We start from the raw sequence: 72089 nt of genomic DNA on the forward strand, positions 1-72089 counted from the left end.
GGAGTGGCTCTTCTAGTTCCTGAGAATGAGTGCATGCTGGTGAATCCAAGGGAGAGCAAGTTCAGGTCATCACACTGCCACTCTGTATGCCAGGCACAATGGCGATCTGCACCATGGTGTCAATGTCTTTCACATAATCAATGGGGACTCCAGTTTTGAGGCTCCTATCAATGAAGAGACTACACAAGAATGTTTGCACAATCCAAAACTCTCACCTCTGTGCACTGCATTCTTACCTTCATCTGACATCCCAGCCTCTCTGCAACCAGCTGATCAAGGTGCATGGTGTCTCTCCAGCCCCAAGGTGTTCTACCCAAACCTTGTAAGCTGCAAGGCACTCAGTTCAAGCAGCCCCCTTAGCCAGCTCCTGCGTCATTGACGGTTGACACTCAGACTCTAACACCCCTGAGCTCCATGGGGGGAGGGCCAGACGTTAACACTTAAACACACTGATCCATGCCAACACCATACTCACCCTTGCCGAGCGCAGCATATCATTAAGCCTATTGCAGAACTGCACCCATGTACGTCCCACAACATTGTAGCTGCTGACCTGGGCTGCCACCTCCTCCCAACCAGGTGTGGTGGTCTCCTCCTTCCATCTCTGGGGACAAGGATGTCCCTCCTGACAGCGACCTCCTCCAGGAAGACTGCAAGGCACTCATCTGAAAACTGGGGGGTTTATGACCTCTCCTCCTACCTGGTGCCTCCAGCTGCACTTGAGGACACAGCTTTGGTCTTCAGCTCACTGAAAATATGTTCTTCCCTGGCAGCCTTCAAAGAGCTGCTGGTGCTGTTTTTAAATTGGCCACCAGGTCGCTATTTGACCCAGCAGTTGACAGGCCCCCGCCCTTGCCCAGCCCTCCCCAACCATTGGGAAGACACCTTTCATGCTGGGTGGGCCTTAATTGGTCGGTTTCCCAACCAGTTGAAGGTCCACCATTCGTGCGCACATACTAAGGGTAAAAATCAGGCCTAAAAGTGGAAATCAGTATTTACTGACAATTATGCATGTGTCCATGAGATTTCTGGAAGCAATACCTTTAATGAAAATTGCAGCAAAAGTGATTGTAGAGGAATTAATCAAATTCTTTATAAGATATGGATTACCGAAAGAAATACAATCAGATCAGGGTTCAAAATTCATGTCATGGCTGTAAAGCACAAAGAGTAATGAACAGCCTAGGAATAAAGCAATTTACATCATCAGCCTATCACCCTGAATTACAAGAGGCAGAATCATCGACTCAGCGAGTGGGGGCGGGGTCCGCTCACCGAGGCGTAAAATGTTGCGTGGTGAAGTCAGGCGTGCATCCCAGCCGATTGCAGGTGGTGATTGGCAGTGCGCACACCCACGCCCTTGCCCACTCCTGCACAACCACCCCGATGGGGTGAAAATTCTCCTCAAGGTGCCTTAGAAAGGTAGCATCAGACTTTAAAGGCAATGATAATAGCATTTAGTCAAGACTATCCTCATGATTGGGACCGAGGGATTTCATTTTTTATTGTTTGCTAGTTCAGTCCTTTTGAGTTAATTTATGGTCATGAAGTAAGAGGATCACTCAAATTGATTCAGGAGAAGTTAGTGAGCCAAAGCTCTGAAACTACTCTCTCGGATTATGTGACAAAATTCAGAGAAAGATTGAGTAAAGCATGTGAGCTAGCTAAGAAACATTTAAAGATATCACAACAGGTGTTGAAGGCAAAATCAGGTTAAACTACAAAGACTCAGTTTTGTGGCTGGGTGTCATGAAAGTATAATAATTTTCATTAACCTTTCCTTGTTTATTGTAAAATAGGTTTATGAGGGTAAATATAGCTGGGTCTGTGTGTGACTTAATTACATTTTGTAGTCAAGTAGACTGCAACTTTCAAATCATCAAAATAAGTTAGGTGCTTGACATGCTAATGAGTAAACATGGATGCTGGCTTAGCATTTAAGGTGTGAAGGAAATTTGCATTTTTAGACAAATGAGTGGAGATTTGGATTTCAAAGGGATCATAGTCTGTTTACAATTAGCCAGATAAGCATGACTAAGGAATGTGTTTATTTTTCTCAAAGGTTGCTAACTAATATATAGTGGCAACATGAAAGTTTTTATATTATGAGGAAGATAAAGTTTCAAAGACATATGGAGCAGTAGAATTTACATATGAAAAAGAGAGAAATGTATATAAAGGAGAATGAAAGATTATCTGTCAGGAGGCATGTAAGAAGGAGTGTGTGACATAGCCTTAATTGTGCCTCCAGCATTTGTGCATGAGTCTGCTATGCAACGAACCAGCATTTGGAATTGCACTGCCCAGGGTATTGTGTTAACTTGCTGAGTTTGCTTTAAACCTAAAAGCTATTTTTGGAACATTGCCTTAAAGGGAGTGTAACTGGGATTCAGGTTAATTAGGAATTTTAAGAGTTATTATAATAGTAATTGTAGTCTTATGTATGTGCTTGACATCCTTTATTTTATTAATAAATATTTTAATTTAATTTTTTAAAATTTCTAAAAGTCTTGGTGGACTTAATACTTCTGGACCTGAATTTTGCCTTTGGTGGGCATGCACGATTGGTGGGCCCGGGAGCGGTTAGGAAATGGGATCCCGACAACTGTGGTTTCAGGCTGGCTGGCCAATTAACGGCCAGGCAGTATGAAACGCATGCTGAAAAGCTCAGTGCTGCAGAGCAGGAAGAGGGTAGGCGATGGTGTTTCTGTGGGCATGGGTGAGCACTGCGAGAAAGCTCCCTGAAGGCAGACAGTTACCTCAGGGAGCTGCAGACCTGAAAATGCTAAAATAACTGTTTAAAAAGCTGCAAAAAAAATGTCCATGCATCACCAGCAATCACCTGAAAATACAGCTGAAATAAATGCTGTCCATAGATATTTGTTTTTATTTTAATTCATAACAGAACTTTCATCCCGCTCTCGGATGAGTTTTGATGAAAAATGCAAAGGCTGCCTGGCCGATTCTCCCACCCACCAACCATAAGGTTGGACTGTCCATGAAAAATCAGAGACAATTGCGCCATTACTGGGCTTAATTGCTCTCTTAATTGTCAGAAGGCATGTTTCCAACTTTTGTGCGCGCCAGCCGAGCGAAATATTGCATGAGTGCTCAATGACGGGACATTTGCCTGACGTCCTCTTGTGCGATTTTATGACTGATCAGGCCAGGCACATGCCCGCCCATGGACGTGAAATTCAGCCCCTGAATTCAGTGTACACATCTCGTAATAAATACAAGTTGAAAAATCTTTGTGATAGCGTGACCAAATTTCCCTCATGGATTTGGTCTGTCCAACACACATCATCTGCCACATCATAACGCTGGAGAAAAAGTGTTAGTATTGTTGCCAGTGTCAGGCGGACCATTGAAGGCTAGGTTTAGTGGACCTTAACAGATCAAAAGGAGACTGAGTGAATACCCCAGATAGAAAGAAGAGTCAGCAAGAGTGCCATGTAAATATTCTAAAAAAAAACTTTTACAGAGAGGATAAATAGAAGGAGATATTGGTAGTTGCAAGAAAGGAAAAAGGGGTGGAAATTTTGGTTTCTGAAATTGACCTTCCTCTGATTAAATTAGACAATGAGGAAGTAAATAAGAATCTAAATGCGGTATTAGGTTATCTTCCAGAAAAGTGGCAGAGTGATTTAAAAGAGCTTTTTGCAGTCACACAAAGCAATTTATGAAAATAAGTTGAGGAAAACAGATTTAGCGGCACATAATGTTGATGTGAGGGTTTCAGTTTCAATAGATTAAATCCAGTCAAATTAGCTCAAGTGCAGAAAGAAATTTAATTTATGCTTCAACATGACATCATAGAGCCCAGACACAGTAATTGGAGTTCACCCATTATAATGGTGCCAAAACCGAATGGGTCACGAAATGAATGCAGTAACAAAGACAAATTCATATCCTATTCCACGACTGGAGGATTGTATCAAGAAAGTGGGACAGTCAACATTTATCATAAAACTTGACTTGCAGTGAGGATATTGGAAAGTACCCTTATCGGAAAGGGCAAAAGAGATACCAGCTTTTGTGACACCAGATGGTCTATATCAATGCAAATTAATGCCCTATGGTACGAAAAATGCAGCAGCAACATTTCAGAGACTAACAAAGTGATTGACGAATTAAGCAATTGTGCTGTTTATATTGATGACTTAGTATTCAGTCAAGCATGGGAGGAACATTTACAATATTTAAACAAACTGTTTGATCAACTGCAGGAAGCCAGTTTGGTTGTAAATTTGGCTAAAAGTGAATTTGTGAAGTGCGGGTTACATATTTAGGCCACACTGTTGGACATGGTCAAGTGGTCCAATGAGATGCAAAAGTAAAAGCTATTGTGGAATTCTCAATGCCTACAACAAAATGGGAAGTTTTAAGATTTCTAGGCATGAGTGGGTTTTATCAGAAATTCATGTCAAATTTCAGCAGTGTAGTTGCCCCACTGATTGATTGTTAAAAAAGTACAGAAAATTCCAATGGACACAGGAGTGTCATAATGCATTTGGCAACTTGAAAGCAATGCTAACCACTGCACCTGTTCTATCAGCACCTGATTATACAAAGTGGTTTAAGTTGGCTATTGACATCAGTCGTGATCTGGGGATTGGTTCTGTGTTGCTACAAGAAGATGAAGTGGGAATTAAGAAGCCAGTAGAAATTTCCCACAAAAGTTGAATGTACATCAGAAGAAGTATTCAACTATAGAGAAAGAGACCTTAAGTTTGATTGAAGAGTGGCATCCCTGAAGCTGGGAACCTCAGGCTTAGGCTAAGGTGGATCTTCGACTCGACAGATCTTGCTTAAGATTATTGTACAGGCTTTACAGTATTTTGGAGTGTATGTTGCAAACAATTCTTCAAAGACAATTATTTATACTGACCACATTCCTTTGAAGTTTCTGGAGAAGTTTCACAACCAAATTGTTAGACTGTTTCGGTGGAGTTTATCATTGTAACCAATCAATTATATCTTTGGCTGGATGAGAAAATGTGTGAATGATTTGATTAAGCTGGGGAAAAGTTAATAGAGTCAGGTTGTCTGGGAGGTTTAAGACATGAAAGGATAGAGGCGTTAGATATGCATTTGTAATAAGATATTACAGTGGGTTTGAGGTAGAATTAAATAGGTTAGATCTAACATATGCATTTTTAGATAAGTTGAGAGTTTGTTTGAATATCAAAAGGAAGTCAGAAGTGGCAAGAAACATTTTTGCATCTTACAGGAGTTTCATGGGTAAACAGAAGAGGCTATATTAGATTTTATTGACCAAAAAGTAGTGACTAAATAGAAACATGAAAGATTTTATACTTGGAAGGATTTGAGTTTCAAAGAGGTGTAAGAACAATGGAATATTATTCCAGGAAGTCATGCGGAACCTGGACATGAGCCAGTTTGACCCATAAAATTTGCTGTGTCCAGTCCACTCAGCTATTTCACGGAATCACTTACAGTAATTTGAATTGATTGAAGAGTGGCATCCCTGAAGCTGGGAACCTCAGGCTTAGGCTAAGGTGGATCTTCGACTCGACAGATCTTGCTTAAGATTATTGCACAGTCATCAACCTTGTCTTTAAAATTCAAGTTTAAGATGGGGATGTTTATGAAGATTCCTCCTTTGTTGTTCATTTGTTGTTTAATTATCCACCAATATTCATGACTGAACGTGGTAGGGCCGCATGCGTTGAACCAAACCATTGGTTGTGGGATTGCTTAGCTCTGCCTCTGTCATGCTGTTTCACTGTTTAGCATGTTTGTATTCCTGTGTTGCAGTTTCACTAAGTCGGCACTTCATTTGCAAGTATGCCTGGTGCTGCTCCTTGGCAAGCTCCTCTGCAGCCCTCATTGAACCAGGGTTTATCTTGTGGCTTGATGTTAATATGACCATAAGAAATAGGAGTGTTTGGCCCCTCAAGCCTGCCCCGCAATAAGATCATGGCCGATCTGACCCCAGCCTCAACTCCTCTTTCTTGCCAGCCCCTCATAACCCTCAACTCCACAGTATTCCAAAAATCTATCTACCTCCTCTCTAAATACTTTCAGTGATCTAGTCTCCACAACTCTTTGGGGTAGAGAATTTCAGACATTCATTATCCTTTGAGAGAAGGAATTCCTTCACATCTCAGTTTTAAATGAGTGTCCCCTTATTCTGTAACTATGTCCCCTAGTTTGAGATTCCCCCACTGTTGGAAACATCTTTTCCACATCTACCCTGTCAAGCCCCATCAGAATCTTGTGTGCTTCAATAACATCACCCCTCATTCTTCTAAACTTCAATGCCTAAACTGTTTAGCCGTTCATGATAAGTCAGCCCCTTGATCCCAGGAATCAGCCTAGTGAATCTCTTTTGAACTTCCTCCAATCCCAATATATCCTTTTTTATACGGGGACCAAAACTGTACACAGCATTCCAGGTGCAGTCTCACCAACACCCTGTACAGTTGTAACAAGACTTCCCTATGTTTAAACTCCAACCCCCTAGCAATACAGGCTAAAATTCCATTTGACTTCATAATTACTTACTGCATCTGCATGCAAACCTTTTGAGTTTCATGCACAAGAACACCCAGATCCCTCTACGCTGAACTTTTTTGGAGTCTCTCTCATTTAAATAATAGTCTGCCTTTTAATTTTTCTTACCAAAGTGCATGACCTCAAACTTCCCTACGTTAAACTCCATCTGCCAAGTTTTTGTCCACTCATTCAACCTGTCTGTATCAACTTGCAGATTCCTTATGTCCTCATCACAGCATGCCCTCCCACCTATTTTTGTATCCTCAGAAAATTTGGACACTCTGCCCCCTCCTCCAAGTCATTAATTTAGATAGTAAATAATTGAGGCCCTAGGACTGATCCTTGAGACACTCCAGTGGTTACATCTTTTCAACCTGAAAAAGACCCATTAACCCCGAATCTCTGTCTTCTGTGTGTTAACCAATCCTCAATCTATGCTAATATATTACCCCAATACTGTGAGCTCCTATCTTGTGCAATAACGTTTGATGTGGCACCTTATTGAATGCCTTCTGGAAATCCAATTACACTACTTCTACCAGTTCTCCTTTATCAACTCTGCTTGTTATATCCTCAAAAAACTCTAACAAATTTGTCAAGCATGACTTCCCTTTCACAAAACCATGCTGACTCTGATTGTATTAAGCTTTTCTAAGTGTCCTGCCATTCCTTCCTTAATAATGGACTCCAGCATTTTCCTAACAACAGTTCTAATGGTAGAATGAGGGATATGCCAGGCCATAAGGGTACAGATTATGATGGAATGCACTTCTGCTGCTGCTGATGGGCTATAATCCTTCATAAAAACCCAGTTTTAAGTGCTAAGTGCCCTGAATCAATTCCATTTGGCATGGTGATAATGCCACATAAAAGAATTGAAGGGCATCCTCACTGTGAAGATTGGATTTGTCTCCACAAGAACTGTATGGTGATCACTTCTACCAATACTGTCGTTAACAGATGCATCTGTAACAAGTATATTGGTGAGAATGAAGTGAAGTAGATTTTTCCCTCATGTTAGTTCTTTCACCTTATGATACATGCACAGCTCCATCAGTGGCTGTATTACTGGGCCACCTTCAGTGATGGACATTGAATTCTCACACCCAGAGTACATACTGTGTCCTTGTTATTCTTCGTGCTTCTTCCAAGTGGTGTTCAAAATTGAAGAGTACCGATTCACCATCTGAAGGAAGATGGCAGGTTGTTATCAGTAAGAGGATTCCTTGCCTTGTAGTCAACCCTGGAATGTAAGAAACATCCTTAGAAGGCATTAGTAAGTAAGTTGATTTTGACTTGGCTCCAAATTTTACTTGAGAAGCATGAGTTCCCCAGGTCTTGGGAAACTAAACAAGAAAGTGGAAGTGAGTTTGAGCAGCCGCTCAAGTGGGCACTTAAACCCTTCATTAACCCATCTGATTCAGTTAAATTGCAGTTCGGGTCTGAGTTCCCTTTGACAAATATTTGGCAGAGGGAACCTGTGTGGGTATCACTTTATTGAAGGATTTAAAATTGACAAGATCTGGATGCAGGGGCATACTTGATAAGTTTGGCAGAATATCAGAAGAGGAAGACCATCAACATCCATGGCAGCAACAAAGTGCTGTACTGGAATCAGCACATGCACAGGAGAGAGGCACACAGGAAAGATGCAATGGTTGAAGGAGGCACAACCCATGCCACAAAGCTTACAGAAGAGGCTCAGTTTCCTAGACCTTTCAATAAAGCAATGCTTCCTCAGGTTGGAGTTGTCATATAAGATGATCGTAGACGTCGGCAGCCTCTTACAGGAAAACTTGTTCCCTGCTGGACCTGGTGGTCAATCAGTACCATACATTACTGTGAAAGTGGCAACTGTCTCCTGATCCTTCTAGCTTGCTACCAGGATCTCCCAGTCAGCTGCACATAAATGCATAAGGCAGGTCATTCATTGGTTTGTCAGTTGACAATTATGTAAATCTCCCCCCTGTGATGACAAGTAGCACTCCAGCAACCAGGAGTTTTTATGAATCACAAGGGACATTCATCCTACAATGTCCAGTCTGTGTGCGGCCACAAGAAGAGGTTTATGGAGGTATGCACCAGGTTGCCTGGAAGCTGACATGATGTATTCACACAGTGGTAGTCCAAAATACCCATAACTTTTTGTTCCAGGAAAAAGGTTTAAGAGGCTGCTCACTCCTTCAAAGTTGACCCCTGACACCATGCCATTGGGATGTTGCAGATGAATATCATGTGTCTAACTAGATCAGGGGGCGTCGTTCAGTACTTTTCAGTGAGGGTGTCCAGAATAATAACGGGGTGCTGTCTCCTTTACAACAATGTGCAATAAAGGGATTGCAGATGGAGGAGGATGAGGGGCTCATCATTCATCTTCTGATTAGAAGAACACAGAAGACAAGAAGGAGAGTGAGGAGAAGGAGAATGAGAATGAAAGTGAGACATCTATTACCAGATCAACCATTAACTTTGATGCCCTGGTTGTCAGAGATGCCCTTCCACTGTGAAGGTTCACCAAGTGTGAAACATAACAAAGGAAAACATACGATTCGGTCCCACCACCATCACTGTCCCTCCACTTGCCTTTACACTGAAGAGTCCTTCAACGACACCGACATCCACACCCCCACCCCGCACCCCCCCCGCATCCCCCCCCCCCTCCACCCCCAAATGGATCGCATCAAAAGTTGACATTCAGCAAGAAACATGTGAAAATGTGAGCTGGCATCAGAGCAAAATAATTAATTGGCCACTTAAGGGCCTCAATAGGCCAAAGGAGAGGCAGGCCATCCAGCACCTCCGCCGTCCTCACATAAAATGGGAGACAGGTCAGGGGAGTGGGCAGGTAGGCCACACACTGCATTGTGTGAGCCCCCACCCCACCTTCAAATGTGCCAGCAGGGGACCACAAATTTCTGCCCAGAAAATGCTGAAAATACTCAATGGGTCTGGCAGCATCTGTACAGGGAGAAACAGTGTTAATGGTTTGAGTCAACCATGACTCTTCTTCATGCAATTCTACCTACCCACATGGAAGCCACCTTCAGATTAATACCGAAAGCATTTTCTTTATGCCTATTCTATCAAATCTCTTCAGAATTTTGAAGACTTCTGTTAGGTCACCTCTCAGCTTTCTGTTTTTGAAAAAATAGAGTCCCAGCCTGTACATCCTCTCAATTCTGTTAAAAGGAATGAAGAAAAGTTCAATTAGTGTTACAAAATGCCCTACCAGAAACATCCTACAGCTGATTCTGGAGATCTCTAGAGAAAACAAAAAGTACAGTTTGTGTCCCTCAGTCCTAAACTCCATTAAGCCCATTTTCTAGTTGGAACTGTATGTATTAATCAATTTCAAAACCCAAGAGGAAAAAGGGATGTGGAACATATTGTGTGGCAACTCATTGCCTCACTATTGCATTGCAACATGAAAATTGACTGAAGAACAGATGTATAATGCCAAAGCAAAGCCTACAGCTTGGGAGGTGGAAAGCTGCTGAGTTTCCATTGAGGACGTTTTGGCTGGCATTGTGAATAACAGATGTATAACTCCAAAGCAAAAGCTGGGAAGGCAAAAACAGCATAGTACAATCATTAGTAAGTATGTGTTGAATTATATAATTCAATTGAAATTCTTAGCGCCAACATGTCATAGCAACAGAACTAATGATCGAACTAATTAAAAGCTGGAGAATACTTAAGCTAAAAGCAAAATACTGGATGCTGGAAATCTGAAACAAAAACAAAAATAACTGGAAACATCAGCAGATCTGACAGCATCTGAGGAGAGGAATACAGTTAACGTTTCGAGTCCATATGACCCTTCATCAGAACTAAGGAAATAGAGAAATGAGGTGAAATATAAGCTGGTAGAGGGGGGTGAGACAGGTAGAGCTGGATAGAGGGCCAGTGATAGGTGGAGGCAAAGAAGAGATTGCCAAAGATGTCATAGACAAAATGACAAAGGGGTGTTGACGGTGGTGATATTAACTAAGTAAGGTGCTAATGGGGACATTAAGGGTAGCAAGCAGGACAAGCAAGTGGCAGATGGCTCGAGTGGGAGTGGGGTGGAGGGAAGGGATTGAAATGGGCTAAAAGGTGGAAGTAAAACAATAGATCAAAATAAATTTAAAAATAGGTGGGAAAACAAAAATATATTTTAAAAAAATTATAAGTTATTGGAAAAGGGGGATCGGAAAGGGGGTGGGGATGGAGGAAAGAGTTCATGATCTGAAGTTGTTGAATTCGATATTAAGTCCAGAAGGCTGTAAAGTGCCGAGTCGGGAGATGAGGTGCGGTTCCTCCAGTTTGTATTGAGCTTCACTGGAACATTATAGCAGGTGAAGGACGGACATGTGGGCATGAGAGCAGGGTGCTGTGTTGAAATGGCAAGCAACAGGGAGGTCTGGGTCATGCTTGCTCCGCAAAGCGGTCACCCAGTCTGCGTTTGGTTTCTACAATGTAGAGGAGACCACATTGGGAGCAATGAATGCAGTAGACTAAATTGGGGGAAATGCAAGTGAAATGCTGCTTCACTTGAAAGGAGTGTTTGGGCCCTTGGACGGTGAGAAGGGGGAAGTAAAGGGGCAGGTATTGCACCTTCTGCGGTTGCATGGGAAGGTGCCGTGGCAGGGGGTTGAGATGTGGACCAGGGTGTCCCGGAGGGAACGATCCCTGCGGAAATCCGCCAGGGGAGTGAAGGAAAGATGTGTTTGGTGGTGGCATCATGCTGGAGTTGGCAGAAATGGTGGAGGATGATCCTTTGAATGCGGAGGCTGGTGGGGTGATAAGTGAGGACAAGGGTGATCCTATCCTGGTTCTGTCTCTATTTCCTTAGTTCTGATGGACTCGAAATGTCAACTGTGTTCCTCTTTGCAGATGCTGTAAGACCTGCTGAGTTTTTCCGAATACTTAAGCTAATTAAGTGGAGATGAAGGAGAAGGATATGTTCCTAGAGAATGACCCTCTCTATATAGACACTGCCTTCTTTAGCAGCCACACGTAGTAATCTCAAAACTATATTTTTCATTCAGAGAGCACTTAAACTCATTTCCAATGTGTTCAAATTTACCCTTCAAGATCGCCTGAAGTTACTATAAACTGGAATGCAGTGTTTCAGAGGGTGCTGGAGGCATATTCAATCAGATCTTTCAAAAGACAATGGGATCGGCAGCTGAAGGGAAAAATTGCAGGCCTCAAGGAAAAAAGCAGGGAAGTAAAACTAGCTAAATTGGTCTTGCAGAGGGTTGGCACAGACCTGATGGCCTGAATGGCCTCCACCGGCAGAACCATGTTATGATTTAATTTATGAAGAGAAATTCAACATTTTCCAAAGCTTTGGGGGGAATAGTCCCAGATTTACATTAAGTGAGGCAGTGGCCATTGAATGACGAGTTTTTGCGCCATATCATCCCCTTCCCAGCCCTATTATTAACTCACTCAAGGGAAATATGCTGGATCACTGGTGGGTGGCCTCCAGTTTGCCTACCATACTGTTACCTCATCACTTCCTCTTGCCGAGCGCCATATTTAAATTAGATCCGCGTGCACGGTTCTCAATGCTTGCAGCCCAGGACAGCTCTGGTGAAGACATGGCCCCTAAAGCCAAGAAGAGTGCAGACACACCACCCCCTGAATTTGAAACCATGGCTTCTGCACAAGGTAACAACAGGTGTTTCAGTCCAGGGCCTCTTCCCTGTGCTGTGTTTAACTTTCAGGCCAAAGTGATGGTCCGACTTCACACTCACAGGACACATTAGTGTTGCCTGCACCTCAATGGTGCTTGTCATGGCTGCCAGAATGTCATGGGCAGGTGTCACAGAGTTCCGTCATTCTCTCTGTGTGCTCTCAGCACCATTAATGGGGGAACTGGTCCCCCATCTCTTCAGCATCCATGAACAGTGACAGTGTGCTCCTAAAGGGGACAGGTGCTGAAGGCTGACAAAGGATCAGGTGCATTTAATGTTTCACGGCTGTGTCTCCATGATATAGCCCTGATCACAGAGCACGAGTGAGCTGCCCTCAGTCAGACAGGAGTCAGACATTCACAGAGGCAATATGAAGACCTATGGAGTGTCCTCACTGCATGTCGTCATCATCCTCCTGGAATCGAGTGGCTATTAGGGCCTCTGCTGCATCTCCGTGATATGAGCCTGAGCACTGAGGGTATGTGCGCTGCCCTCAGCCACACAGGAGTTAAACGTTCACAGTGAATTGTGAAGGCGACATAAGGAGGCTACAAAGTGATATAAATAGGTGAAATGAGTGAGCAAAGTTCTGGCAAATGGAGTATCCTGTGGGCAAATGTGAAATCGTTCATTTTGGCAGGAAGAATAAAAAGCTTATTATCTAAATGGTGAGAGATTGCAGGGCTCTGAGATTCAGATGGATCTGGGTGTCCTAGTACATGAACCACAAAAGGTTAGTAGTATGCAGGGACAGCAGGTAATTAGGAAAGCTAATAGAATGTTATAATTTATTGTGAGGGGAAATGATTACAAAAGTAGGGAGGTTGTACAGGGCATTGGTGAGACCACAACTGGAATACTGTGTACAGGATTGGCCTCCTTATTTAAAGAAAGATGCAAATGCGTTAGAAGTAGTTCAGAGAAGGTTTGCTAGACTAATACCAGGAATGGGCAGGTTGTCTCATGAAGAAAGGTTGGATTCAATAGGCTTGTATTCCCTGGCATTTAGAAGAATAAGAGGTGACTTAATTGAAACCTTTAAGATCCTGAGAGGTCTTGACAAGGTGGATGTGGAGAGGATGTTTCCTCTTGTGAGGGAATCTAGAACTAGGGGTCACTGTTTAACAATAAGGGGTGGCTCACTAAATACAGAGATGAGGAAAAAATTTTTCTCTCAGAAGTTTGTGAGTCTTTGGAACTCTTTCCCTCAAAAGGTGGTGGAAGCAGAGTTTTTTGAATATTTTTAAGGCAGAGCTAAATAGACTGTTGATTAACAAGCGGGGGGTGGGGGGGGTGTGAAAGGTTAATGGGGGTAGGCAGGAATGTGGGTTGAGGTTACATTCAGATCAGCCATGATGTTATTGAATGGGGGAGCAGGCTCCAAAGGCTGAGTGGCCTACTCCTGCTCTTAATTCACAAGTTGGTAGGTATGTAGATGCAAGGTGAGGATGTCAGGACTTTCCTCACTGCATCTCATCATCATCCTTCATAAATCTTGCAGCTATGAGAGCCTCCCAAGCATGCCTGCCTCTTCTGGCCAGTGGGATGGCCTTATTGCTGGTATCCTCACCTTCAAGGATCTCATCACCATCATCCCTTTGATATTCACCTCATCGGAAAAGATGTGCAGCTTTTCTATCCCTTCCTCAGCTAGGTGCTCCTTCCATGTTGTGGGGCATGCAGCAAGCTACAATGATATGTGACACCCTCTGGGGACTGTATTGCAGTGCTCCACTGGGCCTGTTGAGGCACCAGAACCTGTGTGGGTTGCCCTTGTCCCAAAGGAGCCAACCCTGCATCCCTGCAACACTGTGGACCCTGGAAGATGTCAGGGATCTAAGAGCCGTTAAGGATGTAGGAGTCATGGGCTCCCTAGGAATCATGTGCAGACATGTCAGATGCATTTGTAGTGGCTGCTGACGAGCTGAACATTCAGCGAATGGAAGCCTTGCAGGTGGCATAGTTGACTGCTTGTTGCCGCAGAGATCTGAGCACCATATGAGTGCAGGCGATGGCACCCTGCACCTGTGGAAAACCAGAGATCTGCGCAAATCCCAGTGCTCTTGATTCCTGGCTTTCCTGATCCCAGGTGAAGTGCACAAAGTTCGTGAAGATGGCATCTGTGACCTCCTGTATACACTTGTACATGGAGGCTTGCCAGATCTCACACAGGTCACCTAAGGAGCCTTGGAAGGAGCTACTGCCATAAAACTTGAATGCCACAGTCACTTTCTCAGCCACAAGCACGAATGCCCTCCATGTCCCCATGGCACCAAATCCCGCAGCAGATGACAAACGTGACCGACCAGTTCCCCAGATATGCGCAATCCTCGGCAACACTGGTTCTCAGTCATCTGCAGGAATGACAAACACTGCCTATAGACGCTGGGTCTAGCGAGGCACATGTAAGCAAAGGCTCTCTGTGGATTTTCAGCTGCAAGCAGAGCAGGCCCTGCTGCCCTTTCATCTTGAGAGAGGTGCTCCTCCTTTGCCAAGCAGGCAACTCCACCGTACTCTTCTTCTTCTTCTCTTCTCCCTGAAAGCCATGAGGCATACTGTTAAATCATCACGCTCCATGATCCTCATGTTCTCCTCCTGCAGGATCAAACAGAGAAACGTGAGTTAGCATATGTGTCCTAAGGATCTCTCTTGGGTAAGCCTGAAGGCCCCTTCACACATGCAGGAGAGTGCTGACCACTGCTTGGATGGCCAGTATGTAGTTGTGGCTGTCCGAAACCCCACCCACCTCCACCTCACTCCACTTGACCAATTTTGGCAGCTTTGGCCATTGGACTGAATGCTGTGTTCTCAGCTCAGGTGCAGGCATTCTCCTAACCCACACTGCAAGGCTGCACTGTTAGCTTGAATGATGAGGGATACTAAGAAAGACAATGCAAGGGGCTGTGGGGGCCTCTAGCAGTGACTGCGTCATGGTCACATTTCACAAGGGAAATCTACAACTTGCGCTGTTGGCCAATTGCTCTGCTTTCCCCTAAAACGCACATTAAGTTGCAGTCTGTGCCTGAGGGGTGAAAATTTCTGGAGCTTTTGATGGCACTTTCATAGTTTTGCATTGCTTGTGTGGGCAGAAAAGCTTCAGAGGCCCATTTCCAAATATGTCAATGGAGCTGCTGTTGAACAGCCTCAGCTGCAGAAGAATGTTCTCTTTGACAACTTTTTCCAAGTGCGTGGCCACTTCCCTCCACCCAATCCCCCACCCCATCATGTGCCTGTGTACTTCCTTCAGTCTGTGCTGCCTTTCCCCACCCACTCTCCCATCACCACCGCCACCCCCACCCCAGGCCTCACCCGCACTGGGGCCCTTGCCCCGGCAATGCATTGAAAGCCAGTCAAGAAAAAGTGACTTGCCTGCACCCCCACCCCCTGTGGGTGATCCTCGCGAGTGCTGCACAAGGTTGTGTGCACTCACCTCCAAGTTCCCATCGAAGTTCAGCTCGCCAGGTGCACCTCTCTTAAAGGCCACTGTGAAACACACCAGTCTGAAGTCATGCCGACATGGGTGGTAAATTTGATTGGTGGGATGATTCCAGTGTGAGGGTACAATAATGAGATGCAAATGCATGAAAATTAAGTTCCTGAAGTTGGACGGGGGGGGGAATCATGGCCCGTCATTGGTGGGTGGAGTGGACAAACTGCTTTCACAATGGTGTGAAACTCATTTTTGGCCTTTTCGCCATAATGTCCGCTCATGGCCGCCATTACACCCACCGCCAACATGACTGGATGATTCCACCCTTTTGTTTCCAGATGATGGCATTAAGGAGGCACTTGAGAGATTGGTAATTTTTTAGATACATGTTTCTGAATTGCTATTTATAACAAAATTTTCTATAGTTCTCTTCACAAGACCACAAATCCACATAGACATATTCACCCAGTCTAGAGAGTGTGTAAACTAAATTAGTATTCCCCAAGACGACCTAACTCAGGTGTTTAAGATGGTTAAAATAATTGATAGGAAAGATAGATAGAAACTATTTCCTCTCACAAGAGATTTCAAAACAAGGGGCATAATCTCAAAATTAAAGCTAGGCCTTGCAGCAGTAATGTCAGGGAACACTGCTTCACATAAAGATTAGTGTAAATCTGGAACTCTCATATGTCAAAATGCTGTTGAGGTTGGGTCAGTTAGAAATTTTAAAGCTGATTTTAATAGACATTTTTTAAACAAGGGTATTACAGATTACAGAACCAAGGCAGGTAGTTACTGTTAAGATCAGTCATGATTTAATTGAATGGTGGAACAGGCTTGAGGGTCTGAATGGCTTACTACTGTTCTCATATCCCTATCAACTTACATTTATATAGTACATTTAACACTGTAAAATGTCCCAAAGTGTTTTGCAGGAGGGTGATCAGATGAAAACAAATTAACACTGAGTCAAAAAAGGAGACAAACACAAAATGCTGCAGATGACCTCCACCTAAAACATTAACTCTGTTTCTTTCTCCACAGATGCTGCCTGGCCTGCAAGGTATTCCCAGCATTTTCTGTTTTCACACCAAAGGAGACATCAAGAAAGGTGACCAAAAACTTGGACAAAGTAATAGGTTTTACAAAGCATCTTAATGGATAGAAATTGAGAAGGAGGAGCTACTTGGAAAACTTGGCTATGCTTAGAGTAGGTAAGTCACCTGGTCTGGATGGCTTGCATCCCAAGGTGCTAAGGGAAATGGGGGTAGGGCTAATGGAAGGGCTTGGCATAATCTTCCAATCTTCTTTAGATTTGGGGGAGGTGCCAAAGGATTTAAAAGTGGCAAGTGTGACACCCTTATTCAAGGAAAGGAGTGAGGAACTACAGGAAAGTTGGTTTAACATCTGTAGCAGGTAAGGTTTGAGAAACAATAATCGGGGGGAAAAACAAGAGGAACTTGGCCGAGTTTGAGCTAATTAATTTTTATTTTAGCCGGAACAAAGTCCCACAGCACCGAGGTGGGCCTCCGACAGCTCCTGTTGCTTCCTTCATACTTCTTCCCACTTCTGGCCCAAGTCCAGCCCCGCATCCAGCCCTTAGCAATGAAGATCCTGCCTTTGTGCGGGACTTTCTCCCAAGGCAGGTGGGCCAAGTCGGGAATTTTCCTGACTGCCCGTACCTGCCATGAGGATGAAAATCCAGACCTCTTAGTACAAAAGCTGGGAAGTTATGCTGAATCTTTATGAAGATCTGTTTAGGTCCCAACTAGAGTATTGCATTCAGTTGTGTTCACCTGACTTCAGGAAGAATGTGAGGGTGCAAAGGACATTTACCAGAATGGTTCCAGGGAGGGGTTTTTTTAGTTAATCTTATGTTGGAAAATCTGGGGTTGTTCTCTTTTTGGAGCAAAGGAGTTTGAGAGGAGATTTGATGGAAGTGTCCAGGATTATCACAGGCTTAGATAATGTAGACAGGGAAAAGCTGTTCTCTTAACTGATCCTGCAAGGACTAGGAGGTACAGATTTATGGTTTTGTGCAAGAGATGCAGGGGGAATGTGAGGAAGAACTTTTTTATGCAGTGAGTGGTAATGACCTGGAACTCACTGCCCTCCAGGGTGGTGGAAGCTGTAACAATTGATGATTTCAAAAATAAATTGGATAAACGCTTGAAGGAAATATACTTGCAGGGCTGTGGGGATTGAGCAAGGGTGTAGGATTGATTGGATTCCTCTAAAGAGAGCAAGTAAAGACTCAATGGGCTGACACCATAAGCAAGTGGTGAGGTTTAAAGGAGTGAGTTTTAGAAGTTAGGGCCTACACAGCTAAAGGCATGGCTGTGGGGCAAAGGAAGTGGGAATGGAAAAGATATAATTGAAACAGATTAGCATGCTAGCGATGAATACAACACAATGAAATCTTAACTCATTCATCTAAATCAGAATCAAAGGATTTTCCCATAGTCCCAGCATTCTCCAAAGAAATAAATAGTTGTGATGTTTTTGTTTGTTGCAAGCCTTATAGTATTCATTAAGATTTCCTCTATTGAATATTTCAAGACAAATTGTGAACCTATTTTAAAGGGATGCATCTACTATCTCACTAGAAATTCCATGTGGAGGCAATCTCTGCACACCCACTTTTAGACATTGCATTGCACAGTGACTAGGGGACATGTGTGCAACCACATTCTCTTTTACACTCATTTATGAATAAAAATGTTGAGAAATTCACCTAGCTCTAGAATGTAGCATATGGGATTAATCTTGTCTCATTACCGTACTGCTGGTGCATGCTAGCGCATTTAAAATGAGCATAAAGTTTCCCGGCTAGGGGATGACTGAGCATGGTGCAGACCTAACCATGGATATTAAGGCATCTGCCCTGGCTTGAATCTAAATTTGCAGGCAGTCTATTAATTTATATATTCTGAGGATTGTACATTTGAGTTGCTAATTTACATTCAGAAAGTTAACTTAAGATTTCCAATGTGTTTGGAGACCTTATGAATCAATAACAATTGAGGTTTAAGGTTCTGACTAAAGAGCCTTTGTCACAATCTCCTGTTTCAGAAAGCAAGTTATTCAGCTTGAAGATATTGCTGTTTATATGTACTGGCGTAAATTCTTTTTTATTATTCATTGATGGGATCTGGGCTTCACTGGCTGGGCCAGGATTTATTGCCCATCCCTAGTTGCCTTTGCAAAGCTGGTAGTGAGCTGCCTTCCTGAATTGCTGTATTCCACGTGGTGTAGGTACACCCACAATGCTGTTAGGAGGGGAGTTCCAGGATTTTGACCCAGCGACAGTGAAGGAACGGCGATATATTTGCAAGTAAGGATGCTGGGTGAGTGACTTGGAGCGGAACATCCAGGCAGTGGTGTTCCCCTCTATCTGCTTCCCTTGTCCTTCCAGATGGTAGTGGTCGTGGATTTGGAAGGTACTGTCTTAGGAGCCTTGGTGAATCCCTACAGTGCATCTTGTAGCTGGTACACACATCTGCCACTGTCTATCGGTGGTGAAGTGAGTGAATGTTTCTGGATGTGATGCCACTTAAGTGGGCTGCTTTGTCCTGGACGGTATCAAGCTCCTTAAGTGTTGTGGGAGCAGCACTCATCCGGCAAATGGGGAATATTCCTTCACACTCCTAACTTGTGCCTTGTAGATGGTAGATGGTAGCCTCTGACCTGATCTTGTAGCCATAGCATTTATATGGCTTGTCGAGTTCAGTTTCTGGTCAATGGTAACCTCCAGGATGTTGATAGTGGGGGATTCAGTGATGGTAATGCCATTGAATGTCAAGGTCCAATGGTTAGATTCTCCCTTGTCAGAGATGGTCATTGCCTGGCACTTGTGTGGTGCGAATGTTACTTGCCACTTGTCAGCCCAATTCTGGATATTATCCAGGTCTTGCTGCATTTGGACATGGACTGTTCCAGGATCTGAGGAATTGCAAATGGTGCTGAACATTGTGCAATCATCAGCAAATATCCCCACTTCTGAACTTAAATGGATGGAAGATGGTTGAGCTGAGGACACTACCCTGAGGTACTCCTTCAGTGATGACCTGGAGCTGAGATGATTGACCTCCAACAACCATAACCATCCTCCTTTGTGCTAGGTATGACTCCAACTAGCGGAGGGTTTTCCTTCCGATTCCCATTGACTCCAGTTTTGCTGGGGCTCCTCAGTGCCATTCTTGGTCAAATGCTGCCTTGATGTCAAGGGCAGTCACTCTTACCACACCTCTGGAGTTTAGCTCTTTTGCTCATGTTTGAACCAAGGCTGTAATGAGGTCAGGAGCTGAGTGACCCCATTGGAACCCAAACCGGGCATCAGTGAGCAGGTTATTGGGAAGCAAGTGCCACTGTTGATGACTCCTTCCAGTACTTTACTGATGATCAAGAGTAGGCTGATGGGACGGTAATTTCCCAGGTTAGATTTGTCCTGCTTTTTGTTTACAGGACATACCTGGGCAATTTTCCACAAGGCCGGGTAAATGCCAGTGCTGTAGCTGTACTGGAACAGCTTGGCTAGATGTCTGGCAATTTCTGGAGCGCAAATCTTCAGTATCAATTGCCAGAATATTGTCAGGCAGATAGCCTTTGCCATATCCAGTGCCTTCAACCGTTTCTTGATATCACAAGGTGTGAATTAAATTGGCTGAAGACTGGCACCTGTGATGCTGGGGACCTCCAGAGGAGGCCGAGATGGATCATCCACTCGACACTTCTGGCTGAAGGTTATAGCAAATGCTTCAACCTTTTCTTTTGCAATGATGTGCTGGGCTCCTCCCTTATTGAGGATGGGGATATTTGTGGAGTCTCCTCCTCTAGTGAGTTGTTTAATTGTCCACTACCATTCACGACTGGATGTGGAAGGACTGCAGAGGTTAGATCTGATCTGTTGGTTGTGGTGTCACCTAGCTCTATCTATCACTTGCTGCTTATGCTGTTTGGCACACAAGTAGTCCTGTGTTATAGCTTCACCAGGTTTACACCTCATTTTTAGTTATGCCTGCTGCTGCTCCTGACATGTCCTCCTGCACTCTTCATTGAATCAGGGTTGATTCCCTGGCTTGATGGTAATAGTCAAGTGAGGGATATGCCAGGCCTTAAGGTTATAGATTGTATTCAAGCACAATTCTGCTGCTGCTGATGGCCTACAGGCTTCATGGATGCCCAGTATTAAGTTGATAGATCTGTTTGAAATCTATCCCATTTAACACAGTGCTAGTGCTACAAAGCACAATGGAGGGCTTCCTCAATTTGAAGGTGGGTCTTAGTCTCCAAAACAACTGTGCGGTCATCACTCCTACTGATACTGCCTGGGAAGATGCAGCTGCAGCAGGCAGGTTGGTGAGTATAAGGTCAAGTATGTTTCTCCCTCTTGTCGGTTCCCTCACCACCTGCCAGCTAGCTCGGTCAGTTCAGTGGTGGTGCTACTGAGCCACTCTTGGTGATGGACATTGAAGTCCCCCACCCAGAGTACATTCTGCACCCTTGCCACCCTCAGTGCTTCCTCCAAGTGATGTTCAACATGGAGGAGTACTGATTCATCAGCTGAGGGAGGCGGCACGTGATAACCAGCAGGAGGTTTACTTTCCCATGTTTGATCTGATGCTGTGAGACTTCATGGGGTCCAGAGTCGATGTTGAGAACTCCCAGGGCAACTTCCTCCTGACTGTATACCATTGTGCTGCCACTTCTGCTGGGTCTGTCCTGCCAGTGGGACAGGACATACCCAAGGATGGTGATGGTGGTGTCTGGGATATTATCTTTAAGATATGATTCCGTGAGCATGACTGTATCAGGCTGTTGTTTGCCTAGTCTGTGAGACAACTCTCCCCAGATGTTAGTAAGGAGGAATTTGCAAGAACGCAGGGACACCAGCGGTGCTTTGATCCAACGCTCATTTAGCTAGGCTGCTAAAGATCTGCTCCCACCTCATGCCAGGGCTGCCACCTCCATCCCGGATATCTGAAATGACCCTTTCATTTGAACACAAAGTCCACTCAGTGCCTGTGCAGTAAAGTTTAGATACACTCACTAGCATGCCCTGCACCAGAAAAATAAAAGGTGAAGCATACTCAGGTCATCAGAACAAAAACAAATTTAATGTTATTGTCACATTGATTGCATAATGACATTACCATTACTGGCGTTGATGTCCAAATGAGCAGACAAATAAACACGAATGAACAGAAAATTACCCATGAATCATCCATCTTGTGTTCATGGTACCTCTAATTTACGTTTCCAAGTGTTTTAACTGAGCATCGTCTTTGTTCCCTGCAGCCCTCCATTTTCCAGAGCCCTGGGCATTCTCTGCCTCCGCCTGCACCTCAAGTGAATGTGAAGTGCCCTCACCAATGTTTACCGACATTCTAGCTGCCGATCTAACGCCCACTGAGGTGCTGGTATCTGCACTGGTGCCTGTTTCAGAGAGTGGGTGTGACACCGATACAAATGAAGCCTGGTGGTCCTCCAGCATCAGGGGTGGCCCTTCAGGGTCCAGAAAGTGAGAGCATGCTAGCAAACCTAAGGGAGAACAATCACATGTCATTAGTTAAAGTCATCACACTGACACTATGCATGCCAGGCACCCTGGTGAGACAACGGAGATCTGCATCATGATGCCATAATCTTTCAATGATCAATGAGGACTCCTGGTTCAAGGCTGCTATCAATGAAGAGACCACACTAGAATGGTTACGCAATCTGAAACTCTCACCTCTGTGCACTGCACTCTTACCTTCATCTGGCACCCCTACCTCTTCACGCCCTGTTACATGTGGGGCCTGTCAGCTCTCTAGCTCTGGGGTTCCTGCTCAAACCTGGTCAGCAGTAGCAGGGAGTCCTGCTCACCTCCTTGGCCTGTCCTGGTGTCATTGATAGTTGGCACTTAGGCTCTCACACCCCTGAGGTCCATGGGAGGATGGCCACAACTTAACATTTCAGCACATTGATCCATGCCAACACGTATTCACCCTTCCTGAGCGTAGCAGGTCAGTAAACCTCTTCCGGCACTGCATTCCATGTCTGCTGCACCACGTTCTGGCTGCTAAACAGCACTGCAACCTCCTCCCATGTCCTCATTATGAGGTGCAGTGGCCTCCTCCTATCTCTCGGGACAAGGGTGTCCATCCTGGTAGACACCTCTTCCAGGAGGACAACAAGGCACTCATCCAAAAAGCGGGGGAGGCCAAGTGCCCACCCAACCTGCCCTCCTGCCTGGCATCTCCAGCCACACTTGACTCCATAACTTGAATGTTGAAGGTACAGAAGAGATGTTCTTCTGTGGCAGCCTTCAAATGGCTGCCCATTTTTAAACCAACCGCCGGGTCGCCCTTGCACCCGGCACCCGGCAGGCACTGCCCAGCCTTTCCCAACCAGTGGGAGCCGCGTTTCATGCTTGACGGGCCTTAATTGGCCGGCCAGCATTTAATCGTGGTTGGGGGTCGATCGTAGGCGGCGGCCTGTTTCCTGGAAGATCCCAGGCTTGCTGAATGCACCTGCCTGCCAAACTGATAATTCTGCCCATAATTTTAAAATACAAGTTGCGTTTCAACAGACCTTCCATTAAAATTGCAGAAGGAAAGATATAATTTACCTCCTGATTTAATCTCATCCAATTTGTAGTCGGTATATCAAAAGAGAAAAGCAACCCATCAGTGAAACAGCAGGATCTGCAGATGACTTTGAGCCCAATTTAATGTGTTTTCTATGCATCAGGACTTAATATGCATTAAATGCATAATATATGTTATTGTTAAGGCAAAGTACTGGGTACAACTTTGGCTATGACTTCTCCACTGATCTCTTTAGTCTTGCTGAAATTTAATCCTACATCTGAGTGAGTCCAATGGAAAAATAGAATGGCAATTGTTCTTGCTCAGAAAAAGGTTTCCTTTCTAAATTGCCCATGTAAAATACTGAAAAATAATACAGTAGCCTTTGTTTCTTCAAGAAGATACACACCATGTGTTCACAACTGGAATAAATCATGGAGATAACCGTCTCTTCATAATATTTTTGGGCAGAACCAAATGATATTCTCCTTCCTGGATCACAAAGTCAATGGTTTCTAATCAGTGTCTTGGACATTCTCTCGATTTAATAGTGGTTAGGGTAACCTTTTTTTCATCAGTTTGTTCTGAATTATTAAATCCTCTTGGAAACCATGATGGAGCAGCAATAAAACAGACTCCTCTCCAGTAATGCCACAATAAAATGAGCCCCTCATCGGGTTCTGTAAGATGCTGTTCTACATCACCCATATCAAATTGCTTGAAGCTGAGGTACTGTAAGAAAGATAGAAATCACAAGCTTCTATCCAAAAAATCTCTGAAAGGGATAGCAACATAACAACAGTTGCGTAGTTCCAGTCAGTGCCAGTGTAATGCTAGGTATGAAGGCCATACGTCTCAAAGACTGGAGGGTCGCATCAAACAACATGTCCCCCTTGCTGTCCACAACAGGCAGGGACCGTACTCAACCAGCCCCTGCTTGCAAAACTCAAAACACAATGTCCAACATTAGATGTGATTCTGCGGCTGGACATTTGTTAAATAATCTTCAGTGTGCTAAGAATTACACTGACAACCAATTTACGACTGTCACTCGGGCTTGCAATGTGGTGCATTTGTGTATACTGGAAGCTACATATATTAATACACAGGGCCCTGTTCTTTGCAGATAGAAATAATACGCACATACATTGTGCCTGTTTCAGCTAAACAAAGTAAGTGATAGCTATTCACTGTTCATTCCCCAAGGTAATGTCTTGCCAATCAGAATCAAACTTCCTGGATTAAATTTCAAACAATACTTGGCAGTTAACTGCAGTCACCATCTACTTGTGCGTTCTCCATGGCAACACCCTACCAATCAGAGTCCACTTGCCAACCAATCAGCACTTTCTTCTCATACAGTATAAATATGTTGTTTCCTGTGACATTGATATTTTCTTGTGAATTGTCCTGATGAGTGCATGACGAAAAGTTTTGACAAAAATTGTCTATTTTTTCAGCAATACTAATGTAACAACGATGTGTGTAGCTGAAATAAATATTTTGATGTTTATTGGATTGATTCAGATCACCCGAGGCCACACTTTTTTTTACACAAATGTTGAGATCCCTTTAATGGCCTACTTTATTCCTCCTGCTCTCATGCCCTGTCCATGCCTCAGGTTTGCATTATCAGATGCTGACGTGCCTAATTCTTGTGGATGTAATGTGCAATATCTGAGATCCCCACTCTGTTTAAAATAATTGGAGTCTGACGTTTAAAAATCAATTTGGAGAAGCCACATTATATATGTTGATTTACATTAAAAATAAAATTTTCATTTTCTTCAGGGGCTACTAGAAACTAAAGCAATTTGTATACTTTGTATCTATCCTAAAGGAGAAGAACAAATTTGCCCGAATTGATTTCCTTTGAAGTTCCGATTAAAGCTACTGTAGGAAAGTAACATTACGCTCAATGCTATGTCTGACATCATGTGCCTGAACTGTTTTTATGAATTAGAGGTGTAGTTCACATTTTACAACTGTTTTCAGTTAAAAAGTAAATATCAACATGGTTTCAAAAGATAAGAAAAGAATTTAGAAAAACCTCTCTGTGGAATGATCTTTTCAAATGATGTCTCTGATAGTTGGAGAGTACTTTTAGGCTGCATTCATGGGCAGAATTTTAACTGTCAAGGGGCTTTGCGAGTCTGGGGGCAGGCAAGGGAGCAAAGTCCGGCAAAGTGCCAAGATGTCAGAAACCCAATATGACCTCACCTGCTTCCGGGATTTATTGGCATGCAGATGGAGGCACATGGAAAGCTTCATGGAGTTATGAATCAGGAACTTAAATATTTAAATGATCGATCAATTAAGTCTTTATCCCTGAATTCTGGCTTTAACAGCCAGTGAACGGATTTCCTCAGCGGTGTGAAACTCGCAAAGGTAAACAAAGTTAAAGCACTTTGATCAATAAAATTGCCAGGCTGGAAAGCCTTTAAACAGTGAAATTGCAAAGCTGCTTTCCTTCTTTTATGTTTTTGGTTATGTATCAATTGATCATCACAGTCACATGGTCAACTAACTACATTCTCTTAAAGGTACATAGCACTCCACTTTATCACACCTTCCTGTGGGAAAGGCTTGTGCTCATAGCACTTGTTCTGACAGCCTGATCTCATTACTTCATAGGTGATTTACAACTTTTTGGAAGCGTTTTCACCTACCCTGGGGTCACTCACCTTGATCTGAACTTCCCTGCTGTCAGCCTTCCCTGCAGCATGGGACTAACTTAGGGAGCTTTAGCTTGGACCTCTAATGAGAAAGAAGTGTAGCAGCAATACTAAGACCAACAGCACCAGGAGCAGCAGGAGCAATGCCACCAGCAGCAGCATCAACTGCCTTCTCTTCAGCCACATGCCACTTCACAGGACAGAAGCGATGAACAGAGAGATCCTGCTCGAAGAGGCGATGCAAGGGATGCATGCAGAGGATGTCTGTGCACCACCCCAGTGATCTGTCTGCTGTCCCATCCAATCGCCATAGAATCCCCCTGACTACCACCAGGCTTGCTAACTGCCATCTGCTCTCTGGCACCATCGCAACCATCCTTTCATCATTATCAGGTCTCCCCTCTCCCAAGTACCATCTGCCCCTCTGACCACCATTTGCTACCCTGTTGTATTGTGTTCAGAATCTCCCTACAATCAGATTCACTTCTGTGATCGGAAGCAACCCTACGATTGGGACAACCCCGCAATCAGAACTACTAAGCATCCACCCCTCCCTCAATTAACTCTGTGATCAATATCCATTCCCATATCCGAAAATCTCTCCTCCTCTCTATTACAATTGGAGCCCACTTCCAATATATCCCTGGATTCCCCTAGTGTCCAAAAGGTTAGGAATAAAATTATCCCAATTTAAATGTATTCGCATGTCACCTGCCTACCTGCCTGTGGTGACAGCCTTGGCCTCTTCCGCAAAAGGTGTGTTTAAAATGGCAGTGGGCAGGAGAGGATCAGGAATGCATCAGTAAATATTTTGCCGTTACTCTAACCACCTGCCAATCCCATTCCTATTGGGTAAGTAGAGATAAAATGAAGGTTCCTGTCTTTGTGTCATTTTCACTAAAATCAATCCTTGCTTGTGCACGTCAACCAAGAGTTTAACTTTTTCTTTTCAGTGATTCTCTTCCACTGACAACTATATATTTTGTCATTCCCCTCTTAAGGACTGAGGAATTTGCATTAAACAATGCATACATTTACTCTTAAAATACATATATCATTTTGCTAGAAAATTCAGCAATCTTCACCTGAGGACCACATGTCAGAAGATGATTAGTACATTGTTGAAGATCTGGATTTGATTTACTTGCTAGTTTTCCCAAAAGCTAGGAAAGAATGGGAGCTGAAGCACAGTTGATTGAAATATGCCTCAATTCAAAGTTCAATTTGAATATGGCTCCAAACCTAATTTAATCCAAGCAATAAAAATTCACCAGATAGAATGCAAAACTGAAGACCCAGACTGACTTTTATAATGGTTGTCTTGGCGTAATTTTATTTTCCCACCAGCTGCTTTCCATTCCTTTTTCTTCACATTTACAAAATGTCTGTGTTTAATCTTCATAGTTGACTTGTAAAGCATGTGCTACCTCCTTGAGCTCATACCATTGGAACACCTCCTTATGCCAAGTAAATGGAAAGGCATATGCTAGAGAGCAGGGGTAATTTTAAATGTCTACATATAATTACACTGTTTTATTGTTACTCAAACAGAATCCCTAATTGCCGAGGGAAATGAATCCTACACAGCAGAAGGTGTGCTTTGTGTATTATTTCCAAACCGTATCTAACCTGCAGTTTGAAGAGCTTCATTACTATTCAAGAAGCTGCTGAGAATAACAAAATTCAGTGTCCTTACTTGAAACATCATCTATCAGAATGCATCCTTGGAGACCAGGACACTGCTGCTCAGCCCCAAACAGCATAGTGTGTGCAATAAATCTCTGTGCTGGCTGTCAAAATTGTGTTGGTAGTGAACTGCAAATCTTAAATGAAGACTCAAGACACCTGTAAATGCCAGCACACAATAGTAGCTGTTGATCTGTAATTATCTTTGGGGATTCATTAGTAATGTTAGACCTAAAGATATTCATTAAAATATGTACAGTGCACATTGTTCTAGAATGGACACACACTATAAATATTATTTTTTTTCTGATAGATTCTATTGTACAATCTGATTTGAAGAAAATTTCTGTGGAAGTGCAAATCGTTTCGGAAATCCTAAACCTCAATTGTTATTTACTTTGGATTTGCTGGCATCGTTGCTCCAATTTTCTACAATTGCGGTATTTCTTTCTCTTTCAATCTGTTGCATATATAGGAAGTTTCTGAATTTATCACAGGTTGGATGGTGGACCAGCTTTCAATTCTTTAAAACTGGAGGCTTTGTTTTGCCCTGGAAGGAAGGAAAGAAGGAAGGGACAGATTTCACAGGTAGGTTTGTCAAATGGGCTGAGTACATTGTTAGGACCTAAGAAACCTTTAAAGCATCTCCTGTTAAAAGTATATCCACTTAATTTTTTTTCTTAATTTTCACATTGCTTAGTCAGATTTCTGTAATGATTTATTGGTATTGAATTGTGGCATAAGGAGTAACCTGGCACTTCTGCATGTTAGCTTTATTTTTGTCACAGCACCATACATTTTTGAGGTGTTTTGCAAAAAAAAAATGACAACTCAGATTTCAAATTAAATATTGCAATTGAATACATTCTGTGATCAAAATTATAGTTATTAGTTAAATTAATCATTGTTGGAGATGACATTTTTGCATGTGGTGTTAAACCAAGTCTCCACCTCCCCTCTCAGATACCACAGCACTATATGAAGAAGAGCAGGGGAGTTCTTCCTGGTGTCTTAAGCCAATGTTTATCCATTAATCAAGATCACCAAGTGGATTATCTAGTCGTTCATCTCATTAATGTTTGGGGGACCCTAATATATGCAAATTGAGTTGTCGTGTTTGCTTATGAAGCAACAGTGACTACACTTCAAGATTAAACCATTTGGCTGCACGGTACTTTGGGACATCCAAAAATGTGAATGGCATTTTATAAATGCATCATCCTTCTTCTTTTAATTTTCATGAGCACAGCTTCAAGCTGGTTTATCATTATGTTGAGTGTTAAACCAGGTGAGATACTTATTGGTATTTTGAAAAATTAGAGCTTTCAGAAATATAAAGTGTTATCATGCTTTTTATCATGGGACATTTCTGAACTGAAACCTGTTCCACTCGCACATCCATTGGTCAAATAAAAAAACGTTGGTCGGTTGAGAATTAAACACTAAATCCAGCACTTGAAACCTGAGCGTGAAGACAAATCTTCTGAAGTAGTGATCCAAGCAACACAACTAAATGCTGCTGTTTGAAGTAAAACATTGTGTCAGGTATTTCAGAACATAGTATTGACAAATTCTAGAAAATTTCAGTGTTCTGCACCTATTTAGATTGATGTTAATGTTCAAATGTTTACGACAAGCTCAGATGTCTATGCAAGGCATAGGATTGTTAATTAGCTGATTGATGCAGAAAACTTGCAAGCTGATAAAGACTAATTGATGCCTACCTCAGTTAGATCTGTGTAAGAACTGTTATGGAACATGTGTCAGTTGTACCGTGATAAGTTGGTTTTCCATCAAAGTCAGCGCGATAGGAGAACAAAAACAAGCCATACGTTTCACTGGAATACTTTGCCTAAAAATACCATAGTGCCCAAAAATGGACATGCACTTGCTTATGTGGTTCCATAGGAAGCATGGTAAATCCCTACTATTCCCTTATTAAAATATTTGGCTGAACGTTTAGCTGAACAAAATCGGATACTTCTTAACAACAACAAATGATAGCTAGCAACAATTAAAAGGGAAATGCACTCTAGCTGTAGACAGAAGGAAACATGGTCAAAGAAGGAAGATAAAAGCAAAATATTGTGGATGCTGGAAGTCTGAAACAAAAACAGAACATGCTGGAAAAACTCAACAGGTCCAACAGCATCTGTGGAAAGAAAAAAAAAAATATTTCAAGTCCGTATGACTCTTCTTCAGAGATAAAGAGAAGTAAAATGTGATGAAATTTATACTGTTTAAGGGGGGTGGAGCAGGTGAAGCTGGATAGAAGGCCAGTGATAGGTGGAAACAAAGGAGTGATTGCCGGAGATGTCAAGGACAAAAGGACAAAGGGGTGTTAATGATAGAGGTACTGGTTAAAGGAAGTGGTGATGGTGGCATTAAGGTCGGAAAGCAGAATGTTATAATAGCAGGACAAGGGTAAGCACTCTGGAAAGAACAACATGAACAAGTGACAGATGGCCTTTGTGAGGGTAGGGTGGGGGAGGGGACTGTTGTATGAAAAAAGGTTGAAAATAGGGTAAAAGGTGGGGATAAAACAATGAATAAAAATGAAAATAAATAAATAAAAATAAAAATAAGTGGATAAAAAATAAGAATGAAGAAATGAAAAGATTTAACTTTAAAAACTGAAGGTGAATATTGGAAAAAATGATTAAAAAAGAGGGTGAGGATGGAGGAGAGAGTTCATGGTCTGAAGTTGTTGAACTCAAAGTTAAGTCCTGAAGGCTGTAAAGTGCCTAATTGGAAGATGAGGTGCTGTTCCTCAAATTTGTGTTGGGCTTCACTGGAACAGTGCAGCAGGCCAAGGATGGACATGAGGGCATGAGAACAGGATGGGGTGTTGAACTGGCTAGCAACAGGGAGGTCTAGGTCATGCTTGCGAATAGACAGAAGGTGTTCCACAAAGCGGCCACCCAATCTGCGTTTGGTCTCTCCAATGTAGAGGAGACTGCAATGGGAGTAGCAAGTGCAGTAAACCAAATTGAAGGAGCTGCAGGTGAAATGCTGCTTCACCTGAAAGGAGTGTTTGGGAGTTGAGGAGGGAGGAGGTAAAGGGGCAGGTGTTGTGCTTTGTGTGATTGCATGGGAAGGTGCAGTGGGAGAGGGATGAGGTGTTGGGGGTGATGGAGGAGTGGACCAGGGTGTCCCAGAGGTAACAGTCCCTACGGAATGCCAACAGGGGAGGTGAAAGTAAGATTTAGTGGTGGCATCATGCTGGAGTTGGCGGAAGTGACAGAGGATGATCCTTTGAATGTGGAGGCTGGTGGGGTAAAAAGTGAGGACAAGGGGGTCCCTATTATGGGTCTGGGAGGGAGAGGAAGGTGTGAGGGCAGAGGCATGGGAGATGGGTCAGATACGGTTGAGGGCCCTGTCAACCACAGTGGGTGGGAAACCTTGGTTAAGGAAGAAGGAAGACATGTCAGAAGCATCATTTTGGGAATTGGCATCATCGGAACAGATGCGATGGAGGCAAAGGAACTGAGTGAATGGGATGGAGTACTTATAGGAAACAGGGTGTGAGGAGCTGTAGTCGAGGTAGCTGTGGGAATCTTGTACAGAAGGTGTTCCACAAAGCGGCCACCCAATCTGCATTTGGTCTCTCCAATGTAGAGGAGACTGCAATGGGAGTAGCAAGTGCAGTAAACCAAATTGAAGGAGCTGCAGGTGAAATGCTGCTTCACCTGAAAGGAGTGTTTGGGAGTTGAGGAGGGAGGAGGTAAAGGGGCAGGTGTTGTGCTTTGTGTGATTGCATGGGAAGGTGCAGTGGGAGAGGGATGAGGTGTTGAGGTAGCTTGTAGTAAATATTGGTGGACAGTCTATCATCAGAAATTGAGACAGAGCAGTCAAGGAAGGGAAGGGAGGTGTCAGAGATGGATCATGTGCAGGTGATGGAGGGGTGGAAATTGGAAGCAAAATTGATGAATTTTTCCAGATCCAGACAAAAGCATGAAGTGGCACTGAAACAGTCATCAATGTACCGAAAAAGAGCTGTGGGAGGGGGCCTGACTAGACTGGAACAAGGAATGTTCCACATACCCCATAAAGAGACAGGCATAACTGGACCCCATGCAGGTACCCATAGCCACACCTTTTATTTGGAGGAAGTGAGACAAGTTTAAGGAGAAATTGTTCAATGAAAGAACATGTTCAGCCGGATGGCGGAGAGTAGTGATGGATGGGGATTGTTCGAGCCTCTGTTCAAGGAAGAAGCGGAGAGCCCTCAGACCATCCTGGTGGGGGATGAAGGTGTAGAGGGATTGGCTGTCCATGGTAAAGAGGATGTGGTTAGGGACAGGGAACTGGAAATTGCTGATGTGACATACGGCATCAGAGGAATCGTGGATGAAAGTGGGAAGAAACTGGACAAGGGGAGAGAGAACAGAGTCAAGATAGGAAGAAATGAGTTCCGTGGGGCAGGAACAGGTTGACACAATCAGGCTATCAGGACACCCCTGTGTGTGGATTTTGGGGAGGAGGTAGAAGTGGGCTGTGAAGTGTTGGGAGACAGTGGGTCATGTGGAGGGAAGAACTCCAGAGGAGATGAGGTCAGTGACAGTCCTGGAAACAATGGCTTGATGTTCAGTGGTGGGGTCATGGTCCAGGGGGAGGTAAGAGGAAGTGTCTGAGAGTTAGTGCTCAGCCTCTGTGAGGTAGAGGTCAGTGCGCCAGGCAACAATAGCACCACCATTGTCAGCAAGTTTGATAACAAAGTCAGGGTTGGACCTGAGAGAATGGAATGCAGCAAGTTCAGAAGGAGACAGGTAGAGTTGGTGAGAGGAGCAGAGAATTTGAGACAGTTGATGTCACGCCCACAGTTCTTAATGAAAAGATCAAGACCAGGTAAGAGGCTAGATGGAGGGGCCCAGGTGGAAGGAGAATACTGGAGGTGGGTGAAAGGATCCATACAATGGGGAGGTGGACTCCTGCCCAAAGAAGCGAGCCCAGAGACAAAGGCGGCGGAAGAAGAGTTCAGCATCATGCCGAGTCTGGAATTCATTGAGGTGAGGGCGTAAGGGTATGAAACTGAGGAACACCTTCTATCTGTCCACAAGCATGACCCAGACCTTCCTATTGCTTGCCAGTTCAACACCCCATCCTATTCTCATGCCCACATGTCCATCCTTGACCTGCTGCAATGTTCCAGTGAAACTCAACGTAAGCTGGGGGAACAGTGCCTCATCTTCCGATTAGACACTTTACAGCCTTCCGGACTGAATATTGAGCTCTCTCCTCCATCCTCATCTTTTTCATCCCCTTTCTCCAATATTCACCTTAATTTTTTAAAGTTAATTTTTTCATTTTTTCATTCTTATTTTTTATCCACTTATTTTTATTTTTATTTATTTTCATTCATTGTTTTATCCCCACCTTTTATCCTATTTTCAATCTTTTTTCCCACCACAGTCCCATCCCCCCACCCCATCCCCACAAGGGCCATCTGTCACTTGTTCATGTTGTTCTTCCCAGAGTGCTTAACCTTGTCCTGCTATAATAACATTCTGATTTCTGACCTTAATGCCACCATCAGCACCTCCTTTAGCCAGTACCACTATCACTAACACTCCTTTGTCCTTTTGTTCATGACATCTCTGGCAATCTCTCCTTTACCTCCATATGTTCATCCTTAGCATGATGCAATGTTCCAGTAAAGCCCAATGCAAACTGGAGGAACAGCGCCTCACCATGGCCTTCTATCCAGCTTCACCTGCTTCACCCCGAAACAGTATAAATGTCATCACATTTTACTTCTCTTTAGCTCTGAAAAAGTGTCATACAGATTCGAAACATTAACTCTGTTTTGTTTTCTCTCCACAGATGCTGTTAGGCCTGCTGGGTTTTTCCAGCATTTTCTGTTTGTGTGTCAAAGAACTAAATTGGTTGCAAGGTGTCCAGACAGAGTACCCAGGCTCCCTGATGCCAAGTTGAGTGTAGACAGTGTATAGGATAAGGGAGATCCTATTGCCCCCCAGGAGGCAGAAAGCACTCTAGGCAACACCTTCAACATCAATGAGAAGATAATATAAGCTGTGCCCTTGAAATCTTCATCTCTGCCCTCTACAGCAGGGCTCTGCTACAAGCTCACCCGAGGGAAAGTGGTTTCTTGTTCATCAGAACCCACTTTCCATTCTCCTATGCAGTTATGATCAGTGAGTCTCCGTGTGCAGAACCATCTAATGTATCCATTAAAGTATTCTGTGCCAGTGTCTGAGCTGAGAGTAGTGTTGAATTATGATTTTATGATTTACAGAAGTATGCAGTAGAACACTTTAGGGATAAGTATTATGACCATTAATTTTCTTATTTTATATATAAATGACCTGGACTTGGGTATAGGGAGAACAATTTCCAAGTTTGTAGATGATATAAAACTTGGCAACGTACTAAATAGTAAGGAGGATAGTAACAGACTTCAGGAGGACATAAAAACAGAAAATGCTGGAAAAACTCAGGAGGTCTGACAACATCTGCGGAGAGAGGAAAACAAAGTTAACGCTTCGAGTCCGTATGACCCTTCTTCAGAGCAGGAGGGCATAGACTAATGAAATGGGCGGACACATGGCAGATGTAATTTAATGTGGCTTAAATTAAAGTGATACAGAAGATACAAAATGGGGAGACAATGTAATCAAATGGTATTATTTTGAGGGGGCTGCAGAGGAACCTGTCGGTGTATATCCACAAATCCTTGGAGATAGCAGGGCAAGTTGATGATGTGGTTAAGAATGTGCAAGTAGATGTCTAGGCCTTGGAGAGGATATAGAGGAGATTTACTAGAAGGATAGTATGAGGTTCTTCAGTTATTTGGAGAACCTGGGATTGTTCTCCATAGAAAGAGAAGGTTAAGGGAAGATCTAATAGAGGTAACCAAAATTTTGAGAGGTTTTGGTACAGGAAGTAGGAAAAAGTTGTTTCCTCTGGCAAGTGGGTTGAAGTTTCAGATTTAAAATAATTGGCAAAAGAACGAGGGAGAGAATTAGGATTTTTTTTGACAAAAAGGGTTGTTATGATCTGAAATGCTACTTGAATGGGTGGTGGAATCACATTCCATCGGAATGTTCAAAGGATAATTGGACATCCATTTGAAGAGAAGTCATTTGTAGGATAAAGGGGTTAAAACTTTGGCATGGGACTAAATCGGACAACTCTTTCAAAGAGCTGGCAAAAGCACAATGGATCAAATTTCTGTGCTATTATAGTCTAAATATTTTATGGTGTTTGCTAAAGTAAGATTGAGCAAAGCTGTCTGATCATGAATGTAATATCCTCTTTCAGCTCTTCAGCATCTGGGCATATTGCCTTGTCTTGAAAGGGAAGAGATGGACAAGAATTAACGTTTATTGTTAAGGATAAGCAGAGATCATAAATCATGCTTAGTGTGAAGGTGAGTTTTCATTGAGAATGGACAGAGTTTAAAATGGCCAAGAATCCTACAGGTCCTCAAGCCTTAACACTTGCCATGATCTACATATTGACCTCCTCAATTAGGAAGACAACTTAATGGGTGCTCTCCCCCCTCCCTCCTTCACCTTCATACTTCTATTAATGAACAACTTGGCCTGCAAGGAAAAAGGTAGAGTATTAGAAGTGCCTTAGGCGCTTTGAAGATGTGCATGTCAAGGTAGAATCGTGATGTTAGTGTGTAAATGTTGGCGGAGGGCTGAGGAGATGAAGGCAATAATAGCATGGAGAATGGAAGATGCAGAGCAGCAGAGGCAAATGGGATAGTGTGCTGCATTGAATTGAGAATAATTCTGGTAATGAGGAGGTAGAAGGGTTATGAGTGGTAATGCTTCAAAAAATATTAGGTTAAGCAGTGAGTGATGCAAGACAGCAGTTAGAAACCTTAACTTAACAATCCTATCAGGCCAGTAAACTTATTCCTATTTTCTAACCATTTCTTGGGCATGAATTTCCTGACACTGCCACCTATGCCCATTGTTGTCAAGCAGCCTAGTGGGATACCTTCCTACTGCATTGAAAGGAAGTGGAAGTCCCTTCTACTGCTAGCCCCCTCTATTAAGACTTTCAAGGCGTGTCTGAGAAGCAGGGATCTTTGAAGATTTTCCTTGACTGATTAAAGATATGACTAGCCCTGCATCAGTAGACTGGAGCACGGAATGCCAAGAGAAGCCTTCACCCCATTTCTGGAACAACAGATTTTTTTAAGAATCGAAACAATAATGCTGCAAATCAAGTTTGCATTGAGATGAGAAGTTATTTCAAACCATGTCTTATACTTTCATTGAGAGATTTTACAATGGCTAGAAGTTAGTTGAAACTGATATTCCTTTGTAATTACTGAGAAGGTGGGGAGACTGACAGGATAGTGTAAAATTCCTTAATTTTCTATACATATAAACATAGATTAAGGATGTAGGTTAGTCTCACACGATGAAAGTTTTTGTTTTCCCTGACTTATAAATAACTTGTATATTTATACTGTGGCTGGAAATAATGAAATGGTTAAGTTGCTCATTCCCAGGATGCTTCAGGTTTGTGTATAATTTAGCTTACTGTACTGTGGTTTTATGCTGAGGTCAGAATGTGCTGGTTCATGCCTGAAGACTAAACTTAGAATCATAAAACTTGAAATTTGCCTCAGTAGCAGCTGCTTTGGGTGTAGTTTGGGGGAAAAAATGCAATATGCTTCATATACATGCACCTTTGCATGATTCATGCCAGGTCTATCTTAACAAAAACATCAGGCTACCTGCAGCTAACGTCTGCCGATGGTATGCAGATCATGATGCCAATGAGCGTGCAATTGCTGACTCGACACCAGTGGGGTTATTTTGGAGATCAGTGCTCCAGCTAACACCTTAACTTAACTTCACATAACTCATCACATGTTCTGCAGCAGGAAGGACACATAAAAAAAATCCCACCGCCGCTATTTAAAGGGACACTCAACTACTTTCAGGTTAGTTGCTGGTTGACTTCTTCTGGATTTTGGTATGAAGTGTTTGATGCTTTCCATAGTTGTTTCATGTTGCTAAAGTCTATAGGGAGTGGTGTGACAGGTGCTGAAGGACTTTTTTGTTGACTTCAAGGCTTCTGCACAAACCAATTACTGCTGGATTTGGACTTGCCGTTTGAATAGTGGATAAGTTATGATGAACATTTATCAATAACTAAATTATTGTGTCCAATTCTGGGAACAACACTTTAGAAAGGATGTGAGGGTGCGGAATGGTTGCAGGGATGAAGCATTCAGTTACATGAATAGATTGAAGAAGATGGGATTATTCTTCTCAGATGAGGTTGTAAGGAGATTTGATAGGAGTGTTCAAAATCACAAGGGATCTAGACTGAGTAGATAGAGAGAAACAGTTCCCATTGTTGGATGGATTAAGAATCATGGGACACTGATATGAGATGAATGGCAAAAGAACCAACGGTGACATGAGGAAAACTTTTAATGCAGCGAGTGGTTAGGATTTGGAATGCACTCCTGAGAGTGTGGTGGAAGCAGATGCCATTGTGGCTTTCAAAAGGAACTGGATAGCCATCTGAAGAGAAAAAATTGTAGAACTATGGGGAAAAGGCTAGGGAGTGGAACAAGCTGTTTTGTTATTACAAAGAGCCAGCACAAACAAGACAGCCACAGACATAGGAATGCAGCTTTGGTTTAGCTGCACTGAATTGCATCGACTGATAAGGTGCAACAAATACGTTCTGGAAACTGCGATGACAGCTATCTTTGGGCCAGAGTCAATCAATGTTTCCGAAGCATCACATTAGCCTTGCACGTCATGTATAGGGCAGAATTGTGGGGGCACATTCTAGGAAAGTAGCCTTGGATCCATGTGAAATGCATCTGCCCTCCTCTCTCATTATGCTTGGATGCCCTGCTCCTCAGGCCATCTAAGTCCATCAGTTCCTTTGTTAGTGCTGTTTAGCCAGTTGGACCTGATGATCTTGATGCACACTGAAATGCTGCACTCATCCAGGTCCAGATCACTCACCACAGCTGCCTGACATATCCTCGATGAACTTCCAAGATGCATCTATTGCTTTGACATTAAACATTTATCCGTCAATCAATTTTCATGTTCAGGACTTAAACAGAATAAATGAATCTTGTCTATTGCCACAGAACTGAGCACAGACACCCATGATGAACAACTTGTCGTTGCAAACAGTTGACTGTTGAGGGACCGAACTCTCTTTCTACTGAGAAAGATGCCAGATTGGAGGAGAGATTCTTGGTGACCTTCCACATACAGTGGATGACTATAAACTGGTAGGTGTTGCTGATATCACCTACTGCAAAGAGACTGTGGCATAAATGTTGAGGGCCATGGTGATCATGACAGTCACAGGCAGAGATTCTGGTTACATGGTTAAGTTGAGGTGCTAGTAGGTGATGCAGCTTGGCTATAGCTTCTTTGCCGAAGCCAAAGCGGCTGAAACATTTCTCGGTTTCATATTGGGAAAGTGCTTCCAGAAGACCACTGCAGGCATGGCCTCCTGTACCGTGGCCTCTTCCTCCCTCTTCTGCAAACTGCCCCTGCTCTCTCCTGTCATATTTGCTTCTCCACCTCCTCGTCCAGTTCCACATGGGCAGCTCTACTGCAGTCCATTCCCTACCAGACCACACATGACTAGACTCAGATGTTTTGAAGGCAGATAAAAGTAGTGCATTACCTACAAAATCTTTTTCTCAGAAGTCAGAATGAAGTTTTCATGGCCAGAAAACAAGCCAAAGATTGCCTGTTCACCAATGACAAACCAGCAACTAACCTGTAAGCAATGCCTGAGCCCTCTAAATAGCAGTGCTGAATGGCCCTCCCTGTCTGTTAGCATCATGAGCTGCTGGTTGATTTTACCATGTGTTGAGTCTGGTACTGGGGGAGGATGGAAAAGGGTCCTCACAACAAGAATAAGATGCTAATTTTAATATTTTATTCATTGTTTTGAATAGCTCTGGTGTGCAGCCTGATGCTTACAGAGCAGCCTGATCCAGAATGTTGGGTGAAACACTTCTAGTGCATTATGAGTGCATACCCTGCCATATTACAGAGTAAATGCATATAGCGCACCTGAAGAATTGATGTAGAGCCATGGAATGTCTAGGCTCTTGACTTCGCAGTGGCTGTACAAAGCAGGAAACAAAGTACTGGATTCTCTGGGGCTTCTCCTGTCATAGCCTCAGTGGAAGAGCTGCAGAAATCCCAGAAAAATGGTGGAAGCACTGCTTCTCTGGGATTCCCTCCAATAAAGTTATGTCAGACAAGCAGGAGATCTCCAACGAAAATTCAGCCCATTTTATACTTTACTCTCAAATGAATTATGTCTGGAAAAACGAAACTCCCTTTGAGTGAATACAATTGCAAACTGGCGTTGAGCTTGGAACTTGATCTCAATCATTTTCCTTCCCAATGTGAAAAAAATTTCATGCTGCAGCTTTTGTGACAAGGGTATTGCAGATTCTATAACTCATTTCCAGTCTTTGCACGTTTGTATCTGCAGAAAGGTCAGGAACCAAAAAGAAAAGTTCCCACTGTGTGTCAGATAATAACATATCTTGCATTATACTCTCCTCCTCCAGCGAGCAATTTTGGTATTTTCACTGTCCTGTTCTTACTGAACTCATGCCTCTCACCTACAATTGTCATGATTCAACTTATTTTCAATTAGTCCCTTTCTTGTTGAGATGATTCAGTCAGTACCAACAGCTGCCCAGAAGCTTGCAAAAGTAAAATTTTGAGCATGCATAGTTGGGAAGCTTTTTTAACATGTAGGGCATCACTGCTGAGCTCAATTCTGCCAGCACACACAAAACAGAGCAAAAAAATCTCTCAGTGATCAAGACAGGATAGGTGGGGGGTAACTTTCAATCTGCTCATTGGACAGCGCATTCATTCAGCAAGCCAGAGAGCAATTAATGATGATTTCATAGAATCAATCACAGGGTAAACAAGATTAGAAATGGAGACAAACCACATTGAGCTGCTTGAAAATAATACAAGAAAAGTAAATGGTAATAAAGAACCCATACCATCTATGGCACTGAAAAAAGCTTTCCCAATTTACTGTCTCCCCTTCCCACAGCTCCTGACCATGTGATCAGTAACCCCAAACACCAGGTCCTGGCATTGGATTGTGATCTCTCAAATTCTCTCTAAACCGCCCTTCCCACCCACCCACGTTGAGAACATTGACATCTGACCAACCAATCATCCCCCCATACTGAGATCAACAACACCCGACCACTCTCCTCTGAGACTACTAACATTCAGTCACAAACCCAACCTCCCCACCAAGATCACCAACACCCGATCACTCCCATCTCAAGATTACCAACACTTGATCATCCTCCCCCCGCTGAGATCACCAAGACCCGATTATTCCCCCTGAGATCCCCAACATCCAATCACTCCCCGCCTAAGATCACCAACACCGGATCACTCTTCTCTGCAAGATTACCAACACCCGATCATTCTCCCCCCAAGATCACCAGCACCTGATTACCTCCCCCTGACATCACTACCATCTAATCACTCTCCCCCATTAAGATCACAAATACCCAATCATTCTCTCCCCTAAGATCACTAACACTTGTTCACCACCCCGCCCCCCCCCACCCAAGATCACCAACGCCTGACCACCCTCCCCCTGGAATCACCAACATTCGATCACTCTCCCCCGCAAGATCACCAACACCCGATCACTCTCCCCCCGAGATCACCAGTGCCAAATCACACTCTCCCCTGAGATCACCAACACCTGATCACCCTCCCCTCCAAGATCACCAACACCTGATCACTCTACCCCCTAAGATCAACTGAATAGAGAAGATAAGGCAAAAGAGCTGGGTAGGAATAAGGGAAATGGTGATCAGAGCATAGCAGGAAGCGACAGAGTGTACAAACCTAAGAGTGCACCAGCAATAAGGATAGCGGCTGCAAAACTAGGAAAAAGATAGAACTTAAGGCTCTGTATCTGAATGCATGTAGCAGTCGTAACAAAACAGATGAATTTACAGCATAAATAGGAATTACTTTGTATGACCTGATAGCCATTACAGAGACATAACTGCAAGATGATAAAGACTGGGACCTGAATATTCAAGGAGTTATGACACTTAGGAAGGATAGGAAGCTAGGAACAGTGGGGGGAAGCTCTGTTAATTCAGAATGAAATTGTAGAATGTTTAAAAATTTGTCCATGGGATTTGGGTTTTGCTGGCTAGGCCAGTATTTATTGCCCATCCCTAACTGCCCTTGCTCAGAGGGCATTTAAGATTCAATCACATGGCTGTGGGTCTGGAGTCACATGTAGGCCATACCAGAATAGAGAGTGATGACCTCAGTTCTCGAAATCAAGATATAGAATCAGTTTGGGTAGAGATGAGAAATACTAATGGTAAGAAGTCACTTGTGGGAGTGGATAATAGGCTGCCTAACAGTAACCACACTGTAGGATGGGACTTCAGGAATAAATAATTGGGGCTTGTGAATAAGATACAATGATAATCATTGGTGATTTTAATCTACATATAGATTGGACATAACAGATTGGCAAAGGTAGCCTGGTTGATAAGCTCATAGAGTGTTTTTGGGACAGTTTCTTAGAACCACATATTATACAGCCAACCAGAGAGCAAGCTTTACCAGATCTGATAATGTGCAATGAGACAGGATTAATTAATGACCTCATATGAAGGCATTCCTAGGTAAGTGATTATACTATAATTGAATTTCACATTCAATTTGTGGGAGAGAGGAGTGGGTCCAAGACAAATGTTTTAATCTTAAATGACTGCAATTATGAGGGCACGAAGACAGAGCTGGCTAAATTGAACTGTGAAATTAGGTTAAGAGATGGGTCAATAGAGATGCAGTGTCAGACATTTAAGAAGATATTTTGCAATATTCAGAATAGATACATTCCAGTGAGAAAAAAAGGGAAGGACACACCATCCATGGCTAACTAGAGAAGTTAAAAATAGTATCAACTTGAAAGAAAAAGCAAAGCAAAAATGAATAGCAGGCCAGAAGATTGGACAGAAGGGCAGCAACAAGTGATTAAATGATTGATAAGGAAGGAGAAATTAGAGTATGAGAGAAAAATAGCTATAATTATAAAAACAGATAGTAAGAGTTTTTTTATTCATTAATGGGATGTGGTCATTGCTAATTAGGCCAGCATTTATTACCCATCGCTAGTTGCCCTAGAAAAGGTGGTGGTGAGCTGCCTTCTAATGGTTCAGCTGCAGTCCCTGTCATGTGTAAGTACACCCACAATGTTGTTAGAGATGGAGTTCCAGGATTTTGACCTAGTGACAGTGAAGGAACAGTGTTATATTTCCTAGTCAGGATAGTGAGTGGCTTTGAGGGTAACTTCCAGGTGGTAGTGTTCCCATCTATCTGCTGCCCTTGTCCTTCTAGAAAGTGGTGGTCCTGGGTTTAGAAGGTGCTGCTGAAGGAGTCTTGGTAAATATCTGTAGTGCATCTTGTAGTTTGCACACACTGCTGCCACTGTTCATCGGTTGTGGAGGGAGTGATTTTTTTGTGGATGGGGTGCCAATCAAGCGGGCTGTTTTGTCCTGGATGATGTCAAGTTCCTTGAGTGTTGCTGGAGCTGTACTCATCCAGGGAAGTGGAGGGTATTCCGTCACACTCTTGACTTGTGTCTTGTCGATGGTGGACAGACTTTGGGAAGTCAGGAGGTGAGTTATTCACCATCGGATTCCTAGCCTCTGACTTGGTCTTGTAGCTGCAGTATTTATATGGGTAGTCCAGTTCAGTTTCTGATCAATGGTAAGCCCCAGGATGTTGATAGTTGGGGATTTACTGATGGTAATGCGATTGAATATCAAGGGGTGATGGTTGGATTCTCTCTTGTAGATGGTCATTGCCTGGCACTTGTGAGGCGCGAATATTACTTGCCACTTGTCAGCCCAAGCCTGGACATTGTCCAGGTCTTGCTGCATTTGGATATGGACTGCTTCAATATCTGAAGCATTGTGCTGAACATTGTGCAGTCATCATCAAACATCCCCATTTCTGATCTGAAGGAAGGTCATTGATGAAGCAGCTGAAGATGGGTGGGCTGAGGGCACTACACTGAGGAACTCCTGCAGTGATGCCCTGAAACTGAGTTGATTGACCTCCAACAACCACAACCATGTTCCTTTATGCTAGGTATGACTCCAACTAGTGGAGAGATTCCCCCTGATTTCCATTGGCCCCAGTTTTGCTATGGCTTCTTGATGCCACACTCAGTCAAATGCCTTGATGTCAAGTGCAGTCACTCTCGTCTCACCTCCGGAGTTCAGCTCTTTTGTCCATGTTTGAACCAAGTCTGTAATGGGCTTAGGATCTGAGTGACCCTGTTGGAACCCAAACTGAGCATCAATAGCAGATAATTGGTAAGCAAGTGCTGCTTAATAGCACTGTTGATGACCCCTTCCATCACTTTAATGATGACCGAGAATAGACTGATGGGGCCATAATTGGTCGGGTTGGGTTTGTCCTGCTTTTTGTGTACAGGACACACCTGGGCAATTTTCCACATCGTTGGGTAAATGGCAGTGTTGTAGCTTTACTGAAACAACTTGGCTAGGGGTGCAGTAAGTTCGGGAGCTGAAGTCTTCCCGGAATATTGTCAGGTCCCATAGCCATTGCATTATCCAGTGCCTTCAGCCATTTCTAGATATCACGTAGAGAGGAATCGAATTGGCTGAAGACTGACATCTGTGATCCTGGGGACTGCCGGAGGAGGCCGAGATGGATCCTACACTTGGCATTTCTGGCTGAAGATTGTTGCGGATGCTTCAGCCTTATCTTTTGCACTGATGTGCTGGGCTCCTCCATCATTGAGGATGGGGATATTTGTGGAGCCTTCTCCCCCATTCATGATGTGGCAGGATTTCACAGGTTAGGTCTGACCCGTTGGTTGTGGGATCACTTGGCTCTGTCCATCACTTGCTGCTTATGCTGTTTGGCATGCAAGTTGTCATTTTTAGGTATGCCTGGTGATGCTCCTGGAATGCCACCCCTGCATTGTTCATTGAACCAGGGTTGATGCCGTGGCTTGATGGTAATGGTAGAGTGGGAGATATGACAGCCGTCAAGTTACAGATTGTGTTTGAGTACAATTCTGCTGCTGTTGATGTCACACAGCGCTTCATGGATGCCCAGTCTTGAGCTGCTAGATATGTCTGAAATCTATTCCTTTTAGCACGGTGGTTGTCCACATAACACGATGGAGGACATCCTCAACGTGAGGACGGGACTTCCTCTCCACAAAGACTGTGCAGTGGTCCCCCTTACCAGTACTGTCATGGGCATATGCATCTCTGGCAGGAAGGCTGCTGAAGATGAGGTCAAGTATGTTTTTCCCTCTTGTTGGTTCCCTCAACACCTGCCACAGAGCCAGTCTAACAGTTATGTCCTTTAGGATTCAGCCAGCTTGGTCTGAGGTGGTACTACCAAGCCACCCTTGATGGTGGACATTGAAGTCCCCCACCCAGAGTACATTCTGCACCCTTGACACCCTTGGTGCTTTCTCCAAGTGCTGTTCAACACAGAGGAGTACTGATTCATCAGCTGAGGGTTGCGTGGCAAATGGTAATCAGCAGGAGGTTTCCTTGCCCATGTTTGACCTGATGCCATGAGACTTCATCGGGTCCAGAGTTGATGTTGAGGACTCCCAGCTGGAAAGGAAGCTGAGTTCTTTGCCTGTGGCCCATCAGGAGCTCACATGGAGCAAAACCCTACTGCAATGGTGTACAGAGACAGCTGAGTCGAGTGAGCTCAAAGATACCATTCTTCCTTGGTAGCTCTTTTACAATAAGCATTCCTCGCTCAGCTGCTGATGGGCCTCAGGTTAAGGACTCAGCTTCCTTTCCTGCCCCCCACTTTGATACTAGATATCGCAGTGGAAGACCATGGTCAGGACAGAAAAACGGAAGAAACTTACAGAGCAAGTCAAGCCTGTACTTTTAACCGGAGGCACAGGGCTCACAACCTTTCCACTCTTGAAAGGGAAAAGATAGTGTGGATTAGAGACCAGCAACAAGAAGGTGCTGTAATGGGGAAGTATAGTAACCGAGATCGTATCTGGTCAAGGCATCATTTGAGGGAACAGACCTGCCTTGATTCCTATGGACAGAAAACCATTAACAGAATGGGCTGCACACCCTGAATCTCAGGAGAAGATTGCAGCCACAGACCACAAATTATGGAAACCAGGCGTGACAACCCCCAGGAGCTGACCTCGGGAACAAATGGATTCCCATCTACCTCAAAAGGATATTTGCACACGCTCAGGAAGATTGTTGAAACCACCAAAGAGGCTTTCACTTTAAAAGCAAAGATTTTGGGGGGAGGTGTTGGAGGATGTGTATATAATAATATGGGGATAAAGACTCAGGGGGAGATGTAGAGTAAAGGGTTAACTCTAATAATAGATGCTGATCATTTGTGTAAGGAACTATGTCATAATGATGTCATCACTGAAAGAAGATGAGTGAGAAACACCTCAGAGTGTAACTGTATGAGTGTCCGAATGTTCCACAACTTATTAATAAACAGTGATATAAATAAAGGTGTTTTGAATGAAAGACCATTGCCACCAGCAAGATCTCTTCTAGAGGAAGAATCTGAGGAAAACACACAATAACAGAATCAACACCAGATCACTCTTCCCCCCACTGAGATCACTAACAGTAAATCACTCCCCCCCACTCCCTCCTTAAGATTGCTGGCACCCAACCTCCAGACTCTTAGTCCCATCATCCTAAGTCTCCAACACTATCCCTGTGACCCACAGCACCTACCCTCCCCTCCAACCCTGACCTGAGACCCACACCCCTCTCAGATTCATGGCCCCCCCACAAATCCAAGACTCATGGGCTCTTCTCAACTCAAGGCCCACAATCCTCCGCTACCCCAATGAGGCCTGCAATCCCACCCCCAGGGCCCATTGCTATTGTGCCCTTTCAGTCTGCTGATAAACCATTAGTTATTGTTTTGGTATATTTTATGAATCTGCAAAGTTCACTTTGTCTAAAGCAAGCGAGATTTTGCTAGCTTTTTGGTGTAGCACACTTCTTGCTTGCCTCCTAGATGGTCTGGCTCATTCTTGAGTGGTCTCAGGGGATTGCCATAGTATTCAGACAGCACTTCTCTGATCTCAACCTCAACAAAATGCAACGTATGAGATGCCTTTGCTTCATGAAAGAAGATGTCACCTACTCCAGCCTGACCATGAGTCTCACACTCAGGCATGCACAACACTAATTGTGACTCCCAGGTCAGTGTGGCCCCAAATATCAATGCTGTGGACTTTCTCACCGGAAGCAGGATTCCTGCACTTTACTAATGAAAGTCGATGGTATTTTGAAAGGAACAGGTGAAAGAGCTGCCAATGGGGTTGCGGCTGTTCCTTTTTGGCTGTCTTCAAATAAGCTATTTTACAAAAGAGGGGACAGGTAAGTGTGTCAAATTCAGCAGTGAGCAAAAAAGAGGGCAGCATTCTGCAATGATCTCTGATGTTGAAAATCTAACTTTGCTTAACAGAATCATCCAGTTACTTAAGACAGGCAGCACTTAAATAACAGCAGGAACATGTAGTGCACTGTTTTTTCTGGGATGCAGTTTGCCCCTAAATGTACTGGAGCATGAAATCTGAGCGCACCGATCCCGAGGGCACTCCTTTGCATAGTAAATTCAACGGCAGAGTGACTCAACAGCCCAATGGTGGTAAAGGATTAGTACTGTCTTTCTTGTATGTGGTGCCATTTCTTCCAACATTATTTGGACAAATGTAGGAAAATCAGCTCCCTGATATGATTTAAATTTTGAGAAGCTGCATTTTTAAGTGATGTCCAGCCACTTCATACTTTATACATTCTGAAATTGAAGTTAGCATCAGCAGACACAATGGTAAAGTTCCCTTTTTATCTTGTCTGCAATTTTAACTGAAATTGAACTTGCCTTTGAGGATGTTGGCCTGCAATATGATGTCATCAATTTAATGAGACCTTGTTTTCTGCTATCAAAATGTCAGTGTCAGAGAAAGGTCATATTTCATAAATATGCATCAGTTATAGAAAGCCTACAGCTAATTTCAAGCAATTTATGCAATTGGAATCACTGTATCTCAGGAACCTTTTAGCATATTTTAAGCATATTTTGTGAATTTGCTATCTGTATACAACATGTACAGTTTGAGAGTTTTTTAGATGTTCAGTTCTGAAAGAAACATAAAGTAAGTATTTTACGTACATATCATGCATATGCTGAAACACTCCTGTCAAGATTTACCTGTGGAAATCATACTTTTATTAACCAAAATATATGCTTATATTAATGTGCTACAAATATATGTGAAAATTGGTGATGCAGCCTTTGTGCAGGTTAGTAAGAAGTTAGAGTTAGGAGAAACATATTTGCAGTTTGTTTTTGGGATCTGTCTCAATGACTATGACATTATGTTGGATTAAGGATGTTTTGGCAGGGGACTGATTCAGGCTGCCTTGCTGTACTCTTTTGTCCCACGCTGTTCAGTAAATATTCAAAAGTTGATCAGTTTCTAGGCCCTAAGCTCTGAAATTCTGTCTTTATTTCTTCACCTTTCCCTTTTCTGTTAAAACCCTCATTAAAGCTTGTCTCTTTCACCAGGTTTTTAGTGATCTGCCTTAATGGGATGGATCTTGCTGGAATAGGGCATCTCAGGGAGGTGCAGTTAGTTAGACTATATTTTCCATTCTTTAGCTCAAAAATGTTTTTCACTGTACAGTAGTTTGCTGGAAGTGTGAGCTGATAACGGTGCGGTGAGAACAATGGGGAATCTGGGGCTTCAGTGAACAGCAGAACCAACAGTGAATTTCATAAACTATGAGGTTTAAAGATTATATAGAAATATTTAGAGGGACAGCAGGGAATCAGGCTATTTGGCCCGTTGGCTCATGCCTATGTTTATGCTCCTCACTGGCCTCTTCCCAGCCCATTTAATTTAACCCTATCAGCATAACTTTTCATTCCTTTCTCCCTTGTGTTTATCTAGCTTCCACTTAAACACACCTACGCCACAGACATTCCTTGTGGCACTGAGGTCCCATCCAAACATGTCCTAGCTAAATAAATTTCTCCTGAATTCTTATTGGATTTGTTTGTGACTACCTTGTATTTATGGTCCCTTGTTCGCAAAAACATAATTAAAGAAAACAGATTATACAGTCATTATCACATTGCTGTTTGTGGAGACTGCTGTGTGCAAATTGACTGCCTCATTTTCTATATTACAACAGTAACTTTGTTTCAAAAGCACTTCGTTGGCTGCAAATCACTTTTGGATGTCTTGTGGTCATGAAAGATGATATATAAATACAACCATTAAGTAATTCTTTTAGTTTTATCTCTTCAAAGAATGGAAAGACCTTCTTTACATTTACCTATCAAAACCTTTCCTTACTTTAAGGAACACCATCATAGAAACATAGGCCAGAAATTCCCCCCCACTCCCCCCACCATTGGCGTCGGGCGTTATGGCTGGAGTGAGCGGAAAATATGGCGAAAATCAATTTTACGCCATCGTGAAAACAGTTTGCAATCGTCCACTCGGCCCATCAATGGCGGGCTGCATTCCCTGCTCCCGTACATTGGGAATATAATTTAATACGTTTGCATCTAATTATAAGCCCTGCTCACCAGAATCATCCGCCCAATGCTGGATCATCCGGGATCACTCCAACACGCCTCACAACTGTACATAAGCGACGTAAACCTGGTGAGCTGCACTTCGCTTGGGACTTCAAGTTTTGTTTGCCTACCTTTCTTCGGTAGCACTCATGGTCATTCGTGTTATGCTTCACAGGCACCACCACATCACCTTTAGTCGGGGGGGGGGGGCGGGGTTCGCAGACAGGTCTCTACCTGCCAGACCAGCCATAAGGCGGAGGTGGCTTTTCAATGGCTGCAGAGCCAGGACTTGCTTGGGGAAGGGGGCGCAATAGCCTAAGGCAAGGAAAGAGGCTGCAGTGGGAGGGCTGTACTAAGTAGGGGGGAATCCCAAGGGGTGTGTGTATGGAGGAGCACATGTAGATCTGTGCAAGTGAGGGCTGAGGAAGCAGTCCCCAGAGGAGATGAGGCCAGATGGAGATGTGTGGTGCATGTGAGGGAGTGAGTGGTGATGTCCCTTGAGCTAGGAGTGAGTGAGATGTCAGTGAATGTATAATGGCCTTGTTAGTGTGTGAGTTTAGGGTGATAAGATGGTTGCCTTACCATGGCGGCAGGAATGAGATCATTCATCTGGTTTCTGCACTGGGTGGCTGAACTCTTGTGTGAAGCATTGGCACTGAGCACCTCAGCCACCACTTCCAAGCCAGAGTGGTGAGACTGATGGGCCTCCTTCAGCCAGAGCGAGAGTCGAGAACGTTGGGGGGGGCTTCCTCAGTGTCCAGAAGGTATCCCATGGATGCGTCACTGAATCAGGAGGCTACATTCTTCTTGGCTTTTGGATCCATGTCTTCACCGCAAACATTGAGAAGTATGCATACAGTTGCAATTTAAATATGGCGCCCTGTGTGAGGAAGCGGCAAGGTAATGGTCTGGTGGGCAAATCCGAGCCGGCCCACCAGCGAGCCTGTATGTTCGCCATGAATGCGTAATTAATGAGGTGGGACACAGCGGGAATGGGACGATATGGTGTGAAAAGCTGCCATTGCGGCCGGTGGGTAAAACGTCCTTTTTTCGCCCACTACTGCACTTCGTGCTAATCTGGGACAATTCCGCCCATATTTTTCACATTTGTAATATCTTCAAGCTTTTATTGGGCATGACTGGAAGAAAGATTGGATTAAGAGAGAGAAATGAGGAATAGAAATGAATTATAAAAGAAAATCTGCTATTTTAAAACCTCTAAGAACATTTTACTCATTGAAGGAATGAGACTCTAAATTCATCCATTTCTGGGCCAGAGAAGTTGATTGATATCAGATTAACAAATAACTCAGCTCTCTGAGGTAATTTAATGGGCAATTAATGTGCAAATCCAATAAGTTCTTTAAAATAACTGGGTGATGTGTTAACTGGAAGATTTGGTCTATTCATTTATTTTAATTCAGTTATTTGACAATTCAATGGTTATGTATTATGTGTGACCAATAGTATTGTAACACGCTATTATTTTTTCCATCAATTTTCCCTATTTTATCACATTTTGTCTTATTACTATCCTATGAGGCACCTAGGGAATTTTTTTCCCCTGCATTTAGAATGCTTTATAAATGCAAGTTGTTGTTGCTGAATGTTCTTTGAGCATGTCTTTGTTTTTACAAGTTACAATTTACTTAATGCAGTACAGGTGCTGTGGTTGTGTTCTGTTAATGGGCAGCCAACAGTTTCTTCCTTCCTTTCTTTCACTGTGATATAGTTTGATGAATGCGTTTCCTTTCTGACTTTTCCTTCCATGTGCATAAGTGACCATTTTTTTATTTACAAGCTGCTCAACGGATGTTAGCTGGTTATTTTACTAGATTTATGGGACTTCCTGTCCTCGCCTGATGTGTCTATTTGTAGGTGTGTAAACATACATATGTGTGAAGCAAAGGTCAAGGATCAGAAAGGAATCCTGGATTGCTTTTGACTCTCCCTAACTCAGGGCAATGAGGCCAATTGGAATTCCCCATTGTATAACTTTGTCTTCAGTAAGAGATCCTGATGCCCTGACCAATGTCGGTCCTTCTACCGACACCACGAAAAACAGACGTCTGAATTTTCACTCTCGAGTTGGGAGTGCAGAGTCGTGACAATTCCTGGCAATTGTAAAAGTGCCCTGGAAGTTTGGATTTTGGGCCGGAGCTGGTGAGGAAGAGGGAAGGCGGATGACAATGGGAGTCATGGCAGGCAATCATGGAAAGGGTTCAGGACCAATGGGTGAGGAGGTGTCATTGGCGAATGGCCTGCCTGGGTGCTCTGGCACTTTGTTGAAGACTTGGAAAAGTGAATAAAACAAGAAAATGGCCTCCAGCCCTCACCCCTCACACCCCCTCTCCACTCACACCTCCCCCATGCCCCATTCATCCCAATTCATGTCTTCTCATGGCCCTCCACCTATACCACATGGTCCCCTCATACCCTTCATGACAACCTGTGCCCCCACCCACCCACCTCCTGGCTCTCCATAGCCCCATATCAACTTATACCCCTTTACCTATGCTCTTTATAGCCCCTACACCAACTTAGTGCCAACCCATGCCACCACATGCCCCCCACCACACCTCATGGCTCTTCATACCACCATGCCAACCCATGGCTCCACCCATCTCCCAAGGCCCTTCATACCCCAATGCTAACTTATGCTACTCTACTCATGTCCATAGCCCTTAATAGCCCCAATACCAACTTATGTTCCTCTACCTAACATCCATGGTCCATTATAACCCCAAGCCAAGTTAGTGCCATCTCCCATCCTTTCCCCTTATAACTACCAGGCCAACTCATACAGTACCGACCATGGGCAGATCTCAGGAGCCATGCTGAGATTAAATAAAATTCTTAATTGCCAATTGATGAATTCACTATTAAAAAAAACACTTTCATTGGAAAAGCCCCATTCACTACATTGAACTTTCTTTTAATCTTTTTTAAAATCAAACATTTGCATTCATAGTCCCACTTTAAAGAGTTTATAACCACTTAGAACTGTCTTCCAAACTGTGAACTGACAGGCGCCCCACTCTGATAATGAAAGGTTGTGAAATCAGTCATTCAGAACTAATTCTTTAATGATAACCCTCAGGCTTATGTCAACAGTCAGAGTGAAATAGCAAGCACTGATTATTTAACACTGCAGACAGTTTTCTACAAATGTTTAAATGGCAGGAGATTTAAACTTCTTGACAGCTTGATTGCTCTCTTGATATTTCTCTTGACAGTTCCAATGACATGAAAGTTGTAATGAGTTTATGAACTTTTTAGTGCACATTCATGTGTTCTTCTAATAATCCCAAAGGGCACCTGACCGCTTCCAAAGGTATCCTGGAACCATATCCAAAAGAGTACCCTACACCTCTAAAAGTGTACCAAACCTCTCCAAGAAGTCCGGCAACTTTGGATCTTCCCCAATCAGGTCTAAAGTGCACAAGTCGTGTTTTGGACATCCCACTAGCCAAAAGCAGATCTGAGTGAGGCAGCTGCACTTTTATCATATACAGTTGAGGCCATGAATCATGGATGTAAAAATTGGAATGTGCCCCCATTCACCCCAAGTGAAAATGGGGGCTGAGTTCAGGATTGGGACTTCCGGATTCTTGCTTCTGTCGCCATTTTTGATAAGGCAGAGAGCTTCCCTGCCTGTGTGAAAATTCAGGCCAGGGTGGCTGAACACTCATTCTTTTGCTATTTGTGGCATCTTGCTATGGTTAGCTGTCATGGTTACAGCAAATGTGACCACTCTGAGAAAGTAAGTCAGCAGGTGTTATGTACTTTTTACATACTGACGATATGAAAATATACTGTATTAATTTATATCATATTTTCCTTTTACTTGGAACTACAGTTTGCTTTATTTTACTTTTCTGTAAGCATTTCTAACACCGGAATCAGAACATAAGAACTTAAGAATTAAGAGCAGGAGTAGGCCATTTGGCTCTTTGAGCCTGCTCTGCCATTCAATAAGTTCAAGGTTGATCTGATTGTGTCTTTATTTAACTTCACTTTCCCGCCTGCTCCCCATAACCTTTGACTCGCTTGTAGATCAAAATCTGACCAACGCAGGCTTGAATATACTCAATGACCCAGCCTCCACTGCTTTTTTGTCATGAATTCCAAAGATTAATGACCTTCTGGGAGAAGAAATTTCTCCTCATCTCAGTTTTAAATGGGAGACACCTTATTTTTAAACTGTAGCCCCTGGTTCTAGATTCCCTCACAAGGGGAAACATCCTCTCAGCATTTACCTTGTCAAGGCCTCACAATTACATGGTTTAATAAGATCACCTCTCATTCTTCTAAATTTCTAGCTCAACCTTTCCTCATAAGGCCATCCTATCAGGATTTATCAATATAATTATTAATTAATATACCTCATATTATAACATTATAGGTTACTTTTATACTTCAATCTGTTACTGTGTTTTCAAGGAAGTAAAAATGTTGCTGCTGGCCTCTGGAGATTAGATTGAGTCAGTCATGAGGGTAAAAGAGACTTCTTGCAACTAGAGGGACCAATACATGACATTATTTGCCTCATATGTGTTTGAGCTATGTGTTTATTATTCTCACCATAATTAATTGTTTAATTATGAGTTATAATCAGAGAGTAGAAAAATCAAAATAAATTTAAATCCAGATTCCTAGTTTGTATATTTACTTTTATATTTTAATTCATTTAATTAGTGCAGTGCATCATCATTCTCAGTTGATACTTTGGACATTGGAATTCCTTTCATTAGGTGGAATGAGTTTTGTGGCTTTGTTTTAAACTGAGAAACCTTGGTGAAGCATCAAATAATGCAATGCAAAAAATATTCAGCTTGTAAAGAATAGAAGAACAAAGAAAAGAAGTTAAGATGTGATGAATGCAACAAGACTGAAGACCCTTTTACTTGAGCTTGCTGGGGAACAAAGAGAGTCTGGAAGAGTTATAAACGATGGCGTATTAAAACAATATTCTTTCCATAGTATAACAATTAGCTTGATTATTTTTCATGATAAACTATACTTCACTTTGTCAGCACAAGCACAAAAGACTAAGGCCAGAATTTTCCGGTCCAGTTGGCATCGCGTGTCATTGCGGGCAGTGGGGGGGGGGTGCAATACAGCGAGAGAAGGCCAAAACTCTGTTTTGCGATTGTCCGCTCCACCTGTCCATGGTGGGCTGCGTTTGCCGCCATCACATGTCGGGAACCTAATTTCAACACTTTAGCATCACATTATAAGCCCTCCTCATTGGAATCATCCTCTCATGTCAGATTTACCACTCACATTGGCTTAACTTCAGAATGACATGCTTCTCGACTGCATTTGAAAGGCGTGCACTTGGCAACCTGAACTTCAAGGGGAACCCCGAGGTGCACAAACCTTGCACAGTGCTCACAAGCATCACCCATAGGACATCAAGAAAGAGGAGACCTGCATTTGTGGGGGGCACAGGCAAGTCGTTTTTTCCCTTTAGCTTCCAATGCGGTGCTGGGGCAAGGGGTCCAATGTGGGTCAGGTGGTGGGGTCGTGGTTGTCTGGGGCCAGTGGGGGTGGGGTTGGTGGGGGTGAGGAAGCAAGGCAGCACATATTCAAGGAAATACTCAAGCAAATGCTGGGAGTGGGCGGGGGGGGGGCAAGGCACAGCAGACTGAAGGAAGTACATGAGCACATGCCAGGGTCTGCAGTGGGGGGGTGGCACTAGGGAAGCAGCCACTCATTTGCAAAAGTTTGTCAAAAGTGAGCATTATTCCATAGCTGAGGCTGTTCAGCAGCAGCTCCATTAATATGCTTGGAGTCGGGCCTCTGAAGCATTTCTGCCCACTCAAGCAAGGTGAAAGTATGAAAGTACCGCCACGTGCTCCAGAACTTTTCATCCCTTGGGCGCAGACTGCAAATTAATGTGCATTTTAGGGAGCAGCAGAGCAATTGGCCAACTTATGAAAGGTGGTCATGGTGCAGTCACTGTTGGAGGTGCTCACAGCTGCTCGCAATGTCTTCATTAAGGGTTGGACCAGTCTCCCTCATGTTTCAAGCTAACAGTGCAGCCTTGCAGTATGGGTTAGGAGAATACCTGTGCCTGAGGTCCGATTACAGCATGCAGCCCAGTGGGTGAAGCTGCCACCAATCAGTCAAGTAGAGTGCGGCAGAGGTGGGTGGGATTTTGGACAGCCAATGAGGACACAGCACTACACCACCATCCAAGCGGTGGCCAGCACTCTCCTCCAAGCCTAAAGGGGCCTTCAGACTTAACCAGGAGAGGTTTTTAGTACACACATGCTAACCCATCCATCGGTCTCTTTGATCCTGCAGGAGGAGAACATCAGGATCATGGAGCCTGGTGATTTAGCTGTATGCCTCATGGCTTACAGGGAGCAGAGAAGAAGCAAAGGAATGTGATGGAAGCACCTGGCTTGGCAAAGGGGGAGCACCTCCCTCAAGATGAAGGAGTGGCAGGGCCTGCTGCACATGCACCTGAAAATCCACAGTGAGATGTTCCTGATAGATAATTTGTGAGTCCCAGCATCTTTAGACATCGCTTGTTATCCCTGCAGATGACTGAGCGCCAATGTCACCGAAATCTGTGCATGTCTCTGGAAGTTGTTGGTCCCATATGCCACTTGCTGTGGGACTTGGCTCCATGGGTACATGGATGGCATCCACTGCCCATGGCCCTGAAAGTGGCTGCAACATTCAATTTTAATGCCACTGGCTCCTTCCAGGGCTCCACAGGTGACCTGTGCAGGATCTCACAAATCTCCATGCACAAGTGTATCCAGAAGGTCACAGGAGCCATTTTCACAAAGACACAGAGCATTGAGCACTTCACCCAGGATCAGGAAAGCCAGGAAGAAAGAGCATTGGGATTTGCACAGATCTCTGATGCAGAGTGCCATTGACTGCACTCACGTGGCGCTTAAATCTCCGTGGCAACAAGCAGTCAACTATATCAACCACAAGGGCTTCCACTCGCTGAATGTTAAGCTGGTCTGCGACAACCACAAGTGCATCTCTCAGGTGTGAGCATGATTCCCAGGTCCAGTGGAACATTCCAGTACAGCCCATTGAGGATGTCACGCATCATAGTAGCTTGCTGCCTGCTCCACAACCTGGCACTGAAACAGGGGGAGGACCTGGTTAAGGAGATGGAAGAGTGAACATCTCCTCCTATGAGGGGGACATCGAAGGGGATGACGGTGATGAGGTCCTTGAAGGTGAGGATGCTTTTGTTGTGCACCAGCTTGTCCTTCATGGATACAGATGGAGAGAGTGTAAGCAGGACATCTGCCAGGGCATATGGGAAGGATGCCTGGCATGTGTGGTTGGTGAGTGGTGTCATGGATGGGATGGGGACAAATGAAGGTGTGTGTGAGGGAGTGAATGATGATGTTCCTTGAACTGGCAGTGAATGAGGTCCCTGAGGGTTGTATGATGGATGTGTGAGTGTGTAAGTTGAGAGTGATGAGAAGAGTAACTTACCCTGGCAGGATGGAAATCATTTATCCTCTTTTGGCACATCTTCATTCATTCTCTTTTGGCCCTCCATCGCACTCATATCAATGTCCTGGGCATTTTCAATGCTGCCTGCTGGTGTTCTCTTTCAGTTGTCCATCTGAGCTGACCTGCATCTCCACTCACCTCTTGATCACACTCCCATGCAGCACCTGTACTCATCTAACACAATGCTCTGCTCACTTTCGATTTCAAAAGCAATGGTAGTAGTGAAGTTTTAAATCAGCTCCGCCATTCTTTCCCCTGCCCCAATCACCCACGTCCTTTCCCCCATCACTGTCAACCTTCCAGGTATCACTTTCCCCTCCCCACCGTCACCTACCAACCTGAACCCTTGTCTTTCCAGGATGTCCAGGTGAACGTGTACGTCCCCTACCTTCCTGAGAATCCCAACCCCTTCAGATTGACCTCCCCGACCTCCTCCTTCACAATCCCAGGGTCCGTGTCTACATCGAGTATCCACCAACCACCTTCGTCCCTTCTACCGCTACCAACACACCTTCACCCTCCCACCCAACTGGCTCCCTTTGCGCCATCTCACACTCACCATTTCCTCCTACCACCCCCACCCACAGTTCACTCCATAGGAGGCAGTCATGGTCCCCGTAGACCCCTCCCTTGCACATGCACCTGAACATCCCCCCACAGCACCCCCTCCCGCCCTTTACTCCCTCCTCCAACCTTTAACCCTCCTCCAGTCTTGCTCCCTCCTCCCTCCGGAGTCCTTCCTCCCCCAGGCACTTTACCACCTCCAAACTTCTTCTCCCTTCCTAACCCATCCCCCCCCACCCCCAGAACTCCCTCCTCCCCTCCGCACAGCTTCCCTGCTCTGAACTTCCACCTCTCTCCCAGACACACTCCGCCATCCAAACTCCTTCCCCCCTCTGAACTCCCCCCCTTACACCTTCACTGCCCCCCCTTACACCTACCTCCCCAATTGTCACATTCTCCCCTGTTACACCCTCCTCTCCCCGTATTCCCTCCTGTCCCCTTCCACCTCACTCCACCCTGGCACCTTCGTCCCTCCCCTCCTAACCTCAACCCACTTTCCATCCACTACACCTTTCTCTCCCACTCACAGCTAAACCTTCTCTCCCATAAGCCCTCCATCCACTCCCCATCCCCCTGCGATCCTCTCACCCCGACCCCCCCACCCCCCCCATTACCCCCAGTACACCTTCCTCTCCCACTCACAGCTAGATCTTTCTCCCCCACCACACCACCCCCCCACGCCCCAAACCACCCCCGCAACCTCACCGATCATCCGTAGCAGCCTATGGCCAAGACCATGATGTCCTGAAATAAAGCTGGAGCATCAACAGAGACCTCCCACCTTTGGTGAGCTTCTTTGTGGCAATGCCATGTTCATAAGAATCCACCCAGTATGCGATGCATGTGTTCCTCCAGGATCCGGTATCTGTGGGGCTCCAGCATCTTCTTCTCCTTGGTTATCCACAATCTGAACAAAGCCCTAATGGTAATTCCTGACTTCTGCACATTACGCTTGTCCAGACGTGTTCTGGGCCGGCGTGTTTTCCCGCAGGCGTAACAGAAAATCTGGCGTTGGGGGGACGATTTTGGTTGAGCCTTACTTTGAATCAATTATCGGGATGCAAATCAGGTTCACGCCAGTCTCCAACGGGATTCATGTTCCACCATGGCGGACACGATCGGATGATCCCGCTATGCTTTCATTCTGGTGTGAAACCGATTTCTGCCCCTTCTGTTAAACGTCCACCTCCCGCAGCCCCCAGTAGGCCATGATGCCCCACGCCTAAGTCTGCAATTCAATTTTGGCAGGGATGGAAAATGGGCCATGATGGAACGACCACCCCTTATATATGCCACCAAATTTCCCTTAAATTTTCCATGGGCTACCAAGGAACTAAGGAATTTGGGAGGTTTGGGAGCCCAAAGTGCCAAATGGCTTCTATCTGTGCTGTATGATTCTATGATTATCTAATTGCTGCAGTGTCTGTCTCAGCTGATTTACTGGTATCAGTACTTTGCATAATGAAAGTGATGCTGAAATAGGAAGACAGACAAGGGAGCACAAATGAACAGCAGAGGTTTGAAAAGATCATTAGGACTCAGTGAACAGAAATCAAGCGTGAGACAGATTATGTAATTTAACAAAGATAAATAGGTGAATCCAACTTGAGGCAGAGATAGGGTAGTAAAATATAGAGAGAAGAGTTTGATAGTGAAGCAGTAGAAATATACTTTTGGGAATAGTAAGTAAAAAGAGCACTATTGTAAGTCTGTGATGGTGCTAACATTTATGGAAGGCTCCTAAAATTCTGAGATGCAAGAGTTTAACAAATTTTGCTTCTGTTACTTACCTGCGAATATGCTGGCTAAAATGATCATTTATGTTGCTGAGCTTTGAAAATGCAGCTCGCATTTCCTGGGAATCGTTTTTTTAAGTTATGAGGCTTTTATGAGATACGATCAGTGTGTTGTATCTGTAAAACATATCTGTAAAACAAAGACAATGGTTTTAATAGCACTTAAATCTTATTTACTGTGATTGTCAATTGTTTTTGTTCATTCACAAGATGTGAGCATTACTGGCAATTAAGCCCAACATGCATTGCCCTCCTATAATTTCCTTTGAGAATGTGGTGGTAAAGCACCATAATAAGCCATGTGTGGTGCAGGTACTCCCAAGGTGCTGTTAGGTAAGGATTTCCAGGATAAAAACAAAAAAACTGCAGATGCTGGAAATCCAAATCAAAAACAAAAACAGAATTATCTGGAAAAACTCAGCAGGTCCGGCAGCATCGGCAGAGAAGAAAAGAGTCGACGTTTCGAGTCCTCATGACCCTTCGAAGAACTTGGATTTCCAGGAATTTGACCCAGTGACAATGAAGGAACGCTGCATATTTCCAAGTTAGGATGCTCTGCTACTTGGAGGGGAACTTGTTTCTAAGTACCTGCTGTCCTTGTCCTCCCAGGTGATAGAGATCGGGATTTGAGGGGAATGATTAATCCCCCAGAGAAAAATGAGTAACTGACATACATTATTAATACGCATTTGAACAAAACAAGCATTTTGTAGAAGGCAAATGATGGACTGATTTTACTTTGATAGAGATATTTAGTAACTGTGAAGGAAACCATGTATTTTAGAGTTGTAATTTTTCCTATATCTGTGCACATGTTAGCAATCTTTGGCTGCATTTCAACTGCTGTTTTATTGTTCCATCCTCTTGCTCTGAAGCCTATTGTGCTCAATAATGTATTCTTTCTCTTTATCTCTTTCTGCTTACGACGTGATACTCTCTCTCTCTCCTTTAATCAGTTAGGTTTCACTTTCAATGTATGTCATTAACAGCAGATACCGTGTGTTGGGCTATTCATCTATCTGTTAGATGACAGTTCAGTCGCTCATCAAAATTAGTAAACATACTGAGTGATATAATTCATACCTCAAAATGTTAGCAAATCCCAGCCCAATTAAGATGTACAAAGAATAATGAGTACCATAGATTCATCAAAAGGCAGCAATGTGATCAAGAGTTCTGATAATATCATAAACTATAACAGCTGCCTATAATCACTTGATTATCTTTATAATAAAGGCTAAAAACTTCAATGGATTACTTTATTTATTTTAACCATTCCATAAGCTGAAACTTTAGTGCATGAAATACAAATTCAAGTAAAAATACAGTGTTGTGGCCAGGTGAGTAGTGATAGAATGGTTCTTTCTGCATGTGGAAGCTCAGTCATTGAGTATATTTAAAGCAGAGATTGACAGATTTCTAAATGCCAATGACATAAAGGGTTATGTGTGTGAAAAATGCATTGAAGTGGATGATCAGCCATGATCATATTGAATGGTGGAGCAGGCTCGATGGACTGATTGGCCTATTCCTGCCCCTATGTCCCTATGTTTTTGCCTCTCGTTGGATGGCAACAGGTGTTTTTAAATAATTTGCATATCAATCTAGTAAATGTTTAACTGCTTAAGTGCTGTAACTGTAAAAGACACACTCAGGCAGGTTGTTCTGTAAGTTTTAAAAGAATAGGAAATAGCAGTTATTTTCCTTAACACCTGATAAATGAATAAAAATAAATAAAAACTCTCCAACTCAGGCCTGGCTTAGAGAGGAAGGTGTACTGGGGAGATTGAGGTTGGGAGGGGGTGACAAATGTGTTGGGTTAGTGAGATTGGAAGGGGGGGTGACAAATGTGTCGGGGGTGAGGTTGGAGAGGGTGGACGAAGATGTCAGGGGGCTGCGGTTGGGATGGGGAAGGGAGAGTATGGGGGTAAGAGTGTAAGGGGGAAAATGTGGCAAGTGGGGAGGTAGTGTGAGGGCGGGTGAAAGATGTAGGGGAAGGGGGTTGGAGGGGAGAAGGAGTTCAGACGGGGGAAGGAGTTCAAAGGGGCAAAGGAGTCCAGAGAAGGAAGGTGTCTGAGGGGGAGAAAGCTGTCCGGTGGGATGAGGGAGTTCGGAGGGGGGATTGTGTCCAGAGGAAGGAGGGAGCAAGGTTGGAGGAGGCGTAATGTTGGAGGAGAAAGTAAGGTTGGAGGAGAGAGTAAGGGTGGAGGAGGGAGTAGGGAGTGGAAGAGGCTGTAAGGGGGGGTGGGGGATGTTCAGGTGAACGTGAAGGGGAAGGGTCTGTGGAGTCAATGGCTGCCTCCTGGGGAGCGAACTGAGGTTGGGCATGGGAAGAGGGAATGGTGAGTGTGAGAGGGGGCAGAGGGAGCTAGAAGGGTGGGAGGATGAGAGTGTGCCGATCACGGAGAGGAGACGGCGAGAGCGCTTGTTTGGGACTCGGAGGCAGACACAGATCCTGGAGGTGGGAAAGAGGAAGTTGAAGAAGTCAGTGTGGATGGGGCTGAGTTTTTAAGGAAGATAGGGAATATGTACATTCACCTGGACATCCCGGAAAGAAAAGGGCTCAGGTTGATAGGTGATGGTATGGAGGTGGAAGGTGAAGCCAGGGGCATCACAGTGATGGGGGAAAGGACATGGGTGACTGGGGCATGGGAAAGGATGGTTGAGCTGAATAAAAACTGGAACGTGACCATTGTTGTCGAAATTGAAAGTGAGCGAAGCCTCATGTTGGACAAGCACATGTGCTGCATGGAAGTACAGTCAGTGGGTAGGTGGAGATGCAGGTCAGCTCAGATGGACAATTGGAAGCAAACTCCAGCAGGGAGCATTAAAAATGCTCAACATTTCTCGGCTTACTATTTTATCAAGGTGCTGCCCTGACATCTACAGCAGGAGTGGAGACAGCCTGTGCAATGGTTGGCCCTGTTGCCTCTAATGACTTTGGCATGCGTCCTCTGGAGATCCAAGGCCTTGAGGGCCCCCTCTTGCTTTGGCTATCCTCCTGTGGGCCAGCTGCTCCCTCTGTGGTGACAGAGGATGAGGGTGAGGAGGTCACAGGCAAAAGGGACTCAGAGGGAGAGGACAGCCTCTGAGATTCCTGTGTGGATGACCCAGGGGGGTCCAGCTGCCACTCGTCCTCCCATCGGCTGCCCCAGGGCCCTGGCCTGACTCTTTGAGGGGAAGTAGCACCTGGAGGGATGTCGATGTGCCCCATTTCCCTCTCATGTTGCAACTACAGAAGCTCACCCATGGATACCATGATGGAGTGCAGGTTTGCGTGCATTTCTACGTTCTGCAAGACCAGGGTCTCCATGGCATCCACTATCCTTCGCATTGAGACCTCCATAGGTGCACATGTAAGCACCGCTTCATCAGAGAACAGGCGGATGCACTCCTATGACTTGCGTGCCACTCCATTGCGGGCTTCCAACAGCTCTGTGTGATGTTACCCTGCCTTCAGCTCACAATGAGTTGGAAGGCCAAATCCAGAGGCTTGTCATCTGACTCGGACCTCACTGATACCTCTACCCCAGCAGTCCTCTGAGTGCCAGAGAGCTTGGCTGAACCTGCCTCCTCCTGCTGCAGACACGTTTCTGTGCAGTGACCACCAGATTGTGAACCTGAGCCTGTTCTAGATTGAGGTCCCACTGAGGCGTGTGTCTCTGCACAGGTGGAGGATGTGGGTAAGCGATGTGATGGGTCTTCCTGGTCCTCATTTTGGGAACTTCAAAGGAGGAGGTGTCCTCTTGGCTGGGGGTGAGGATGTGCATAGAGCTGAGAGACTGTCTGACTGAGTATGTCGGCTGCTTGGCAGAGCTCCTTGTGAACCAAAGTAGAGATAATTAGTGCATGGCAGCAGAGTCAAAAGCAGGAGAGAGAGCACTCACATTTGCACAGAGAAGGATGATGTGATGCAGGATCCGCAAATAGGTGGTCGGCGCTGACCTCACTGTCACCGCAGTCACAGTCCACGTCCCACCAGTCAGCGCGATGGCACAGTCCTCAATGTGAATGAGGGGCCTAATGTGGACCACTCCACCCCCAGTCTGGGACCTTTCCCTGCTGTTGTGAGCCAGCTTCTCCTGCATGGAAACATATGGAGAGACTGTGAGCAGGACACATGGCACTGGGTGGAATGTTTGTGTGGTGAACGGAGCCATGGATGGGATGAGGACGCGAGCTCGAGAGTATATGAGCCTGATGGAGATGTGAGGTTGTGTGTGAGAGTTAGTGGTGTCCCTTGAGGTGTGAGATCCCTGTGGATGTGTAATGGGTTTGTGAGTGTGTGAGTTGAGAGTGATGAGGTGGTTGACTTACCCTGGTGGAATAGATGAGAGCATTCATCCTCTTCCTGCACTGGATGGCTGACCTCCCATGTGCTCCGGTTTGTTGACTGTTGCTTCCACCACCTCCCAGGCTGGATTGGTGACTCTGCTTGACCTCCTGCGACCATGTCAGGGATAGAGGCTTCACAGCCACCTCCGCTGCATCCAGCAGGTGCCCAGGGAGGCATCACAAAAGTTCAAGGCTGCCGTCCTCTTTGCTTTCAGGGTCATTTGTCCCCTGGAGCTGTCCTGGTCTGTAGACATGAAGTTGGTATGTGCCTTAGTGCACTTTAAATATGGCCCCCAGAGCAAGGAAGCACTGAGATCACAGTGTGGTGGGCAAATCCGAGCCTGCCTGCCTGCGACTTGGAGTGTTTCCCGTGAATGCATTATTAATGAGGTGAGACATGCCAGGAATGGGACGATACAGCGTGAAAACCCACCATTGCAGTCAAAGGGTAAAACACCTCTTTTCATGCCTGCTACCTTGTTTAGTGCAAATCTGGGACAATTCCACCCATGGTCTGTCCAACTCTGACCCTGGAAAAGCAGATTATTTTTTAACACAGTGTTAGCTTGCTATCATCTGACATCCATTCACAAACTAGCTAGTTACTACATATGGTCATTGCAATCTGGGGAAACCTCATTCCAGGCCCATTGTTTTACAGTGATTAGATTAAATGGCCAGAAGAGCCTGCTTCTTAGCTGGGGTTCATTGTCCAAAGTGGTTGAGTTTATGGCTCTTCCTCACCGTTCCTGAAATAAATAGATTATGTCTGGATGTCTTTGACCAGTTGGGGGCGAGTTCACACTCGTTTAAGCTATTGTCTCGCTGAGCTACTTCCAGACAGCATGACTCCTTTCTGGTATCTTTGTAATTTACAAGATGAAGTCCTGTAAATGTTTGGACATTTTAAGAACTGCTGATCAGGTCACATAAGAATGCTGAGATAAAAGTAAAAAACTGTGGATGCTGGAAATCCAAAACAAAAACAAAAATACCTGGAAAAACTCAGCAGGTCTGGCAGCATCTGCGGAGAGGAACACAGTTAACGTTTTGAGTCCGAATGACCCTTCAACAGAACTAAGTAAAGATAGAAGAGAGGTGAAATATCATTTGCTTTAAGTGTCGGGGTGGGGGGGTTGGGGGGGGAGGGCAGGTAGAGCTGGATAAAGGGCCAGTGATAGGTGAAGATAACCAAAAGATGTCACAGACAAAAGGATAAAGAGGTGTTGAAGGTGGTGATATTATCTAAGGAATGTGCTAATTAAGGGTAGAAAGCAGGACAAGCAAGGTACAGATAGCCCTAGTGGGGGCTCATGCCCCACATGTCCGTCCTTGGCCTGTTGCATTGTCCCAGTGAAGCTCAATGCAAACTGGAGGAACAGCACCTCATCTTCCGACTAGGCACTTTACGGACTTCCGGACTGAATATTGAATTCAACAATTTTAGAACATGAACTCTCTCCTCCATCTCCACCCCCTTTCCGATCCCCCTTTTTTTCTAATAATTTATATAGATTTTTCTTTTCCCACCTATTTCCATTATTTTTAAATGTATTTCCATCCATTGTTTTATCTCTACCTTTTAGCCTTTTTCGATTCCTTCACCCCACCCCACCCCCACTAGGGCTCTCCGTATCTTGGTCATCCTGCTTTCTACCCTTAATTAGCATATTCCTTAGATAATATCACCACCTTCAACACCTCTTTGTCCTTTTGTCTGTGACATCTGTTGGTGACATCTCCACCTATCACTGCCCCTTTATCCAGCTCTACTTGTCCCACCACCAACCCCCCCCACCCCCACCCCCCCTTCAACCAGCTTATATTTCACCTCTCTTCTATTTTTACTACTGTTGAAGTGTCATTCGGACTCAAAACGTTAACTGTGTTCCTCTCCGCAGATGCTGCCGGAGCTGCTGAGTTTTTCCAGGTATTTTTATTTTTGTTTCACATAAGAATGCTGTTGTTCATCTTTTAACAGCTTATCCTTTGGATTCAGCCGACTCAATAAATAGTCAATTTTGATGTAAAACATGGTTTTAAAACAACAACCAGAACTTAAGCCTTAAAATTATTGTTCTGAGGTATGAACGGCCTAATTGAGTGTAGCCTAAGCTTTTCTAACCTATTTAATCATATTCATGATTTAATTTATTTCTGGCTTGAAATATTGTATCCATTATACAGTAATGCTGCACAGTGGACCATCCAGTGAACCTACAGGAATAAACAGGGTACAGCAAGTGATTAGGAAAGTAAATGGAATGTTGGCATTTATTGCAAGGGGAATGGAATATAAAAGTCGGGAAGTTTCACTGCAGCTGTACAGGTATTGGTCAGACCACATCTGGAGTATTGTGTACAGTTTTGGTCTCCTTATTTGAAGAAAGGTATAAAGGTATGAAGCAGTTCAGAGAGGATCTGCTCGACTCACTCCTGGGATGAGGGGCTTATTTTATGAAGAAAGGTTGAACAGGTTGGGCCTACACACATAGCAGTTTAGAAGAGTGAGAGGTGATCTTATTGAAACATATAAGATTGATGGTTGTGTGGTTGTGATTGCTGGAGGTCAATCATCTCAGCTCCAGGACACCACTGCAGGAGTTCCACAGGGTAGTGTCCTTGGCCCAACCATCTTCTGCTGCTTCATCAATGACCTTTTTTATCATCATAAAGCCCGAAATGGGGATGTTTGCTGATGATTACACAATGTTCAGCTCCATTTCAGACTCCTCAGATACTGAAAAAGTCCATGGCTAAACACAGCTAGACCTGTACAATATCCAGGCCTTGGCTGACAAATGGCAAGTAACATTCGTGCCACACGAGTGTCAGGCAATGACCATCTCCAACAGGAGAGAATCTAACCGTCGCCCCCTTGACATTCAATGGCATTACCATCACTGAATCCCCACAATCAACATCCTTGGGTTACCATTGACCAGAAACTGAACTGGTCTTGTCACATAAATACTATGGCTACAAGAGCTGGTCTGAGGCTAGCAATCTGCAGTGAGTAGCTCATCTCCTGACTCCACAAAGCCTGTACACTATTTCCAAGGCACAAGTCAGGAGTGTGAAGGAATACTCTCCACCTGCCTCCAACAACACTCAAGAACCTTGACACCATCCAGGGCAAAGCAGCCTGCTTGATTGGCACATCGTCCACAAGCATTCACCCCCTCCACCACTGACACACAGTGGCAGCAGTGTGTATTATCTACAAGATGCACTGCAGGAACTCACCAAGGCTCCTCAGACAGCACCTTTCAAACACACCACCGCCACCATCTCAAAGGAGAAGGCAGCAGACAAATGGGAACACCACCACCTGGAATTTCCCTTCCAAGCCACTCCCCATCCTGACTTGGAAATATATCACTATTCCTTCACTGTCAATGAGTCACAATCCTGGAACTCACTCCCTAACAGCACTGTGGGTGTACCTATACCACATGGGCTGCAACAGTTCGAGAAGGCAGCTCACCACCTTCTCAGGGGCAATTAGAGATGGGCAATAAATGCCGGCCTAGCTAGTGCTGCCCACGTCCATTGAATGTATTTAAAAAAAAGATCCTGAGGGGTTTTTATAGGGTAGGTACCAGGAGGATGTTGTGGGAGAGACTAGAACCAGGGAACACAGTTTAAGAATAAGAGCTCCAGCATTTAAGGTGGAGATGAGGAGGATTTTGTTTTCTCAAAGTTTCATTAGTGTATGGAATTTTCTTCCCCAGAAAGCAGTGGAAGCTGTGTCATTAACTTATTCAAGACAGAATTAGATAGATTTTTGATAGACAATGGGCTCAAAGGTTATAGGGGGCAGATGGCAAAACGGAGTTGAAACAACAACCAGATCAGCCATTATCTTATTGAATCATTAGCAGGCTCAAAAGGCTGAATGGCCTACTCCTGCTCCAAAGTCCTATGTTCGTAAACCTCATGGTCAACATCTCCTAACTGCACTGAATACCCATTGAAGTCTCTGAAATAACACAAGAAATTCAATTGCAATCATTAACTCAGGTATTTTCTTCCATAATGGAGGTGACTAGGGGATGTAGCTCTACATTTGATAGCCACCTATTTCTTATCCGTCCCTCCTCGCCAGAAGTAGCAGACATGAGGGATGAATTGTGGAAAGGGTGAATGCTGTCTCCAAAATCTGCAAGAACTAATGGGATATGTGTAAAAGCATGCCAGATCTCAATAAATCTCCTTAAATCTGCAAAAGCCAATACTGTTGTTAGGCTAGATATGACAAACACCTGCCAGAAATAGGCTTGCAAAAAAACAGCATTTCCAAATATCTAACAATTTGCTGCTTAAACATGTTAACCAATGTTCTTATATACTAAGACATTATTGGGAGGGTAAAACAGGGTTGGTTCCCTCTGTGCTTATTGCCAGTACATGACCTTGTGTTTCTATACATTGTGATTGAGCACAAAATGAGCCATGGGGCCCGGGTGAGGAAAATTGAATTGTATTGGCTGCTCAAAGCTAAGTCCAGCATGATTTCTGTCTTTGCTATAAGGTTTCAAACATCACAGGCACTGCTTATGAACAGAGATTGCTTTTTTGAACAGGGTCACCTATTTGAGCTACTTGTATTAATGTAGTGCAATGTAAGGTCATAGGAGGAGTGTTTAGGAGTGCATCACCCAGATCTTCACAGTACTAGATGAATGGTTATGTGGCAACACTGGCACTTGCAACGAACCCTCAGTGATACGAATCATAGTCACAGTGGGAGAACCTTTCATGAATATTCACATTACTACTGCACAAGCCTAAAACTTTAAATTTAAAAGGCCTAGAGATTAGGCCATGCGGTGTAGCTGTTGTGCCGTGCCAGATCTATGACATTGGGGTCTGAGGCCCCTGAGCTCACTGTTGTGATGCAGGGTTCTCACCCCTCACTCATCAGCTGCCTGAAATTAGTACTCTTGAATTTCTCAACCCAAGCTATTTTGTTTCCTGCCTTCAACATGTTTGAAGATCAGACATAGATAACCCTGAGCTACAGACATACAGGTGCCTTGGCTCCCCTAGCTCTGTTCTCCCACAGATCAGCAGAAAAGGCTTCCAACATTGAAGAGAAAATTATCCACCATTTGTGAGTGTCTAGTGCACTGGTCTTTTTACTGTTGTTTGGCAGCTGTTCCCTGTTTGTCACTTTTACTCTATTGTTATGTTGTGGCTTCAACGATCTGTACACCTCCATGGTGAGGCTTGTTTGCAGGACTAAGTTCCGTAGTATGCAGTGGGCCACAATTATTCATGAGAGCACAGAAGTAGGGGGGAGGGAGTGCGGGGGGAGGGGGGGTGAGAGCTGCATTTTAACCCAACCATTAATCGGTTAAGATGTCTGAAGCAGCACTTCAAGATCTCAGTGGCCTGTTGAATATTCATCCTGATTGTACCTGCACCTCGCATCTTTCCAAAGAATGTAACGAGGTGTACAGGGTAGACTTTACATGAATGTCACCTTTCAACTCTCAAGGAAGCAGGGATTCATTTGCATTATTCTGTGTTGATGAGCATATATTGAACATTTCTGGAATAAAATCATTATAAGGACATTGCATTATGTACAGAGCGGCCAAAAGGTAGCAAGGTTGCAATCAATGATTCCTTCAATGCTTTGAAAACTAGCAGACCTGTAAATCATGCCGCCCTATTTGCTGTTGTTACTGATCAGCGATGAAAGTAATTAAGTTATTGGCCTTACTGAATAATGCATTTGTGACCTTCTGATACCTCTGTGAATAACAAACTGGTTGACACTAAAGATGTCACTGGTGCTGGTTTGAAAGAAGCCCAATGCATAAAATGTGAGGGAAGTATTGACTTTGATGGGAGTGTTATGTGGACATTTAATACTATTGGGAGGCCTTCACTGAATAGACAACAGAACTCTGTCACAGTTTGCATTCTACACCTCTGCCTCCTATGCACTGACTTTCAGTCCTTCCCACACAGCTTTGTCTGGCACAGCAGACATGACATGTTTTGTGCTGATGCGAATTCAAGGTAGGTCATGTGTATCACCTTACGTCACAGCCTGCCTCTTTCTGCCCATGTTGATCCTCCCCAGCCAATTGTGGTAGCAATAGAATAAGAATTCAACGTCCACGTGAAACTACATAACTTTATTAATACATTCAGTTATGTAGCCAATTTCTTGTCAGCTCAGCCAAATGTTTGAGCATCAATTATTTACTATTTATATTAATGACTTGGATGAAGGGGCAGACTGTATTGTAGCCAAATTTGCTGATGATAGAAAGAAAGGCAGGAAACCAGTTGTGAGGAGTCTGCAAGGGGATGTAGATAGGTTAACTGAGTGGAACAAAAATTGGCAGATGGAGTATAATGTGGGAAAATGTGAGGTTGCCCACTTTGGCAGGAGGAATGGAAAAGCAGACTATTATTTAAATTGAGAGAGACTGCAGAATGCTGCAATACAGAGGAATCCAGGTGTCCTTATACATGAATCATAGGAAGAGTATTGTCATCCTGAGAGAGGACAGAAGGCTCATGCTATATGGACCCAGTACCAATTTCTTGGGATGGTGCCTTAGCCATTGTACTGATCTGTTGGAGAAGAGATTGCTGGACTGCTGTGATGTCCTGGAATCCCCTTTGAACAGTGGTATCTGGAGCTATGATAGTAGTAGTCGGAGCTTAAGTGCCAGAAAGTTGACCTTCCACTGCAGCGCTCAAACCTTTGCTGGAAACTGTTTGTGCTGCAATGGAAGCTAAGACATTGGTCATCAGATGCCAATGAACAATGCAGGCAGTGCTAGCTGCACACACAAATCATGTAAAAGAGCGGGGCGCACAAATTTAAAGTGGTGTGTGCAATGCTATAAACCGGTATTGGTTGATCATACAATGTGGTCCCTGCTTTCAGGAGTTATCCAAGTTATAAGATCATATGATCAAAATAAACAATAGTAGGAATAGGCCACTTGACTCATCAAGCCTGCTCCGCCATTGAATAAAATCATGGCTGATCTGATTGTGGCCTTAACTCCACTTTCCTGCTTCTTCTAATCATGTCCACGGACAGTCTATACTTGGCCCAGCCAGAACTGGACATATTTTACCGCCTTGTTGCTGAATTTGGCAAGATCTGCAACAGTGAAGGGTTCCTCTAGCGATAGGCATTGTAGGAGATTTTGCATAGTCTGTGGCTCAGTTCCACATTCACAAGTTGTCAGGCAGGTTGTATATCCCCATTTGCTTAGTTGCACCTTTGAATGACCTACACCAGTCCTAAGTCTGTTAAGGTACTTCCAAGTTGCCCAGTTGCAATTAACTCTTGGGGGAAGGGTTTCATCTGGTAGAATTTCCATCGCTGGGGCTTGTTCGAGACAGGCGAGCCGGTCTTTCCACAAGGCGATGTGGGCTTCAGATGGGGTTGATTGTAATGCAACAACACCGTTCATGAAGCTCTTTCTTGACTTTAGACGGCAGAGTGTAGGTGTATGACCATGTAGAGGGTGCCTCTCATCTGATGTTTGACGGAGTCGCTCTTTCTTGCTGGCCATTGTTCTTCTTATATCAGGGGGAGTGATACCCGCAAGGATATATAGGCTGTTGCTGTTTGTTGGTTTTAAACTTTCCTGCTGTCCCCCATAATCCTTAACCCTTTTATTCATCAAAACTCTGTCTAGTTCAGCCTTAAATATGTTCAATGACCCAGCCTCCACTGCTCTCTGTGGAAGAGAATGCCAGAATATTCACCCTCTGTGGGAAGAAATTCCTCCTCATCTCTCTCTGGCTGACCTCTTATTTTTAAACTGTGTCTCCTAGTTTTGGATTCCACCACAAGAGGAAACATCCTCTCAGCATCCATCTACCCTGTCAAGCCCTCTGAATCTTATATGTTTTAATAAGATCCCCTCACATTCTTCTAATCTCCATTGAGTATAAGACGAACCTGCTCAAGCTTCCCTCATAAGACATTGCCTTTGTCCCAGGAATCAGCCGAGTAAAATCTTCTCTGAACTGTTTCCAATCCATGTATATGCCTCCTTAGGCAAGGAGACGAAACTGCCCACACTACTCCAGGTGTGGTCTCACCAATATCACGTACAACTGTAGCAAAACTTCTATACTTTTAAACTCCGTCCCCCTTGCATCAAAGGCCAACATTCCATTTGACTTTCTAATTACTTGCTGTATTTACAATCTCTTCTCCAACAGATCAGTACAATGGCTAAGGCACCATCCCAGGAAATTGGCACTGGAACCATGTAGCACAAGCCTTCTATCCTCTCTCAGGATGAAAATACTCTTCCTCCCATCCCTGCCACTCTGCTTGTGCCCTAGCTGTTGCCTCTCAGCCAGCCATCCCTGAGTGCTGCAACCTAGGCTGAGATGCTGCAGTCTGAAATCAGGACTTCTATGCCTAGAGTTGCTCAAGGTTACCCTTCAAGGCCATCTGCAGTCTCCTCAATTACAGGTCAGCAGCCTTCCACCAGTCATGCTGCGATGACAGGAAGCACCTTGTAGGGACATTAAGATAAAGGCAAAATCAAAATATGCGGATGCTGGAAATCTGAAACAAAAACAAAAATTACTGGAAAAACTCAGCAGGTCTGACAGGTTCAGTAGAGAGGAAGGACAAAATTAATGTTTTGAGTCCGTATGACTCTCCATCAGAACTAAAGAGAAATAGAAATGTGGTGAAATATAAGCTGTTTAAGGGGGGTGGGACAGGTGGCGATAGCCTTTTAGCCTATTTGATCCCCTCCCCCCACCCCACCCCCACTAGGGCCATCTATCACTTGCTCCTCCTGCTTTCTATCCTTAATGTCGCCATTAGCACATCCTTTAGCTAATATCACCACCGCCAACTCCCCTTTTACCTTTTCTTTATGACATATTTGGCAATCTCTCCTTTGCCTCCATTTATCACTGGCCCGCTATCCAGCTCCACCTGCCCACCCCCCCTTAAACAGCTTATATTTCACCTCATTTCTATTTCTCTTTAGTTCTGATGAAGAGTCATGTGGACTTGAAACGTTAACTCTGTCTTCCTCTCCACAGATGCTGTCAGACCTGTTCAGATAAAGGCACATGGACAAAGCACTTAGAGAATATGCAACTGTGTTTATTTCATTATGTTATGATTGAATTTATAAAATTAGATTGGATGTGCATTTCCTGTTGGATTTTATCTTTTCTGTTGTCAGAAAACTGAGGCTGTGATGGTCAGTATGAGAGGAAAGCTGAGGAATGTGGTGGTGACTTGGGAGATGTGTTGAAGGTTACCGGAGACATAAAATACTTTTTCAATTAGATCCTAGGCAGAGACAAGCTGTCAGCATTAATATCCTCCCTTCCACTTTGTGTTCCTCCACTTCCTGTCATGTTTCCTCTACTTCCTCATTCTCCTCTTCCTCCTCCTCTTTCTCATGCTCATTCTTCTTATCTGATAGGTGGTGGCAATGGCTGTTCCCTCATAATGGCCAGCCTCTGCAACATGAAGCACACTACTCCAAATCTTGATATCCCTCAGGAGACCAGGCAAGCGGATATGTCAGTGGTGTGCTCTATATTAAACCTTGTGGTAGCATGGCTCTCATTGTATGCCTGGGTTCCAGACTAAAGTTAAGAGCCATGCCATGAGCACCCCATAATCCTTGC

This window comes from Carcharodon carcharias, chromosome 14 (assembly GCF_017639515.1).
Source record: "Carcharodon carcharias isolate sCarCar2 chromosome 14, sCarCar2.pri, whole genome shotgun sequence".
Lineage (NCBI taxonomy): Eukaryota > Metazoa > Chordata > Chondrichthyes > Lamniformes > Lamnidae > Carcharodon > Carcharodon carcharias.